Source organism: Pygocentrus nattereri, chromosome 2 (genome assembly GCF_015220715.1).
Source record: "Pygocentrus nattereri isolate fPygNat1 chromosome 2, fPygNat1.pri, whole genome shotgun sequence".
In the NCBI taxonomy this organism is placed as follows: domain Eukaryota; kingdom Metazoa; phylum Chordata; class Actinopteri; order Characiformes; family Serrasalmidae; genus Pygocentrus; species Pygocentrus nattereri.
The window spans coordinates 41563139-41635227 of NC_051212.1; the positions used below are offsets into that span (position 1 = coordinate 41563139).

Here is a 72089-nt window from a genome sequence, read left to right on the forward strand (position 1 = left end):
CAGCTGTGTGATGTTTGAGGGGTTTTTACTACAAGCTAAAAGTCTTCTACAGCATTCGGGCATACACAGAGAAACAGGAAGTAGCATAATGGAAACACATGAGTGATGATGAACAAAGATAAATCCTGGGCTTATATACTAAACTAACAAACACAAGAAAACAACGAAGTGATTAGTAATCTGGAGAGGTTGAACTGTGATAGGTGGAGTTTTGGGTCACATGTTGCAGCGAGTGGTTCTAAGAAACATGGTGCTGAGTAGCAGGGTTGGCTGTAGGCTTACCCAGATCTGAAGGAAGTATGACGGTATTGGAGGAGGCTCATCAGGCGATGAGGACCCTGGACCTCAGGCTTAAGGAGGGAGACATAAAAAAATGATCTGGAATGTACCGTCGTATTTTGCTTGCAAGTTATGACAACCCTTCCAAACCTTAGGCCCTGAGAAGAAAGCCAAACCCAGTCTCCAGGTTGAAAGGAGGGGGTCTCTCCTTGATGCCTGTCTGCTTTTGCCTTTGCACATCAAAAGGCCGCCTTAATACTGCAGTGTGTTTGCTCCCAGACCTCCTCACCAGGGATCATTTAGCATGTCTAGGATTGAGATGCTTCACAGAGCATAGCTATTCTAAATTTCTATGGTCAGTGAGGATCCAAAAAGGGTGAGCAGCCCCTTTAACCAGTTGCGCCACCCCTCTAGAGTTTAACTGCAAGCAGCTCTCGGTGTCCCATAGCATAATTTCTTTCAGCAGGGCTTGGATTAAGTGTTTCATTATCAGGGGAGTATATTAACATGTCATCTATGTAGGCTATGATAATCTTCCCTATCATGTCATGGAGAACATTCCTGATAAAAGATTGAAAGATAGACGGGGCATTACTAAGTAAACTGAACTGCATTACCAAGTACTCATACTGCCCTATATATGGTGATAAATACAATCTTTCATTCATTCTCCTCTTTAATGCATACTTAGTTATACGCACTACGAAGGTCTAATTTTGTGAAGAACAGGGCACCACAAAGCTGTTCCAGTGCAACAGGGATCAGACGGGATAAGCAAACACAATATTCTATGCAGAGTCTGAGACTTCTTCACAAAGAAGAATTCAGATCCAGATGGAGAAGTGGAAGGACAAATAAAACATTGGGCTAACGCCTTATTGATATTCTCCCCATGGCCTTCTCTTCTTATTGTCCATCCATCCATCCATCCATTATCTTCCGCTTGTCCGGGGTTCGGGTCGCGGGGGCAGCATCCTAAGCAATGAAGCCCAGACCTCCCTTTCCCCAGCCACTTCCGCCAGCACTCCAAGGGGGATTCCGAGGCGCTCCCAGGCCAGCTGGGCAATATAGTCGCGCCAGCGTGTCCTGGGTCTTCCCCGGGGTCTCCTCCCAGGTGGACTCGCCTGTGACTCCTAACCAGATGCCCGAACCACCTCAGCTGGCTCCTCTCGACGTGAAGAAGCAGCGGCTCTACTCCGAGCCCCTCCCGGATGACTGAACTTCTCACCCTATCTCTAAGGGAGAGTCCAGACACCCTGCGGAGGAAACTCATTTCGGCCGCTTGTATTCGCGATCTTATTCTTTCGGTCATTACCCAAAGCTCATGACCATAGGTGAGGGTGGGAACGTAGATCGACCGGTAAATCGAGAGCCTTGCCTTATGGCTCAGCTCTTTCTTTACCACAACAGACCAGTAAAGAGCCCGCATCACTGCTGACCCAGCACCAATCCGCCTGTCAATCTCCCGCTCCCTTGTACCATCACTCGTGAACAAGACCCCGAGATACTTGAACTCCTCCACTTGAGGCAAGAGCCTATCCCCGACCCAGAGAGGGCTCTCCACCCTTTTCCGCCTGAGAACCATGGTCTCGGATTTAGAGGTACTGATTCTCATCCCAGCCGCTTCACACTCGGCTGCAAACCGATCCAGCGAAAGCTGAAGTTCGCGGCCTGATGTCCCCAATAGGACCACATCATCTGCAAAAAGCAGCGATGTGACCCTGAGGTCACCAAACCGGACACCCTCCATCCCTTGACTGCGCCTAGAAATTCTATCCATAAAAATTATGAATAGAATCGGTGACAAAGGGCAGCCCTGACGGAGTCCAACTCTCACTGGGAACGAGTCTGACTTACTGCCGGCTATGCGAACCAAACTCCAGCTTTGTTTGTACAGGGCCTGAATGGCTCGTAGCAAAGAGCCATGTACCCCGTACTCCCGAAGCACCTCCCACAGAATACCCCGGGGAACACAGTCGAATGCCTTCTCCAGATCCACAAAGCACATGTGGACTGGTTGGGCAAACTCCCATGAACCCTCCAGAATCCTGGAGAGGGTGAAGAGTTGGTCCAGTGTTCCACGACCAGGGCGGAACCCGCACTGTTCCTCCTGGATCCGAGGTTCGACTATAAGCCGGACTCTCTTCTCCAGTACCCCTGCATAGACCTTGCCAGGGAGGCTGAGGAGTGTGATTCCCCTGTAGTTGGAACACACCCTCCGGTCCCCTTTTTTAAAAAGAGGAACCACCACCCCAGTCTGCCAATCCAGTGGCACCGCCCCCGATGTCCACGCAATGTTGAAAAGGCGTGTCAGCCAAGACAGCCCCACAACATCCAGAGCCTTGAGGAACTCAGGGCGGATCTCATCCACCCCTGGAGCCTTGCCACCAAGGAGCTTCTTAACTACCTTAGCGACTTCGGCCTCAGTAATGGACAAGCCTATTCCCATGTCCCCAGACTCAGCCTCCTCACTGGAGAACGTGTCGGTGGGATTGAGAAGGTCCTCAAAGTATTCCGACAACTGAAGCCGCAGATCGCTTGGCCTGTCGATACCTGCCAGCTGCCTCTGGTGTCCCACAGGCCAACCATGCCCGGTAGGACTCCTTCTTCAGCTTGACGGCATCTCTCACCTGGGGTGTCCACCACCGGGTTCGAGGATTACCGCCCCGACAAGCACCAACTACCTTACGGCCACAGCTACAGTCAGCCGCTTCAGCAATGGAGGAACGGAACATGGCCCATTCTGAGTCAATGTCCCCCACCTCCCCCGATATCTGGTCAAAGTTCTGACGGAGGTGTGAGTTGAAGATCACTCTGACAGGTTCTTCTGCTAGACGTTCCCAGCAAACCCTCACTATGCGTTTGGGCTTGCCTGGTCTGACCGGCATCTTCCCCCACCACCTGATCCAACTCACCACCAGGTGGTGATCAGTTGACAGTTGACAGCTCAGCTCCTCTCTTTACACGAGTGTCCAAAACACATGGCCGCAAGTCCGACGACACGACTACAAAGTCAATCATTGAACTGCGGCCTAGGGTGTCCTGGTGCCATGTGCACTTATGGACATCCTTGTGTTCAAACATGGTGTTCGTGATGGACAAACTGTGGTTTTGGCAGAAGTCCAAAAACTGAACACCACTCGGGTTCAGATCAGAGAGGCCATTCCTCCCAATCACACCCCTCCAGGTCTCACTGTCATTGCCCACGTGAGCGTTGAAGTCCCCCAGTAGGACAATAGAGTCTCCAGGAGGAGCACTTTCAAGCACCCTTCCCATGGACTCTAAGAAGGCTGGGTACTCTGAACTGCTGTTCGGTGCATAAGCACAGACAACAGTCAGGACCCATTCCCCAACCCGAAGGCATAGGGAAGCTACCTTCTCGTCCACCGAAGAAAACCCCAACATACAGGCACCGAGTCGAGGGGCTATGAGAAAGCCCACACCTGCCCGCCGCCTCTCACCATGGGCAACTCCAGAAAAGAATAAAGTCCAGCCCCTCTCAAGGAGATTGGACCCAGAGCCCAAGCTGTGTGTTGAGGTGAGCCCAACTATATCTAGCCGGTATCTCTCAACCTCGCGCACCAACTCAGGCTCCTTCCCCGCCAGTGAGGTAACGTTCCAAGTTCCAAAAGCCAGTTTCAGCAACCGAGGATCAGAACGCCAAGGCCCACGCCTTCGGGCACTGCCCGATCCACAACGCACCGAACCCCTACTACTGCCCCTCCCATTGGTGGTGGGTCGATGGGAGGGGGGACTCATATAACTCCTTCGGGCTGGGCCCGGCCGGGCACCATGAGTAAATGCCCGGCCACCAGACGCTCGCTGGCGAGCCCCTCCCCCAGGCCTGGCTCCAGGGTGGGGCCCCGGTAACCCTGTTCCGGGCAGGGTACACAAGTCCTGTTTTTGTGTCTTCATAGGGGTTATTATGGATCACACTTTGTCTGACCTGTCACCTAGGACCAGTTTGCCATGGGAGACCCTACCAGGAGCTTTTGCTCCAGACAACATAGCTCCTAAGATCATTCAAGCATGCAAACCCCTCCACCACGATAAGGTGGTGATCCAAGGAGAGGTCTTCTTATTGTGTCAATGGATAAACATGAGATTTTGGCAATGTGTCTCCTTCAGTGATGTCTATCCCTACTCCCTATGTAGTGTGTTACCACAGGTCTTAAAATAACGACTCTGGAACCCAAACAGTGCATAATATGTGTGGGTTAGCAAAGAGCTATTTGAGATTGAGTCACATGTGCACTACTCCTTGGAGCATAGAGCACAGTTTTGGTGTAGAAACCCAAATTTCATACGTTACATCGGCCAATATGTAGGGAGTAAGGAACCCATTGGGACTAAGCCATGCCCACACACACACACACACACACACACACAACATTTACAGAACAGTGTCTGCTTTCACACATGTTGCTACAACATTGGCAAAAGATGGTGTTGTTTACGTTGTCTGAACCAGTTTGTACAATCCGATTATGAAGTAACAGTGCCATGTGGTATCATGACTACCTGTTGGCAACTCAGCAAGATTCCATGGAGTTCCATGCGCAACATAATAGAAATATTCTAGAAGGTTGTGACAATGCTGCCACAACGTTGTCACAGCTTTCTAAGGAATTGCATTTTAATATTGTAACAACATTTGGGTACCAAAGCGATAGATGGTCACAACACAGCTGGGTTTGCTAGGATAGCAGTTAAAGTTTTCTATCAACTGTCTTCTATGGCCTCCATGTATGATAGCTTCTATGTCACAAAGTATGTCACATTATAACTGGAGATGAGATTGTGGGTCTAGGAGTGCAGGTCTGGGCTCTGCAGGCTCTACAGCTGGACCCTTCTCCTGTCCTTCTGTCTCTGCTGTTTGAAAAGGTCAAGTGGCAGTTAATCTTTTATGCAACCCTGATGCAAAGTTTATTGTTATTTTTTTCATTGTTATTCTTATTTCTTAATATATTTTACAACCAATAGCACATCTGTAGAACAAAATGCTGGGTCTTGCCTTTAAAGATGAGGCCGTTTTCTGTTTTCATTCCAAATGATTCTCAGGGTGGAACTGTCATTCAAGGCTGGTGCAGACTTGAGTGACTGGGAAATCCATAGGAAAACTACGTGCAATCAGTTTTGCTCTCTCAGGCATGACATGAAGAGTCGTCTAGACTTAAAACAAGTTAGATAGGATCGAACTTGTACTGTGGTGGTTGGATCTGTTGGCCATAAGCTAACTACACTAGAGCAGCCGACTAGCATTAGCCTGCATATCCAAATACTATTTGCGTCCCTCCAAAACCAGACACTCCACTTTGTTACCTCAAATTTAAATCTTTATCAACTAAACTTGTGTCATAGCAATCGTTAGGTTGATAATTTGATGTTTATTGAATGGTGCATTATAAATCTGCAAGATACAGTGGCACAATACCAACATAAACAAAGCTACGTCATTGCGTCATCTTAATCTGTGGTCCTGAGCTCAAGCGTGTTGGTAAAAACCGAGCATGGTTTGTAAGTGTTTAATGTCATGCTATGCATAGGACCACAAACTGCACATATAAGTGTCAGCAACTCTTTGTATGGCCACCAGAGGTCTCACTCCCTGGAGTACTAGCCTTGTTACCACCAAACTTTCTGTAATCAGCCACAGCTTAAATACTCCTCTCTTTCATCCAAACAGTTAGAAGTATTGCCAGTTCCCTTGTGTCTGCATACTAAGCATTTTTGGATTAACTACCTATTGTTTCTGACTCTCTGCCTGGACTGGATTTTTGCCTTTGCCTTTTGCCCCTGTGTTTTGGGTGTTTGGTTTTTGGATGGACTTACTGTTTTTGATTTGTTTTTTATGCCTTTTGACCATGAGTTTTGGATTAACTATTAAACCTGCACATGGATCCTTCTTCAGTTTCCAGGTCTGATGTGTCACAATAAGCCTCTACTAAGCAGTAAAGCACAAGGTTTTAAAGGTTTAGTGAATAAAGAAAATCTGAGAGCTACAGTTGTGCTATTATCCATGGTCATAGTTTGTTATGTACATACTTTGGTATCTGCCATTGTATAAAACAATATCGATAGTACAAGCGTTTGTGACATTATCACAGTTTTACTACTGGTGCATCTCTCTAACTAGCCCCAGTACTAAAACTATAGGCAGTGCATTAATAATAAAATTCAGTTAACTGAATTCAGTTAACAGTTAGTAAGAGTGAATTAACATTATGTTTTTAATGTGTTAGAAAAATGAAGTGACTATACTATAGCCTACTGTTACTGTATGTGCATCATAGTAGGGCTCACTCCATGGGTAGGACAAATGGTTAGAACACCAGCCGCTGTGAGTTGCTCTGATCTTAGTAAATTATTTGTGCCTGAAACTGCTGCAGAAACTTTTTAAATTAGCCTAAGAAATGAAGAGGAAAACCACACAGATCCACTTACAAATGTAGGAAGGGTCTACATGCTTGAACAGTCGCACCAAACATCTCCTCGTTATCTGAACACTGGAACCACCATGATGTTTCTGTGATATTGTATTTTATGAAATGATCAGACATTTTAGAGTATGATGCACATGCCCTTTCAATGTGTTATCCATTTTAATCCAATGCTTTCTCAATATGTCATTGAACCAACCAGAGAAAACTGTACGTAGTGTTTGCAAGCATCTGTTTGAATGTTTGAATTCTTTGCAAAAGCAATGAGATGCAATGCATATAGAGCTGTGAACAAATGAACAACTGATGTGGAGCATTTCACATGATCGTTTTCATTTGAGGACTGTGTTAAAGCAATTGAGAGAAACAGTAAAATGCAGAGATGCAATAATGGAAATCTACCAGAAGAGGGCAGGTTTAATCTAGATGTGCTGGATTGAGTTGAGTTATGCATTTGTATAAGGAATCTCATGTGAAGGGACAAGTAAAACAACCATATAAAAGCTGAGACTCTAGTTTAAGCATGGCATTCTCAAATCACCCGTGGTCTGTTTGTAATATATTCAGCACATACTGACATTTCACTACATCTATTACAAGATCATTAAGTGGAGCAGAACAAATCTGCACCACAAAAACTTGCTGTGTCTAAGAGTGCCTTTGAGAGTAAAGTGAAATATCAAAAACAATCAATTTAAATATGTACGATCATCACATCACACTATCACTGTGCTAATGATCCCACAGTGACCCACAGTGACCGCAGACCCACCTACGCTGTACAAAGAAAGTATATTTTAAACTCCCACATGTATACCACTGTACACAACATTCTAACAAAGCACAGAGAGGAAGTGTGAAGTAAACTAATCACAACTGAGGTGTCAATAAAGAATAAAAAGAAAAAAATGTTATAGGTGTAAAATTAGGAAACTCTTATTCTCCTGGGCTGCATCCATCTTTTCTACTAACAGATCCACTGACAAATGTAGGAGGAGTCTTTACATGCTTGAACAGTAGCACCACATCTCTCCTCATTATCTGAACACTGGAACCACCATGATGTTTCTGTGCTCTCTGACTGTCTTTATCATCATGCTAGGTAAGTGTAATTAACCATATTCATATCTATGTGAACTATATTTTATAAATAAAACAAACAGGAAATCCTTGTGATTTCTTTATTTTTTCACAGGGAGCTGTGTTTCACAGTCAATAACACCACTGAAAAACATAATTCATGCTCATGAAGATGAGACAGTTACTCTCTCCTGCACGTTTGATGGTGATGTCTCCAGTCTCCAGTGGTATCATCAGTATCCTGGATCCAGATACCAGATGCCAGTGTATTTACTGATGACATTTCCAGGATCAGATTCTGTGAACTATGCAACCCCACGTTTTCCAAGACTGGATGCTAAAGAATATAACAAAACAGTGGATCTGATCATCTCCTCTGCTGCAGTGTCAGATTCTGCACTCTACTACTGTGCAGTGACGCCCACAGTGACAGCAAACCCAGCTACGCTGTACAAAAACTCACTGCAGGATGATACTTTACAGTTTGTATTGGGTTTCCTTTCCTATATTGCCCTTTATTGAATAAAATGAGAATTTTTACAGAAAAAATGTGGCTGATACATTTTTATGGTGTTCTAATGAAGAACAATATATCTAATGTTGTACATTCCATGTAATATTTGGTAACAAAGGTCAGGTTAACTTAGACATTCACTTCAAAATTCTGAAAATTACAGAATATGCACAAACTGAGACAACAGTTTGCTGACCTTCATACATCAGGCCAGTGTTATAAACAATAGCTACATGACTGAAAATACCCATAACTGCTTTGCCCTCACAATCAAGGAGGAGGATGATTAGAGAGGTTCACAGCTAGAGTTTTGCAGAAGATGGTAGTTTTCTTGAGTCGTCAAATCTCTGAAACTGTAAAGTACAAGTATGATTCTGTTTTCCCACAAATGTTTGGAGAAACTGTTATTATCTATTATCTAAGAACCTTTATTGTTGTTAATGTATTGTTGTTAATGTATGACCATTTCGTGTTTCATCAGGGTATAAATATGAGGTAACATACAGGTAAAATCCCTGTGTCATCCATGGGTAAACATCATGGGTAAAACCCAAGAGCTCTTGGCTCAAATGGGAGAAAAGCTGTTGAACTGCATACACTGCAGAATGGCTACAAAAACACAGGTCAGCAGTTGAAATGATCAGTAAGCACGGTCAGACCCATAGTAAAGAAGTTTCAAAAGCATGGAACAGTTGAAAATTTGCCAGGTAGTGGATGCATCTGCATATTGCCCCCATGCATAGTGAGTAGGGTACTTAGAGAGACAAAGAGAAGCCCAAAGATCACAGTTTCACAACTGCAAAGTTTACTTACAGCTTGGTGTTTCACCTTTTTAAAATCAACAGTGAGATACCACATCCATGACCAGAAATTTTGTGGAAGAGATCCATGAATGAAGCAATTCCTGAGACCAAGACACAAATCCAAGCATCTGAACTCTGCCAAGCAACATTGGAATCATGTGTTGTGGTCAAAAATTGAGCTTTCTGGCCATGCACACCATCATCATGATTGCCAAAAATGGGGACAGAGTACAAAGAACAGCTACTAAAATATGGTGGCGGCTCTTTGATGCTTTGAGGCTGTACTGCTTCAAGTGGTCCAGGGGCTCTTGTTAAGGTCAGTGGCACAATTCCATTGAATACTGGAACATTTTAACTGAAAATCTGTTGGCCTCTGCGAGAAGGCTGACACTGGGCTACGCTTGGGTCTTCCAAAAAGACAGTGACTTGAAGTTCTTGTCAAAATTGACAAAGAAATGGTTGGAGCAACACAAAATGTTTTGGCCCTCACATTCTCAGACTCCAGACCCAATTGAAGATCTATGGGCTCAACTGAAGAGGAACCAACTTTTTTTAAATCTGCAAAGATATTTTTCCACACCTCTAAAGTTTTACAGTCTCATGTTCACTATATTTTTTTTAAAATATATTTAATAATATGTAGGACTTTGTCTTATCTGTAACCTGTTGAAAAGTTAATGACTTTACTATATTAATAGCCATTTTAACTCAGGCTTATTACATACTAAGGCTTACTATTCAATAACTACAGGGACTTCAATGCAAATGAGTTGACTTTTTCTTAGGTTATAGAAATGTGTGATAAAAATTTGGGCGTGCTGGTGGCCCTGGCCTAAGCTGTTAACTGGAAATTAAACCAATGAAATATGGTCTTTGCATTTTCAACATTGCTGAACAACAACTCTCAGAAAATGGGGACAATTGTGGTCAAGGAGGCGGAGCACAGCGACTGTAGTTTTTTTAGCTTGTTTTTTTTATTTTCTTCCATTGCCATGCTGTTAGTCTGGCACTAAACACAGAGGATCTCCCATCATGCTACTGTTTGCTCATTTTATTTTGATCCTGCTTGTAGGTGAGCGAGTATAAAACATGCATACTGCATTTGCTACATTTAAAAAAAAAAACTTTATACTTAATAACAACACATGCTCAATATTTTGTACCTCAAAAAAAATGTTTTTTGTACCACAAAAACAAACAAACAAACAAACAAAAAGAAGACAAATTCTGTCAAAGTGGTTTTAGATTTAAAGATCTTGCTTGTTTTCTTCCTCTTTTCCATCAGGTGGAGTTTATTCAATCAATCCAGTGGAAACTGAAAAGCAGGTTTCAGTGGGTGACAGTGTTTCCCTCTCCTGCAGCTACAGCAGCAGTGTGTACAGGCTTCACTGGTATCGCCAATTTCCTTCATCTAAACTGAACTTTCTCCTCTTTATATATGAATCAGGGGGTTTGAGTGATTCTATACCACCTTGGCTTCTCTGCTAAGGTTGAAAACAAAACAGTGGATCTATTGATTTCCTCTGCTGCAGTATCAGACTCTGCACTCTACTACTGTGCCATGGAGCCCACAGTGACAGCAAACCTATCTACACTGTACACAAACTCACTGTGTGATAAAGTGGAGTGTTTATTGTACTAGGTTCCCTGCCAGGTGATGCTCTTTTTCTCAGCCAAATACACAAATGTGCTTTATAAATTAGAGTTCAGACCACATTCACACATTATTTTGTGCCTATGGTGAGAAAATATGACAAATATCAATAAAATACAGAGATCTGTTCAGTGTTGGGCTGGAGTCCTGGGCTGCTTCTTTTAGGCATTTCTAGTAATTGCTCGACTTACAAGTTCAGCTTTAGTGTTCTGGCAAATGCCCTCAGTGGGGAATTAAAGGTTGACTCTATGAGCCCTAATACAAAGAAGAACAACTTATTTTGAGTATTGCTATGTATTGCAATTGACTCCTTGAACAGTTGTTTCCACTGGAAAAAGCCTAAAGACAACAGTAAGTTTACCTCCTCTTACAATAATATGTTCCTTTCAGTTCCTTAGACAAGAATTCCCTTTGGTTCATGTCCAATCACTATTAAGGTCATTTGGATCTCTTGTTTAAGAGCAAGCAGTGGAAGGGGATGAAGCTTATTAAGATGCACAGACTCATCCATGTTAATCTGAATTGTGTACTGTTTTAAGCATTTTTCACAGAACAAATGATCTGCCAATGGAAAAAGACATGATACAATGAACATCTAGTTTTTCAATTAGCCTCCTCCAAATTTGAAATCATCATAGTTAAGATTTCATTGCAAAACACGTATCACTGTTACAAAAAGATGTAATGATGGGAGTCTACCAGAAGAGGGCAGGTTTAATCTAGATTTGCTGGATTAAGGTGAGGAGGAAGCTGAAATGAGGGACCATCAACAACCATAGAAAGTCTGGGACTCTAGTTTAATTATTATATACTCAGATGGTGCTAGGAAATAGATAAGTTTCAACCACAGGTTTTTTTTTTAATTTATTTATATATGTCTTTTTTTTTTTTTTAAAGAAACAAGGATATGCTTCTACAAATAAAAAATATAACTTCTTTTGACAATACACAAATATATATATATATATATATATATATATATATATATATATATATATACCTTTCAAAATGACAAAATAAATTTTTTAAGCCAAAGGACATAAGATATAATCTTCCAGTTTAAAATTTCCAGAACACAGTATGTCCTGCTTTCAACATCAAAAGTGGAAAGGTATAACATTAGCTAAGAGTAGGGCTCAGGTGTAGGTGGCTGCCTGCAGAGGAAGATTAAGGGCTCTACCACCTTATAAGTTAGGTGTCACTCCAAACACACACACACACACACACACAATCAAATCACACAAAGTGAAGCAAAAAAAAGGGGGAAAAATCACAGTTACTCAACTAAAAAAAAAACCCAGTGCAATGATGAGCCATCTAAGCTCCAGCCACCCGCTGCACCACCTGGCCTAGCCCAATCTGAAAAAAAAGAAGAGAAAAGAAGTATTAAAAAAATAATTTAATAATCCAACTAGATAAACTTATATGATTCATACACAACCTCAAGATGAAACAAGACTTATATGAACTTGAACCTACCTCTTGTAGGATAAGATTAGAGCCTACCCAATAAAGAAGAAAGGAGTAAAACTTCACTACTCAATGACTGCAACAGACTTCCATTTAACAATTACCCTTATGATGGGACCCTTATTCAAATGGAACAGCAGCTCTGAACCCTCAATCAGTGATATACTGCATAACCATGCAGGCCCTCACCAAAAAGCAGCCAACCAATCTAGGGTCAAGTATAGGCCCACCAGAAAAAACACCTCTCGTAGGATAAGACTAGGGCCTACCCAATAAAGAGGAAAGGAGTAACACCTCACTACTCAATGGCTTAGGGTGTCCACAGCACCAACAAAAATGCAGAGAGATTCAACTGCTGTCTTAGCTGGACACAACAAACAGCTTCAAAGCCCAACAAAGAAATGTCATTCACGGACTCGTACACCTGCGACCTGCAATTACTACAGGGAGAACTATGGGAAATGGGAAGACTACTACAATAAAAGCACTCAATGGAATATTGCACCCATCATAAAAAAAGGCATCCAAATACTTTGTCCTGCCACATTAACATGACAGGGTTACCTGAGTCAAGTGAAAAGTAAATAATTTGTTAATTTCAGAAGAGCTGACTCTGTGCTATGATTCACTTAAAAATGAAAACAACTAAGAAAAGACCGCTTTCTCTAAAAGGTTAGTTTTTTTTTTTATTATTATTCTTTTTGTATAATCCTCACCATTCAGAAAATGGGATACACTGTGGTCTAGGAGGTGGAGCACACTGACACTTTTGTAGATGCTTTCTTCCTGAATTTAACATGTTTCATTAAGGTCTTAGTCTGCCACTAAACTCAGAGGATCTCCCATCATGCTGCCATTTGCACGTTTTATTTTGATAGTGCTTGTAGGTGAGTATGAAATATGCATAGTACATTTGATAGGTCTTTAGAAAACTTTATACCACCACATACTTAACATTTTACACCTCAAAAACTATAAATGAATAGCAAAAGAAAGTTGGTATAATCAGTTACAGTGGTTTTAGATTTCAAGTCCTGGCTTGGTTGTAAAATAATTTTCTCTTTTATATCAGGTGGGGTTTATTCCATTGATCCATTGGAAACTGAAAAGCAGGTTTCAGTGGGTGACAGAGTTTCCCTCTCCTGCAGATACAGCACCAGCAATGTTTACTTTTATTGGTATCGCCAGTATCCCTCATCTAAACTGGACCTTCTCCTGTATATGCATGAAAGAGGGAGTGTGAGTGGTTCTCCACCACCTGGCTTCTCTGCTAAGGTTCAGAACAAAATAGTGAATCTGGAGATCTCCTCTGCTAAATTATCAGACTCTGCACTCTACTACTGTGCTTGGAGGCCCACAATAACAAGAAACCTAGCAACGCTGTACAAAAACTGACTGTGTGATGAGGTGATGTGGTTTTGTATTGGGTTTCCTGACAGGTGTTGCTCTCTTACTCAGCCAAATCCACAAGAAAATGTGGTTGATAAGTTTGAGTTCCGGAGTTCATCATCAACTTTCTTTTGTACTGAGAGCAATCTATAAGCTTTGGTAGAAAGCACTTCTTTTTGAGCTCATTTACACCTGGTCACTTCATGCATGTTGAGTATTCGGATAAGGCTACACATAAAATGCAAGTGTAAACAAACCCAGGAGACATTTAAAACACATTCAAATCTGTGTGATAAAACTTTGGGCCCACAATGTATTAGACAGTGTCCTCACTGAGAATCCTCCAGCACACTCACACACCACCACTATAACGTTTCCTCCTCAACCCAATTATATGTAATAGAGATTTCAGTGAGGAGCTTTTTTCATTTATCTCAATTTAGCCCACATGCAATGATCAAAATCTGCCAGAGGAGGGCAGGGTTAATCTACATTTGCTGGAATGAGGCAAGAATGTGCAAGTTGAAGTGAGCAAAGTTACACAACTTATAGAAAACACGAGACTGTAGTTTAATCGTGGCAATCCCAGCATTCTGGCTTCTGTTTCTCATTTTAAATGATACTGAGTGGCAATAAAGCCTTTATACAGTACTACTGTTGAATACAACACTAAGTCATGAATATGAAAAAATGGGTTATAAGTTTTCTCCCACATATACATCTGATTCAGAAAGCTGTAATAATGTGACTCTGTTAGTAAATATTCATTCACCACATGTTTGAGGATTGTGCGTCCATTGACACACTACAGATGTACGCCAAGGTAGAAACACCTGCAGTCAAATGTCGAGTTTTGTTGATTTTCTCAGCAAATATAAATGACCAGATATATAAATATATTTTTGCAAAATGTATGATTTTCCTCCCAGTATGCTAAATTCAGCTAAAACAGTAATCATGCATTCATATTTGCAGAGGTATTCTCTTTAGCAGTGGTGGACAGTAACTAAGTAAATGTAATTAGTTACTGTACTTAAGTAGTTTTTTCGTGTATCTGCACTTTTTTAAGTATTTCCATTTTGGGCGACTTTTTATTTTCACTCCACTACATTTCAAAGTCAAATATCTGACTTTTTACTGCACTACATTTTGAGAAATCTGTTGTCCCTTTTGGTTTTTGTGTGTATAAAAATGTAACATGTCAAAACAAAAGAAGTACAAAGCCAGAACACCAATCAGGGCACAGCGGTCACTTTGTTCTGAGCTTGTTTTGACCTGTTGGTCATACCAACCCAGTCCAACCACACGGTTCAACATCAGCGCAGCAGCGTAAAAACTTTGGGAGCACATACGTCGACCTAAATGATGGAACTAACCTAACTTTGTGTAAATAGACCACAATATAGAAATATGTACACATATGCAGTTGTGACTGGCACGTTTCTTTTTTTCTGAATTCATACAAACACTTTCATTTTATAGTAAATTAGTTTCGGTTAGTTTATGTTTATGAACAGAGACCTACAGATCAATATAGTAAAGGAAAACTTCTTTGTGATCCTGAGTTTAAAGCAAGTTTTTATTCAACTTGTAACTAATTTACAAAGTAACCTTAAACTGAACTTTGCTTGTTTGTAAAAGTGATTTCAGAGACGCTCGGTTCTCCCTGATGGAAACTGTTTGCCTTCAGTTTTTTGTGCTTATGATCATTTTAATAGACGTCAGTGTCACTAATTAATGATATTCTATTAAACGACTGGTTTACAAAGAGAGACACTGGAGGATTTTCACCTAAAATGAGTTCAGGAAGCTAGTCTTGTTATAAAAATGATAACAGGACATTAAAGTCATGATTAATCTTTTAGTACTTTTACTTTCAATACTTAAGTACATTTGAAGCCAAATACTTTAGTACATTTACTGAAGTTGAGGTCTAGAGTAAGGACTTCTACTTTTACTGGAGTAATATTTTACCCTGGGTATCTCTACTTTAACTCAAGTACATGATTTGTGTACTTCATCCAGCTCTGCTCTTTAGAGTGTGTGGTAACTTATTTTCCTTTAGAAAATCGACAAAACATGCACTTTGACTTTAAACTTTTACATATGACTGTATATCTGCACCGTTGATTAAGTTCACATCTATTTAAAACACATTTGAATCATTACCACAAATTCGTGGCGGGATTTAAACAGCATAGAAAACCACACACACTAGCTGCCCCTAGTTGCTCTAACATTCATAAATACATATTTTCTGTGAGTTCCTTTAACATTTTGTGCAATTCTTCCTCAAATCAATACATAATAAAGGGGTTGTTATGTATTTCTTGGTATGTGCCCCACAAACTGCAGATTCGTAAATAACACAAGGACAGAATGTGTTTTATTTGCTACTGAAACTGACACAAAAAGCTTTATACATCTGGAAGATTAGTGAACTGTGTTGTTCTCCTGATCTGCCTCCCTCTGTTTTTATAACAGATCCACTGACAAATGTAGGAGGAGTCTTTACATGCTTGAACAGCAGCACCACATCTCTCCTCACTGTCTGAACACTGGAACCACCATGATGTTTCTGTGCTCTCTGACTGTCTTTATGATCATACTAGGTAAGTGTGGATATTAATATTTTTTGTTTCTTTGTGGTGATGTGTCTGACTGAATTTGTGATAAATTAGGGTGGAGAGCAATGTATATGTCATACAACACTGATGCAAATTATGATTTCTTTTTCCTCACAGAAAATTGTTCTGCACAGTCAGTAGCACCACTGGACAACAAAACACAGGTTCATGCAGTTGAAGATGAGATAGTTACTCTCTCCTGCAGGTATGAGGGTAGAGCAGACAATCTGCAGTGGTTTCATCAGTATCCTGGATCCAGACCAGAGTTCTTGCTGCTGAAATATCCAGGAGCAGGTGGTGTAGTCCCTGCAGACCCTCCTTTCCCACGACTGGATGCTACACTGCATAAAGATATAGTAAATCTCTCAATTTCCTCTGCTGCAGTATCAGACTCTGCGCTCTACTACTGTGCTCTGAGGCCCACAGAGACAGGAAACCAAGCTACACTGTACAAAAACTCACTGCAGGAAAATGCTTTGGGTCTTTTTTTCATTGGATCTCTTGTCAGGTGTTACTGTAGCTATTTATATTGTGTACACTTTATATAGAGTTTCCACTTCCCTTAGACGTCGATGTTCAGCCAAGACATGTCTGGAGTCCAAATTTAGTTCTTTGGTTTAGAACAGGAGCTGTCAAGCTTTAAGTTACCACTTAAACTATAACTCAAGAATAACTCATTAAAGGACTGATCTAGAATCAGGTTCCTCTGTATTATGATGGTCATTGTCAAAAATCCTGACTGTAGATAAGCACCTACTGTCTAAAATATCAATATATTTTCTTAGTAATATAACTGAATGAAATATATATATATATATATATATATATATATAGCAGCGAGGGCGGCACGGTGGCGTGGTGGGTAGCGCTGTCGCCTCACAGCAAGGAGGGCCTGGGTTCGATTCCCCAGCCGGGCGACCAGGGTCTTCTCTGTGTGGAGTTTGCATGTTCTCCCCGTGTCTGCGTGGGTTTCCTCCAGGTTCTCTGGTTTCCTCCCACAGTCCAAAGACATGCAGTCAGGCCAATTGGACATGCTAAATTGCCCCTGGGTGTGAGTGACTGTCTGTGTCTGCCCTGCGATGGACTGGCGACCTGTCCAGGGTGTATCCTGCCTTCCGCCCGAAGACTGCTGGGATAGGCTCCAGCGCGACCCTGGCGGAGAAGCGGCTTAGAAAATGGATGGATGGATATATAGTAAAGAAGTACAAGTTTTCACCTCCTGTCATATTAAAACCTATGTAGTAATGTTTAATAAGGTATGAGGCTTCAATAAATAATAAACATACATATATTTTAACTGTATCATGATGTCCTGCATTATGGCATCATAGTCATTACTACACAGACGTGTTTTTAACTGTACTTTCTAGCACTGCACTATGACTTCATAGTCATAACTACACAGACGTGTTTTTAACTGTACTTTGAAGCCCTGCACTAGGACATCATAGTCATTACTACACAGACGTGTTTTTAACAGTACTTTGAAGCACTGCATTATGACATCACAGTCATTACTACGCATACATGTTTTTAACTGTACATTGAAGCACTGCACTATAACTTCATAGTTATTACTACACAGCCATATTTTTAACTGTACCGTGATGTCCTGCATCATGACATCATAGTCATTACTACACAGACAAGTTTTTAACTGTACTTTGAAGCCCTACACTAGGACATCATAGTCATTACTACACAGACATGTTTTTAACTGTACATTCTAGCACTGCACTATGACTTCATAGTCATAACTACACAGACATGTTTTTAACTGTACTTTGAAGCCCTGAACTAGGACATCATTGTTATTACTACACAGACGTGTTTTTAACTGTATCGTGATGTCCTGCATTATGACATCATAGTCATTACTACACAGACAGGTTTTAACTGTACATTGAAGCCCTGCACTATTACATCATAGTCATTACTGCACAGGCATGTTTTTAACTGTACTTTCTAGCACTGCACTATGACTTCATAGTCATAACTACACAGACGTGTTTTTAACTGTACTTTGAAGCCCTGCACTAGGACATCATAGTCATTACTACACAGACGTGTTTTTAACTGTACTTTGAAGCACTGCATTATGACATCACAGTCATTACTACGCATACATGTTTTTAACTGTACATTGAAGCACTGCACTATAACTTCATAGTTATTACTACACAGCCATATTTTTAACTGTACCGTGATGTCCTGCATCATGACATCATAGTCATTACTACACAGACAAGTTTTTAACTGTACTTTGAAGCCCTACACTAGGACATCATAGTCATTACTACACAGACATGTTTTAACTGTACTTTGAAGGCCTGAATTATGACATCATAGCCATTAATACACAGACATGTTTTAACTGTACTTTGATGTCCTGCATTATGACACCATAGTCATTAATCACAGTCACCTTGTGGAATATTCACACGTATCCACAGGAGCTTTAGGTGTTGCTCTGTTTGCCAGCCAGTCACTGCATTATCAGAAGAAATGAGATCAGAGCTGAGATGTGTGAGTCTTATTGTGAACTAAAAGTGGCTGGAGCTACAAGTGGTAAGACACAGTACACAATAATAGAGAGACAACACTGCTATTAATTTCTAATTTGATAAGTCATATGCAGGCATGAGCCATTCTTTTGGAGTCATTTTCAGGTTGGACGTATCATTTACAAGTTCAGTTTCAACTTTCTGACAGATTTCCTCAATGTGTAATTTTTTGACTCTACACTTAAGCCCAAAAGTTAAAACTTATATTCTAATTTATGTTTCTCAATAATATTCAACAAACCTAAATGAATTAAATACCATTTAATTTAAGTGCATGTAGACTTTATGCAATTCTTTTACATACCATTCATCCATTCATCCATTTTCTAAGCCGCTTCTCCCTCAGGGTCGCAGGGGGGTGGGATGTTGGAGCCTATCGAGCGGAAGGCAGGATACACCCTGGACAGGTCATGAAGTCCATCGCAGGGCAGACAGAAAATGGATGGATGGATGAATGGTATGTTTCTTCTTTTACATACCATTCATGTATTTCTAATTAATATTACCTTCAGAATTCACAGCACAATTACTTAGACTGTGTAAATGTAATAAATGATAATACATGCTAAATTCACAAACATTTATTGTAGTCCAAACTGCAAACTGCTTAAATAGTATTTGCTGAGTCACATTACAAGACCCATGTTTATATATTTCAGCTGTGATCAAATCCCCTGGATTTGAATTTCTATTCACTGGCAACTGAATTACTAATTAAAGCAAAAGTTTTATGTGCACAATACGCCTATTGAGGTGCAGCTCTCATGCTAACGCTATTGAATATTAATTGAATTATTGAATATTAATGGAATTCATCTTTATATACTGCTTCACAATAAATCACTGCCATTGTTTATTTAATCTACCTTTTGTACCGGTTAACATGACAGCAGGCCTAGTAAGGTTCGCTGGTGTTTATCTAGAGTATCTCTCAAAATAAGCCAAATGAAACATTAATATATGATGAAAAACAGTAAAAACTAAACGGAAGTACCAGCCTTGTGACCAGATCTGAGCTGATAGTACGTCACTGGGGTGCCCTTGAGCAAGACACCTAACCCCCAACTCCTCCCCGAGTGCTGCGGATAGGGCTGCCCACCGCTCTGGGCAAGTGTGTTCACTTCACTGCCCCCTAGTGTGTGTCTTCACTAGTGTGTATGTGGTGTTTCACATCACAGATGGGTTAGATTGCGGAAGTGAAATATCCCTGTTGTGGGACTAATAAGGGTCTCTTGAAAAGAGTCATTTCATGTCCACCATGACAGCTGAAGCAATTTCCTGGTTGATGATGTGTTTCCTGTTACTATTGCACATGTCTCCTAATAAGATTTAGTGGTACAATCTAAGTCTTATTCAATTCCATTAACTCATTTTTTGATTTATCCAAATTGGGTTGCTTCTAATGTATATAAATAAGTAAAGTACATTTTTATGTTTTTTTTTTTTTTATGTAATATATTTGCTTAATGTTTATGATGGCCATAAATAGTTTTTTTTTTTTGAGTGTGCCAGTCCTAATGCAAAGAGCAATAACTTAATTCAAGCACTGCCATGTATTGCAAATGACTACTTGAGGAGCCATCTAATCTCTACTACAAACAGTTTGTCTTAAAATAATATGGTCATTTCAGCTCCATCTATAAACTCTCTCTGGTTTATCTTACATTACTGCCAATGTCTGTTGGGTCTCTCATCCAAGAACAAGGGGCAGAAAAAGAGGATGGAGCTTTATATTTTGTTAAGCTACATATATGAGCCCATGTACATTTACATTGTGCAATGACCTTTTCATCCATTTCAAGCATTATTTCTTGTACAATAAGTACAATTAACATTAACATGACAAGCTGAACTATCGGCCAATAAAATAAAACGCTTCACTGACATGAAGAAATAGTTTGAATTAAAAGATTATATTATTACAACAATCTCATAATGAGTCAAATTAGATACATCGACCCAGTTTAGGATATATTCATTTGTCACCTCCTGTAGCTGTGATTATATTGCAGAACAGTTAGCGCTGATTAACACCTGGGTGTAATGATGGACATCTACCAGAAGAGGGCAGATTGGCTGGATTCAGTTTAGTTATGCTTTTGTAAGACGACGTTAAAGGAAAGGATGGAAATATGTATTCAGACAACACCATCCACCACATAATGTGCTCACAGTAGCTTTGTTTCCACTGTAGAGCCAAATGGTTCACAGGGCTGTATTGTGTCAGACTCATGAGACCCATTGTGGTTCCCTTTTCCAGCTGCTGTGCTGCTAAATCAGAAGAAGAAAATTCTTAGGAGAACCAGGAGTGGCTCATCAATGGCTAACAGGCTAAATGCTACAGAATATGTTAGATTCCAGCTTTTCAGAAATTTTGAAGAGTATGATGTGCATTCCTCTTCAACACACATCCAAAACTCTGCTTGAATATTGATTATTTTGTGAAATAATTGAAAATGTGAAATCAAACAAATCAGCACTGAGACAAACAGTAACACAAACATGTAATGATGGACGTCTACCAAAAGAGGGCAGATCCAGTCTAGATTTGCTGGATTGAGGTGAGTTATGCATTTGCAAGTGGAAGCTGAAATCAAGGACCATGTAAAACAATAATATAAAAATCTGAGACTATTGTTTTAATGTGCATACTTAAATGGTCTTTGGCTTCTATTTCTCCGTTTAATATATTCAGCACATACTGACACATTTATCAACATCTTTAAAAGGTCAGTCCAGTCAGACCAGAACAAAGTTCCACAACAGTCTGACTTTGCAGAGTGTCTATGCAAATAAACTGCATGGATCTACAAAATTCTAATCTGGATCAGAGGCATAACTTGTACAGTCATAGGACATCATATATACATTACTCTTTAAACTTCCATACTAGCAAAGTAAAGAGAGGACAAACTGAAACAAGGGAACCACAACCATACATAACTGGTGACACTTTTTCTGTATCCTATGTGTATGAGCATCTATAAACATGTTAATACCATGTTATAATTCATTCATAATTAATCATTTACATGGTTATAAGATGACATTTGAAGCTTGTAAGACATGCTTTAATTTACATGTGGCAGAGTTTCAGTGAATTACTCAGTAATTACTCTTCAACATAAAGCCTCACTCAAAATATTGGAGCAGACTTTAGTATAAACTATGCCGCAGTTTGCTTAGAACTGGCAAATACAACTTACAAGCTCTTATTTTGTAGTTATCATATCCTATGTCTGTAAAAAACAATATATACCCATAATAACAGGCATGTTCTGTTTATCAATAGGCAGGTTTTTAGTCATATTGCACTCTAGAAGCTGGGAGCTCCTTTGATAAAATATAACTTGGTATAAACAGAATATATTTAGATTTTATTTAGGTTAACAATTAATAACACATAATGAATATGGATATGAAATGATACATTTTTATAAATATATATAGCCATGTTTATTGTCTTATGAATAAATTACAATCGGTTATGATTACAATATGTTATCTGTTCATAGGTTCCCCTAGAGTACTGTGTAATTCTCCTGATCTGCCTCCTCTGTTCTTCTAACAGATCCCCTGATAAATGTAGGAGGAGTCTTTACATGCTTGAACAGTAGCACCAAGTCTCTCCTCATTATCTGAACACTGGAACCACCATGAAGTGTCTGTGCTCTCTGACTGTCTTTGTCATCATGATAGGTAAGTGTTATTAGTTATATTTATTTCTGTGTCGAATACATTTTTCTGTTTTTGATTTTGTGGTGATACGTATGTACTAAACTGTCACTGTGGTAGACCCCTCAAGAGGCATCATCAATAACTTTAGACAGGGAACAGAATTGTATTATATTCCATTGAAATTAAATTTAAAGTCCAGGCACCTTCTTTGTATTGTTTTGTTCTAAAACATTAGGTTATGGAAAGGTACAAATACACATCTTTCACCTGAGATAAGTGTATTTAAAGAGCACAGTTGGACATTAAAATTATTGTTGTACCTTTGAGGATATATTTACACGGTTTGTACCTTGATGAACGATGTACAGGTTGCATTAAGGTGGCTTTAAATGAACGTATTCCAAACATTGCCTCCAAATGAATGAAGTATGTTACATAACCATAATATGAGTTTCATCTGATGTGACATATTTCATTTGTATGGACCTCATGTACACATTTTATGCAGGGTATCATTTTTCTAACAGTGTATAGTGTATCAGTGATAAGTTGTTTGAATGGAAATGATACTTTTAAAATAAATTTGCAGAAGACAGAATGCAAAGTTTTTGTGATTTTTTTTTCTTCACAGTGAACTGCACTTCACAGTCAATAGCACCACTGGATAACAAAACACAGGTTCATGCTCTTGAAGATGAGAGAGTTATTCTCTCCTGCACGTATAATGGTAGAGTGAGTAATCTGCAGTGGTATCGTCAGTATCCTGGATCCAGACCAGAGTTTTTGTTGCTGAAATATCCAGGAGCAAGTGGTGTAGTCCCTGCAGACCCTCCTTTCCCTCGACTGGATGCCAAAGTGAATGGAAGTACAGTGGATCTGTTGATCTCCTCTGCTGCAGTATCAGACTCTGCACTCTACTACTGTGCTCTGGAGCCCACAGTGACAGGAAACCCAGCTACACTGTACAAAAACTCACTGCAGGAAGATGCTTTGCATTTGGTAATAGGTCTGAAGTCAGATGTTGCTCTTGTTAATGCAGTTGTGTGTGAGTGTAGTAAAAGGCAACTATGCATAGCATGAGTACACTCTAAAAAGAGAAAGATCTCATGCTCTTTAAGATTCTTTTGAGTATTTTGAAGGTGAAAATGAACAATTAAAAAATTGGAAGTTTATATTTTTTTTCTTTGAAATTAAACTGAATGAAAATAGAGGTGTTTTGGTGGTTGGTGTAGCGTAGTGGATAACACCTTTTCCTTCGACGCTGGAGACGGGTTCAGTCCCCCACCTGAGCAAGCACACTACACTATACCAATAAGAGTCCCTGGGCAAGACTCCTAACACTACCTTTGCCTACTTATGTAAAAAATGATCAAATTGTAAGTTGCTCTGGATAAGAGTGTCTGCCAAATGCACTAAATGTTTTTCATCATTAGAGTAAACAACGAATAGTATAAAAATAATCCAGAAGTACAGTAAAGTACATGGATTTTCCATCGAGTCATACTGAAACCCATACAGTAGTGTTTACAAGTGATTTCTTATAAAAGTATCATTGGATCTTCTGTTTCTTTGTCTCTGTGTGACTTGACACATTCATGTATTTTAGCTTGATGTCCAGCAGTATGACATCAAAGTCGAGTGACTTTGTAGAAAATTCTTTCATCTCCACAGAAGCTTTAGGTGTTGCTCTGTTTGCCAGCCAATCAATGCATGATCAGATTAAATAAGATCAGAGTTGAGCTGCATGAGCTTCATTGTGAACTAGGAGTGGGTGGAGCTACAAGTGTTAAGATACAGATCATACAACATCAGAGAGTCAACACAGCTATTAATGTCTGATGCTGGAGACCTGAACTGTCACTCAGAACAATCATGCTGCTCTTCATCTCTGTTTTCATCATTGCTTTCAGGTATATACACATAACATTGCAAGGGATTAAACTTAAATAAGAGCATACAATCTATCTATGTCTTTAAATATCTAAATATTATATTTTTTCTGTCATGTAGAAAACATACAGTACTGTATGAAAGTTTTAGGCATGTAAGCAAATTTTTAAACAATTTACCTCAGCAATGAGTTTATCACAATATACATTAGAATAAAGGCATACTCATAATTCAAGTAAGCATAAAAACAATAAAAAGTAACAGGAATTTCTTGGGTCAATATTTTTCCTTGACACCTTCACAGCCACCAGACATGAGTACAATTTAATGAAGCACTGATTGGTCAAACCAGGAGCTGCTTTTAACTATATATAATACTGTAATACTGGGCTCCCTCGGGGAGAGTTTTGAAAATGGTTAAACAAACACTAACATCCAGAAAATCACTATTCATTGTGTGTATATATATATATATATATATATATATATATATATATATATATATATATATATATATATATATATATATATATATATATATTATTAATTAATATTCTATAGATTTTGTTTATTCAAATATTAACAATTTTCTCAGCACAACTCAACACAAACTACACAAACAAATAGATTTTGAAAATGTGTCTTGGGTACTTAAGACATCTCCATATTTGTTGTTTATTTTTTTCTTTTGTTGCATTGTTTCAACATTCCAGTTACACTTTGTCATGTGAACATTTTATTTTGAACATACCAATAGAAATGCTCCAAAATTTCATGGAAAAAAATATTAATGTTAATATTTCATTAATATCTATTATAAGTTAAGAATGTTTTTTCCTTCTCCTGTAAAGTTATTATTTTTGGAGATCAAAGATATTTTGACAGCAAGAATATACTGCTGTGATATCTTTACAGGTAAGACTGTCAACATGAGTGAAGGCAGCAGAACCACACTGTCCATATGATGATTCAGCTTACAGTCTCCACTGGTATCAGCAAAAGTCTGGATCAAGACCAGAGTTTTTGGGGTCAATCCACTGAATGTATCATTAAGACTGAAACACCTCGTGCATGACTGTCCATCATACTTCATAAACTGCTATGGAAGTGAGTCTGGAGATCTCCTCTGCTGCAGTATCATACTCTTCTGTTGTGCCCTGCAGTCCAGTTACAAGAAACTAAGCTTCACTACGTTAAACTTTTTATATGACTCCCAATGAATTTTAACAGCTTTTTCAGAAGTGGGAGCTTTTATATTTAGACTTTCAGCTTCCTCAACCGTCATGCTTGGGAGAGCAAGCATCATCTTGCTGAAGCTCATACTGGTTTACAAATGAACATCTGCAAAGCCTCCTTAAATGCCCCTTACTGCCCCATTCTTTCATTATCAAAGATTAAATACAGACATTTTTGTCTCTGCCTTCTTGAGGAATGTTCAGATGCAATGCATAGACATGCATCTACAACATGAAAATAAACATCAAGGTGAATTTGCAATGATTATTTACAATTAACTTGACATCTAAACTATATCTAGCACACAATACTGTGTTAGATATAATCATAATCACATAATCTGTCATACCTATTGTGCTTAAAGCCTTTTCAGGCCAGGCTCTTCAATGAAACTATGGGTAAGACGTTTTTTTAATGCCATTATTAGTAAAATGTTTTAGGTCAAAATGACACGTCAATATAATACTACAGTCATAAAATCAAGTTACCCCCAAAGTCAGAATGAAACTAATTTATTGACATATTTGCATTTGAATGGACTGTTTCTCATGCAAGTGGATAATTTTCTATCTAATCTTCTCTGACAAATCCCATGAAAAATTAATAACTTATTTGTACCTTGACAATGGCCATATTAAGTGGAAAATAATAAGTGAACGGACTTTTGAATATTACTGTATAACATCATCAATGCTTTGAAAATGGGGGCAAGTTGCGGCTCAGTGACCTAAGTGTAATTTTCCTTCAATGCCATGTTTTCAGTCACTGAACACAGAGGATCTCCCATCATGCTGACATTTGCTAATTTTGTCTTGATACTGCTTGTAGGTATGTATGTAATACACATCTACATATATACTTTATACGATCACATACTTAACAGTTTACACCTCAACAACAAAATAGCAAAATAAACTGGTACCTGGTTACAGTGGTTTTAGATTTAGAGTCTCGGCTTAAATTTAAAATGTTTTTTTCTCTTTTATATCAGAGTTTATTCGATCAGTCCATTGGAAACTGAAAAGCAGGTTTCAGTGGGTGACACTGTAACCCTCTCCTGCCATTACAGCAGAGGCAATGTGTACTGGTTTTATTGGTATCACCAATATCCCTCATCTAAACTGGACTACCTACTGAATATAACTATATCAGGGGATTTGAGTGACCCTCTACCACAGAATATGATGCACATTCCACTTCACCACATAATCCATTTTGATCTCCAAAGCTTTTTTCAATACATCTTTGAACCAGCTGAAGACAGCTGTGCATAGTGCTTGCAGACATCTGCTTAAATACTTGAATTCTGTGTCAAACTGACATGGAGTATTTCACACAATGGTTTACATTTGAGGACTGTGTTTAAGCCACTGAAACAACCAGTAACACACAGACATGTGATGACAGAAATGTACCAGAAGAGGGCAGGTTTAATCTAGATTTGCTGAATTGAGTTCAGTGCATAGGGATTAGAGAATCGTGTTATTCTCCTGATCTACATTCCTCTGTGTTTATAACAGATCCGCTGACAAATGTAGGAGGAGTCTTTACATGCTTGAACAGTAGCACTAAACCTCTCCTCATTATCTGAACACTGGAACCACCATGATGTTTCTGTGCTCTCTGACTCTCTTTATGATCGTGCTAGGTAAGTGTTATTAACTACATTTATGTGTATCTGAGATTTTCATGTTTTCTGCTTTTGAATTTGCAACCATGTGATTTTGAATGATGTATTAGTGGTAAATTCAATGGCAGTTCATGTTCTGTAAAAAAAGAAGGAAAGAACAAACGAAAGAAAATGAAAAATGTTTGTGATTTCTTTATTTCTTCACAGAGAACTGTGTTTCACAGTCAATAGAACCACAGGAGAACAAAATTCATGCTGTTAAAGATGAGACAGTTACTCTCTCCTGCAAGTATAATGGTAGTGTGGATAATCTGCAGTGGTATCGTCAGTATCCTGGATCCAGACCAGAGTATTTACTGATGACATTTCCAGGATCAGATTCTGTGAGCCTTGCAGATCCTCCTTTCCCACGACTGAATGCTACATTGAAGAAAAGTAGAATGAATCTGATAATCTCCTCTGCTGCAGTATCAGACTCTGCACTCTACTACTGTGCTCTGAGGCCCACAGCGACAGGAAACCCAGCTGTACTGTACAAAAACTCACTGCAGGAAAATGCTTCATGTTTTGCTGCTCTCTTCATGAGAATACACAGAAAAATAGGGTTGATACATGAGTTATTGTAAATGGAGTATAAATATGTTTTGACAATGTATAAAATGTTAATAGAAGCAGAAAGCAACTGGAGTGGCATCAAAACACAGTGCTGAAAGTTTGTGAATGCTCTAGCATTTTGTGAATTTCCACATAAATGTGACCTAAAATATCATCAGAACTTCATTTGAGTCATAACAGTGGTAACAGATAACATAATTAAACAGATAACACAAACAATGAAGATGTTTTTTTATTCAGTTTTTGAACAAAGTAACCCAACATGCAATGCTTTTGGCATAAGTATGTGATCCTCTGCTTCCAGTAAGTCGTGTGACTCATTTGAGCAGCAATGTCTTCAACCAAACTGTTCTTTTAATGTTGATTAGCCCTGCACATTGACTTGGAGGAATCTTGACCTATTTTCACTTACATAACTGCTTCAACTTGGTTATGTTGGACTTTTTGCATGAATACCATACCTGAGGTTCTCCCCTAATATTTCTATTGGATTAGGGAGTGGACTTTCACAAAGCCGTTCCAAAATGGACGAAAACTAACACCAGCTGGCCGCCACCTCTGGCCTTCAGATGGCCCTGCATTAAAAACAGACATAATTCTGGAGTTAAAATCACTGCATGGGCTCAAAAACACTTTCAAAAACCATTGTCTGTGAACACAGTCTGCTTTTTAAAATAGACTTTATTAAAGATACTAAAGACATAATATCAAACACAGTTTGCCACTGCAACCACAAAGCAACTTCAGCTTCAACCATGAGTAGAAACCATATGTAAACAGGATACAGAAACACAGCCACCTTCTCTGGGCCTGAGCTCATTTAAGCTGGACTAAAGTGAAGTGAAAAAGTCCTGACTGGTGAATCAAAATTTGAAATTCTTTTTGGAAATCAGAGACGCTGTGTCCTCCAGGCTAAAGAGGAGAGGGTCCATCCAGCTTGTTATGAAAAATTCAGCTCACCATGTCTGGCGAGAGAAAACATGTATGACCCCACAAATATGGAGGTGGTAGCATAATGATATGGGGCTGTTGCTATGCAAACTGTACTGGTGCATTGCACATCACTGAAGAAAACATAAATGGAGCTATGTTCCAGGACATTAGAGGAGAGTTTAATCTGTCAAGAAATTGAATTTGGGAAGCAGATGAAAATTTCAACAAGATGACCTTGAAACATTTTTTCTCTATCAATTGTTTTTTAAAATATTTATTTGTTTATCTATATGAATGCATTCTTTGTGGTTCATATTTATAGCTACAAAACCAAATAATATTATCTATGTAAAATTGGTAACACTTTACTGTAGGGAAATGTTCATAAGGCTACATAACACCTAAATTCCCTTTATAAATATTCCACATAAACTTCAATATATCCATTATAAATGTATATCTAATATAAACTCCAATATGAGGAAAAACTCATGTGATAAAGGTTGTTAGCATTTGCCAGGTGATATTGTTTCTTTCTGATATCAGGTCGATCATGACACTTTATGGGGTAAAGTAATATTGACTTTGTAGGTTACTTTGTGTCACAGAGACATATTGCTGATAACCTGATGTACCTTGCCTTGTCAGCCTGGCTAAATAAATTGGAGAACTGGAGTTTTATTTTATTATTTATGAGTATAATACACCTTTTTTGGTTTGTTTGTTTGTTTTTTATTCTCACTTTATTTGGATGGTCATAGATTATCTACAGATGCTGATTTTTAACAGTGGTGGGGTTAGGATTAGGATTTGGACCAGGGTTAGGGTTATGACCAGGGCAAGGATTGGGTTTAGGTTTTGGGGTGAGGTTAAGGTTAGGATTAGGATTAGGGTTAATTATGATCAATTTAGTAGAAATTTAGTTGAATGTATCTTGAAAGTAAGTTAAGCATCTAAAAAGCATCTAAACACTGTGTCTATAGCAATAAAATAAAAAAGAACAAAAAAATCTGCTATAATCAAAGCCATAATCAAAGTCAATCAAAAACTTGAACATTCATCAGCCACATCAAATATACATTAGAATTAAACATCCATGAATTTAACATAGAAACAAAGTACAGAGAGGACAAGGTGAAATGAGGAAGGCTCAGAAAAAAGTCATTTTCTTAGGAGTCAAATTTAAATAACTTTTAAATAACTCTGACTGTCTTTATGGTCATGATAGGTATGTGTTATTAACTACTTATGTCTTTTTGAAATACATGCTTGTTTTCTGTTTTTGACTTCATGGTTATGATGATTGTGTGTGTGTGTGTGTGTGTGTGTGTGTGTGTGTGTGTGTTATTAACTACAGTGACTACAGTAACTATAAGAGATTTTCTGTGATTGACATTGTGGTAATGTGTGTGTTTATAGTTTGTCAGTCATAAGTTTGGTTGAGGGTGAAGTTTGGATTTACTGGTCGATCTACGTTCCCACCCTCACCTATGGTCATGAGCTTTGGGTAATGACCGAAAGAACGAGATCGCGAATACAAGCGGCTGAAATGAGTTTCCTCCGCAGGGTGGCTGGACTCTCCCTTAGAGATAGGGTGAGAAGTTCGGTCATCCGGGAGGGACTCGGAGTAGAGCCGCTGCTTCTTCACGTCGAGAGGAGCCAGTTGAGGTGGTTCGGGCATCTTGTTAGGATGCCTCCTGGACGCCTCCCTTGGGAGGTGTCACAAGCAAGTCCACCGGGGAGGAGACCCCGGGGAAGACCCAGGACACGCTGGCGTGACTATATCGCCCAGCTGGCCTGGGAGCGCCTCGGAATCCCTCCCAGGGAGCTAGTGGAAGTGGCTGGGGAAAGGGAGGTCTGGGCTTCATTGCTCAGGATGCTGCCCCCGCGACCCGAACCCCGGAGAAGCGGAAGATGATGGATGGATGGATGGATGGAAGTTTGGTTGACTAGCACTTAATCTATTTTTTAAAAAGAAAAAAGGATGCAACATTAATGTAATTTCTTTTTCTTCACAGTGAACTGTGTCTCACAGTCAATAGAACCACTGGAGAACAAAGTTCTGGTTCATGCTCGTGAAGATGAGACAGTCACTCTCTCCTGCAAGTATGTATATAGTGGTACCGCAAACAGTCTGCAGTGGTATCGTCAGTATCCTGGATCCAAACCAGAGTATTTGCTGATGTGAATTATGCGATGCCACGTTTCCCACGACTGCATATTACAGAAAATAATAAAACAGTGAATTTGATAATCTCCTCTGCTGAAGTATCGGACTCTGCACTCTACTACTGTGCCATGAAGCTATATTGAGTCACAGTTTATATTTAACATTAAACCGTTGCAAAGCTCTATATTTTTATCACTGTGGTTAATGCTTTGGACAAACAAAATGCAGGTTCACGCAAACAGTCCTACATATATGATGGTAATGTGTGGAATCTACATATGTAGCATGTTGTATGAAAGATCTACAAGTACTTCAGACAAAATTGCCATATACAGAGTCTACACATGAACATATGCACTATATGGACAAAAATATGTGGACATGCCTAGAGTTAGATGTTAGAGTTCAGGTTTTTGAGACACACTGATTGACGTATAACATTGAGATGTATAACATTAAGCACAGAGTAATGCAATCTCTGTAGAAACACACTGGATGTACTGGAGAATTCATAGATTTTAAACTGCTGTAAAGTGCCTGCACTTGTATTTTAATTTGTTCTCTGATGTCTGCATACAAAGTATGTTCTTGGTGCTACTTACAGGTTGTGGTAGGGTGGCCATGCTAATAAATCTGGAGCTGCTCCTCTCTTCAGTCTCTTAAGTGTCATATGGTGACCGAAGCTGCTCAATATTGGCCAAGGTTTGAGAAACTGTCCAGAGTGAAATATGCAAACTAACAAACTACATTATCGGCAAACTAACGACTCAAAACCCACAGAAACTAGATACAGAGAACACAGAGTGAAAAGAAAACAATGTACTGTTCATTGGCCTTTAAAATAAATACTAAAGAATAATTTTGTTAGCTGTAAAATTTGAGAACCGTGTTATTCTCCTGATCTGCACTCTGTTCCAATAACAGATCCACTGACATATGTAGGAGGAGTCTTTACATGCTTGAACAGTAGCACCACATCTCTCCTCATTATCTGAACACTGGAACCACCATGATGTATCTGTGCTCTCTGACTGTCTTTATGATTATGATAGGTGTGTGTTATTAACTGCATTTATAATTATATGAAATACATGTTTGTGTTTTCTGTGACTGACATTGTGGTGATGTGTGTTTATGCTGTGCATGTGTTAAGATGGGTTGATTGGCAAGTCAACTTTTGTTTAAAGAAGAAAAAGGTGCAAAATGTGTGACTTTCTCTTCACAGAGAGCTGTGTTTCACAGTCAATAGGACCACTGGACAACAAAGTGCTGATTCATGCTCGTGAAGATGAGACAGTTACTCTCTCCTGCAAGTATGAATATAGTACTACTCCTAATAGTCTGCAGTGGTATCGTCAGTATACTGGATCCAGACCAGAGTACTTACTGCTGAAATATCCAGGATCAGCTGATGTGACCCGTGCAGATCCTACTTTCTTACGCCTGGATGCTACAGACAATAACAACAACTGGACACTCTCAATCTCCTCTGCTGAAGTATCAGACTCTGCACTCTACTACTGTGCCATGGAGCCCACAGTGACAGGAAACCCAGCTACACTGTACAAAAACTCATTGCAGGATGCCTTGTGTGTTGGGAAGCTACCAGAAGAAGGCAGCTTTAGTCTAGATTTGCTGGAGTGAAGTGAGTTATTCATTAAAAGATGCTGAAATGAGGGACCAAGTAAAACAGCCATGAGAGGAAATCTCATGTTCAGTTCAGTTGTGGGTCTTCTTAGATCATCTGTAGCTTCTGGATTTGAATTTGTGGCTCTCCTTTAAAATGAGTGGCACTTTATATTTCATATGAAACTTATGCAAAGTGACTCCAGCCTCAGTCTCACGCTCCAGTCAGCGCTCCAGTTCCCCAGAGTACTGATCAATAACACCTGTTCTTCTTTGATTAGTTTAGTTTAAAGCCTGGGCTTGTAGATGGTCTCACTGTGAGGTATTGCTTCTTTTCAGAGCTGCTGAACATTATTTCTGACTGTTTATTCCTGTTCTGAGCCATTTTGCCTTGTTTTTTGACTCACATTTTGCCTGATCCCTTTTGGACTTTTCGCCTGGTTATGTTTGTGTTTTGGTGTATATTGTCTTTTCTAGATTTGACCATTGCATGTGACCTGACTATGATTGTGGATTCTGTTTGCACTAGTAAAGCCTCTCATTCACCTTTTATCTCCGAGCGTCTGCGTCATTCTGTCTCAGTTTAATTGTAATCCTTATTAAAGTACAGCAAGACTGATGACTAGAAGCACATTTGTATTATTTCATTATGCTGTCATTTAACCCTTAAATGCAAACCAACCAACAACATAAAGAAATAATGTAAAAATATGTGTATGTCAGAAGCAGTCATAGAGACACAGGGATATTTTATTATATTATTTACAATGGAACACAAAACACGCCAAGCTTGGAGCGTAAAACTCTCATATATAACTAAATAACTGTAAGAGTCTGGTGTTAATCTTATCATTAACGCTAAGCTCATCGTTCAGATGTCAGGTTTCTTGCTGCCTTTGTTCCTCTCTTCCAGCTCTCTCTACTGAGGAAAGAAGAGCATATTAATAGGGAGAGAGACAGTTATTCATATGTACATAAACTTACCAATCAACCCGCCTCTCAGTCAAACCAGCCATCCTCCTCACAGACAGCTCCTGACCATGCCCCAAAAATACTATTCTTTCTTTATTTTATTTGCTTTGGGGAAGGGACGGGGTGGCTGGACATATTAATGTGTTTGGGGCATAAATTTTGGTGCTACACTCCTGCTTGTGTGCTACAGTGAAGTACATAGGTGGGCGCATCATGATATGTAAATGGTACATATTCATGGCATTGAAGGAAACATGACTGAGTGATGTCCCTGGACATACCATATGAAAGGAGAATACAACCCTAAAAATGCAGCCAAAGTCATTCAAGACTGGTTTCTAAAAGAAAGTTAATTGCACTACCATCCTTACTTGGATGGCACTGAACATTAATGAAGGATTTTGAAGTTAATCAGAGGTATTTCACCTCTGGAGCCTATCCCAGCAGTCTTCGGGCAAAAGGCAGGATACACCCTGGACAGTCTATCGCAGGGCAGACACTCACACACCCAGGGGCAATTTAGCATGTCCAATTGGCCTGACTGCATGTGTTTGGACTGTGGGAAGAAACCAGAGAACCCGGAGGAAACCCACACAGACACGGGGAGAACATGCAAACTCCACACAGAGAGGACCCTGGTCACCCGGCCAGGGAACCGAACCCAGGCCCTCTTCGCTGTGAGGTGACAGCGCTACCCACCACGCCACCGTGCCACCGCCATAACTTCAGGGAACTCTAATTCTCAGAAGCTGTTGGGCTGATTAGGTCCATCTCAACACACCTGCGGACTCTAATTAATGCTGTGACAAACACTATTGTTTGTTACACCTTTGTAGAGGGGTGACTAGTACCGTACTTAGTGTTGTTAAAGAAAAAGAAAAGAGGGCTGAGAAAAGAAATTGCCCCAAAACTAAAGATAGAAGAAAAGAGGGCTATAAAGCTTAAACTGTCCCAAAGCTGCTTAAAGCCAAAAATAAGCTCTTTACCCGTGCTTTACCCATCGTCAGCGTTAACTCCATGGACTGCCCGTCAGTACAGCAGTGGTTCAAGCCTGGCTCCGGGTCACCTCAATCGTCCCCAACACACACTCCGTTGCCCCAGTAAATTTATTTAGTCCTCTTTCTCACTGGTTTTCATTTCTGCACTTGGGTCCGCCTCCCCACCATCCTATAACAGAAAACCAGTAACAAGCAGAGATGTAATGATGGAAGTCTACCACAAGAGGGCAGGTTTATTCTAGATTTGCTGGATTGAGGTGGGCTCAGCATTTGTAAGGAGCAGCTGAAGTGAGAGACAAAGTAAAACAAACATATAGAACCTTAGACTGCAGTTTAACTGTGGTATTCTCAGCTGGTCTGTGACGTCTGTTTCTCATTTTATTACATGCAGTGCAAACTCGATATTCAGCTTTTAACAGGTAAGTTTAATAAGGAGCAGAGCAAAGCTACTGCATAGATGTACAATAATGAAAACTTTGAATGAGAGGCATATTTAAAATCTCTAATGAACATTCATAGGTCATCATCACATCAAATACATATTTGAATTGAAATTTCTAAGAGTATAATCACACAGAGCCCACAAAAACCAGATGCAGAGAACAAAGAGTGAAAAAAAGACAACTTACAGTTTTTTAAAAAAGAAATATAAATAATTTTGTTAGCTGGGAAATGAGAGAACTGTGTTCTTCTCCTGATCTGCGCTCTATTCTAATAACAGATCCACTGACAAATGTAGGAGGAGTCTATATGCTTGAACAATAGCACCACATCTCTTCTCATTATCTGAACACTGGAACCATCAGGATGTTTCTGTGCTGTCTCACTGTCTTTATGGTCTTAACAGGTATGTGTAATTAACTACAGTGATAACTATATGAAATACATTTTTCCGTTTTCATTGAAAATGTGGTGATGTTTGTGTATGGAATATCAGTGATTAATCAGGTCGAGTTTTTTTTTTTAGAAGAAAAAAGGACGCAAACTTTTTTGTGAATTTTTATTTATTTATTTATTCCTTTTATTTTTTTTCTTCATTTCATTTATTTTTTCTTCATTCATTTATGTTTTTCTCTTCACAGAGAGCTGTGTTTCACAGTCAATAGCACCGCTGGACGACAAAGTGCTGGTTCATGCTCTTGAAGATGAGACAGTTACTCTCTCCTGCGAGTACAAATCTAGTGGTATCCCTAATAGTCTGCAGTGGTATCGTCAGTATCCTGGATCCAGACCAGAGTATTTACTGATGATATTGCCAGCAGCAAAAATTGTGAATTATGCGACTCCACCTTTCCCACGACTGAATACTACAGAAAATAACAAAACAGTGAATCTGATCATCTCCTCTGCTGCAGTATCAGACTCTGCAGTCTACTACTGTGCCATAGAGCCCACAGTGACAGGAAACCCAGCTGCACTGTACAAAAACTGCAGGATGATGCTTTGAATTTGATATTGAGTTTTCTTTCAGAGTCATATCATCCTCTCCTCAGACACATGGTTGATGAATGAGTTGCAGTGATGGAACTCTACCAGAAGAGGACAGATTTAGTTCAGATATTCTAGATTAAAGGGAGTTATTCATGTATGAAAGATGAAGGGAGGACATAAATAAAACGGCCATAAAATGTAACACTGCGCCTTTATCCTTGTAGTCTCAGATGATCTGTGGCTTCTGTACCTCCGTTAAACTTTTACAGGGTGGCAGTTCATATTTTATATAATTCTGATGCTAGGTTACAATTATTTAAGAAAGTAGTCTAGACTTTACAATGTATGGAGCCTTCACATGAACAAAACAGTGACTTTCACATATTCAGACTAATAAAAGTACTTCTGAGAGCAGACACTGTGTAAAACATGCATTGATGTGACCTCATAGAACTGTTTCAAGACCCCTTTTGAATTCCTGAAATCAACAGAAAAGAAAAAAGTTACGAGAAGCACAAGAAGTCCAAACAATGTAAAGGTAAATGTTCATCCCCCAGAGAGTGATCGAATGAAGTGCAGGCTTATTGAAGAATTTGAAGAACTGTAAACACAGACAGACAGGATCAAAACTGTAAGAGCGTCACATCAAATAAAGCAGAAAGTCCAAAACCAGAAGACCAGATATTAATAACATGATCAATGAGCAAGGAGTCATAACCAGAGAATTCATACAAGGAATATTTCTTTCCTTAAAAAAGAAAAACAATGAATGCTTTTGTCAGCTAGGATGTTAGAGAACTGCATTCCATTGTTGTATATAATTGGAATTGCACTTCCATTAGAATGATATACTATCAAAGGGAGGACAAAATGAAACAAATTGCTTACTGAGGTCTTAGATATATATACACACAACCCCAGTTCCAATGAAGTTGGGATGTTGTGTAAAACATAAATAAAATCAAAATCCAATGAATTGGAAATCCTTTTCAATCTATATTCAATTGATTACACTACAAAGTCACGATATTTAATGTTCAAACGGATAAACTTTATTGTTTTTTGCAAATATTCACTCATTTTGAATTTGATGCCTGCAACACGTTCCAAAGGAGTTCCAAAGCTCCAAAGGAGGCATGTTTACCACTGTGTTACATCACCTTTCCCTTTAACAACACTCAATAAGCGTTTGGGAACTGAGGACACTAATTGTTGGAGCTTTGTAGGTGGAATTCTTGCTTGATGTACAACTTCAGTTGCTCAACAGTCCGGGGTCTCCTTGTTGTATTTTGCGCTTCATAATGTTCCACACATTTTCAATGGGAGACAGGTCTGGACTGCAGGCAGGCCAGTCTAGTACCTGCACTCTTTTATTATGAAGCCAGGCTGTTGTTACACATGCAGAACGTGGCTTGGCATTGTCTTGCTGAAATAAGCAGGACGTCCCTGAAAAAGACGTTGCTTGGATGGCAGCATATGTTGCTCCAAAACCTGTATGTACCTTTCAGCATTAATGGTGCCTCCACAGATGTGTCAGTTGCCATGGGCACTAACACACCCCCACACCATCAGAGAGGCTGGCTTTTGAACTTTGCGCTGATAAAAATCCGGACAGTCCTTTTCCTCTTTTGCCCGGAGGACACGACATCCATGATTTCCAAAACCAATTTGACTCGACAGCCCACAGGACACTTTTCCACTCTGCGTCAGTTCATCTCAGATGAGCTCGGGCCCAGAGAAGCCGGCGGCGTTTCTGGGTGTTGTTGATATATGGCTTTCGCTTGGCATATGGCAGAGTTTTAACTTGAACTGAAGCATTCCTGAGCCCATGTGATAATATATCTGTTACAGAATGATGTCGGTTTTTAATGCAGTGCCACCTGAGGGATCGAAGGTCATGGGCATTCACTGTTGGTTTTCTGCCTTGCTGCTTACTTGCAGAGATTTCTCCCAATTCCCTGAATCTATTGATGATGTTATGGACTGTAGATGATGAAACGTTGGTATAACCTTGCCCCGTCCTTGCTTGTGAACGACTGAGCCTTTCAGGGATGCTCCCTTTATACCCAATCATGACACTGACCTGTTTCCAATTAACCTGTTCACCTGTGGAATGTTCCAAACAGGTGTTTTTTGAGCATTCCTCAACTTTCCCAGTCTTTTGTTGCCCCTGTCCCAACTTTTTTGGAACGTGTTGCAGGCATCAAATTCAAAATGAGTGAATATTTGCAAAAAACAATAAAGTTTATCCATTTAAACATTAAATATCTTGTCCTTGTAGTGTATTCAATTGAATATAGGTTGAAAAGGATTTGCAAATCATTGTATTCTGTTTTTATTTATGTTTTACACAACGTCCCAACTTCATTGGAATTGGCGTTGTATGTATATATAAAATGTGTGTTTATATATATATATATATATATATATATATATATATATATATATATATATATATATAGTGTATGTATGTATGGCAAGCCAAACAGGAAATATTTAATGAACATTTATATATATGGAATGAACATTGACAAACAAATCAATAAAATAATTCATAAAATGTTTTGTTCAGACACAGCGGGACTTTTGGGGTTGTGTGTGTTCTAGCCTTGGGCTTCCCCTTCCGTTACATTCTTCAGTCAGTGTGTGTGTGTGTGTGTGTGTGTGCGCGTGTGTGTGTTTACTGTGTTTACTGACCTTAATCTCATCAAACACCTTTTGGATGAACTAGAACAGAGATTGTGAGTCAGGCCTTCTGAATGATGAATGTGCAAAAATTCCCAGACATGCTCCACAATCTTGTAGAAGAGTGGAAGCTGTTATAGCTGCAAAACGGGGACCAATTACATATTAATGCCTATGGATTTTGATTGTGATGTCATAAAAGCTCCTGTAATGTGTAATGTGTAAAAGCTCAGTCATGAAAAGGTAGACCATGCAAACCCAAAAAGAGGGGCTGCTGAAAGCTGAAGTACGAAACAAGGGAAAGGGATGTTCTATGGCATCACTCACTAAGGAATTGAAAACAACCTCTGAGAGCAACATAAGCACAAGAACTGCACTTTGGAGCTTCATTAAATTGGCTTCCTAAGAACACTGTGTGCAATGCCAAGTCTGGAGTGGTGAAACCGTGTTCTACAGCAAGCTGATGGAAGAATCTGTGTTTGGCAGATGCCAAGAGAGCTATGTATTCTATCGGAATACATAGTGGCAACAGTGAAGTTTGGTGGAGTGAGTTGTTAATTGAGCTCTATGATAATCCTATATAAGAGCAAAAGTGCCATCTGAGCAGCTGTGAAACGCAGAGAATTGCATTATGCATAAAAAAAAGTGAAATTTTTCTCTTTGTTTTTTTCCCCAGGTTTTGCTAATTAAAGCAGTCCAGGTACTGAATGTTACAGTCTGCGGCTGTTTTTCAGGGTTAGGGGCTTTTAGTTGTGAAGGGTGATGTTAATGTTATATTTACCTGAATACTAATGTGTAACATCTGTTGTTTTGATCACATGACTAGTTAGTATCAGTTTAAAGCCAGGGCTTTTAGACTTAGCTCTTTGTGAAGTGTCGCTTCTTTCACAGAGCTACTAAACATTTATTCTGGTTTGTTTGAATTTTAGTATTAATTCTTCTTTAGTATCAATTCTTGTTTTTGACTTTGCATTATGCCTGATCCCCTTTGGACTTGTTTGCCGAGTGTTATGTTTGTTTTCCTGCCTGTTTTGGATTGGACCTATGCCTGTTTTTGACAATGACTCTGGATCATGATTTGACTAATAAAGCTTCTTTCTTCTTTTTTATCCGCAGGCGTCTGGCTCATTCTGACTCATTACAGGCCCTTGCACCAGCATGACTGTGCTTCTGTGCACAAAGCATAGTCAATAAAGACGTGGGGTTTGGTGAGGTAGAGCTCCAGCAGTCTGCACAAAGCCCTGACCTCAACCCCACTGAACACTTGACTTGGAATTCTATAGCCGCAAAAAAGGGGAGCAAATCCATATTAATACACATGATATTGAAATATGTCCAACAAGCTTAAATAGGTGTGATGGTCAGGTGTCTATATCGTTTTCACCAAATGTATATGGAGCATAAACTGCACATTAAGGCTCTGGTGGCAGTTTCATATATCAAACAAACAGAATGTGTGCATTTTGTACCAGACACTGCCACAGATCAAAATCATTCAAAGATCACATCATATAAACATTAGAATTGAATCTGGGTATAATCCCATAAAGCTCACACTAACAAACTAATGACTGAAAACAAAACCATTTACAATTGTTGGTCATTAAAAAAATGGAAAAAGAGTAATCTTGTTAGCTGAGAGATTAGAGCAATGTGATATTCTCCTGATCTGCATTCCTCTGTCCTTATAACACATCTACTGACAAATGTAGGAGGAGTCTTTACATGCTTGAACAGTAGCACCAAATCTCTCCTCACTATCTGAACACTGGAACCACCAGGATGTTTCTGTGCTGTCTTTATCATCATGCTAGGTACGTGCTGTTAACTGCATGTCTATCTATGTGAAATACATTTTTCAGTTTTCTGTTACTGACTTTGGTGATGCGTGCATGTGTATCATATGTATGTAAGTTAGGCTGATTGGCAGTTCATAATTTTGAGTAGAAAAAAGAATCAGAGATGGGGAAAGCAACATTACTGTGATTTCTTTTTCTTCACAGGTAACTGTGTCACAGTCAACAGCATCACTGGATGACAAATTGCACGTTCATGCTCTTGAAGATGAAACAGTCACTCTCTCCTGCAAGTATGAATATAGTGGTACTATGAGTGGCCTGCAGTGGTATCATCAGTATCCTGGATCCACACCAGAGTATTACTGATGATATTTCCAGTATCAAAACTTGTGAGCTATGCAACCCCTGGCTCTCCAATAGTGATCCTGTTCATCTCTTTTACTGCAGTATCAGACTCTGCACTCTACTACTGTGCCACGCAGCCCACAGTGACAGGAAACCCAGCTACAATGTACAGAAACTCACTGCAGAATTTTGTTTTGCATTTGTGTTGAGTTGGCTTTCTATACATACTATATGGGCAAAAGTATTATGACATCCTTCATTATTTAGGTTTTCAGCCACATTCACTGCTAACAGGTGGATAAAATTAAGCACATAGCCCTGCAATCTCAGCAGACAAACACTGAAATTTCTGTCCTGCTAGATCTGCCCCTGTCAACTGTAAGTGACATTATTTTGAAATAGAAGTGTCAACGAGCAACAATAGCTTAGGCACGAAGCAGTGGAGCCAGCGACTGCTAAACCGTCAACTTCAGCTTGTTAATGAAGCACCATAACTTGTGCATAAGCTGCATCTTCTTCTGTGTTGGTAAACATTATGGTATATATAAAACCCAATTGAAACTCTATGAAGGACTGTGAAGTTGCAAGTTCATCAGAGGGATTTGGAGAACCTTGGGGAACTGAAGAGGGTTTACGTAGAGTAACGGATCAAAACTGATCCACATGGCCGAAAATAGTAAGTTACTTCTTACAACTTAGTTGTAATTATTGACAAAGTAAAAACAACTATTAATATTATTTATGGTGTCTGAAACCTTTTCTTCCTATGACTTTGTAGCTCATATGTTAACTAAGTTATATACACTCACCGGCCACTTTATTAGGTAAAATAAATAATAATTAGTTTATTAACTAATAAATAATAATTACTTACAACTTAATTACAACTTGCTAGTAAAAGGTTGGAACCCCTTTTGTCTTAATTCTTCGTGGCAGACTTTCAACAAGGTGTTGGAAACGTTCCTCAGAGGTTTTGGTTGGTAATTTGAGTTTTGAGCGTTCTCTGTAAACCCTAGAGATGGTTGTGTATGAAAATCCCTGTAGATCAGCAGTTTGTGAAATGCTCAGACCAGCCTGTCTGGCTCCAACAACCATGTCACAATCAAAGTCACTTAAATCACCTTTCTTCCCCATTCTGATGCTCGGTCTGCTCTTCAGCAAGTTGTCTTGACCACCTCTACATGCCTAAATGCATTAATTTGGGTAGTTTTTAGCTGTTTTTTCCTGTTTTTAAGAATTATAAGGACTGCTAACAAGTCACAGTGAGAAACAATGTGGTTTCAAGAGTGGCTTTCATTTGAGGGTTGTGTTTTAGCCACAGAGAAAAACAGCACCACATGTGTAGATGCAATGATGGGAATCTACCAGAAGAGGGTAGGTTTAATCTAGATTTGTTGGGATGAGGTGAGTTGTGCATTTGTAAGAAGGAAGCAAAAGTGAGTGACGAACTAATCAGCCATAAGAAACCTGAAACTCTAGTTTAATCATGGTCTTCTCAGATGGGCTGTGTCTTCTTTTAATATGTGCAGCACATACTGGCATATTTGGCACATCTTTTAGAAGATCAGTAAGCCGGGCAGAACAAAACTACACGACAACAATAAGCTGATTTTACACTCGGTGTCTAAGAAAGTGAAATGAAGGAAAACGGCACCAATCCAAAGAAATCAGTGCCGTAATCAAAGTCCATTAAAAAGTTGAACATTCATCAGCCGCATCAAATATACATTAGAATTTAAACATCCATCAGTTTAACAGCAACAAAGTAAAGAGAGGACAAGAAGAAACAGAATTGAGACTCAGAAATAAAGTCATTTTCTTAGAAGTCAAATTTAAATAACTTCTGATCTGCATTCTTTTGTTCTTCTAACAGATCCACTGACAAATGTAGGAGGAGTCTTTACATGTTTGAACAGTAGCACCACATCTCTCCTCATTATCTGAACACTGGAACCACCATGATGTTTCTGTGCTCTCTGGCTGTCTTTATGATCATGATAGGTGTGTGTTCATAACTACTCATATCTATTTGAAATACATGCTTCTTTTCTGTTTTTGATTTTGTGGTGATGATGAAGATGATTGAATATATATATATATGTGTGTGTGTGTGTGTGTGTGTGTGTGTGTGTGTGTGTGTGTGTTTGGTATGACACTGATAAGTCGAGTATCAATTCATTCGAGAGAATACAAAAGGATACAAAATTCTTTTTGTATTTACATTTTTTTTTTCTTCACAGAGGACGGTTCATCGCAGAAAATAGCACCACTGGACAACAAAACACAGGTTCATGCTCATGAAGATGAGACAGTTACTCTCTCCTGCAAGTATGAATATAGTGGTTCTGTGGAGAGTCTTCAGTGGTATCGTCAGTATCCTGGATCCAGACCAGAGTATTTACTGATGATATTTCCAGCATCAAAAATTGTGAGCCATGCAACTCCACCTTTCCCACGATTGAATGCTACAGAAAATAACAAAACAGTGGATCTGATCATCTCCTCTGCTGCAGTATCAGACTCTGCACTCTACTACTGTGCCATGAAGCCCACAGTGACAGGAAACCCAGCTACACTGTACAAAAACTCACTGCAGGATGATGCTTTGCATAGTTACCTTTCAGAATCTTTTCCTTCCTCTAACCAACTGACAGTGAATTTTGGGTGATAAATCGGTTTTGTGTGTATATGTATGTATGTGTGTGTGTGTGTGTGTATATATATATATATATATATATATATATATATATATATATATATTTTTTTTTTTTTTTTTTTTTTTTTACCTATGCAGGTTTGATCTAGATTTAGATGAGTTATTTGTTGTTGCATCAGCAGAAGGTTTTATACAATTTTATGGAGGATTTTGAAACTGCAAGTCCATCAGAGTGACTTGAGTCACTTTGGGAAAGTAAAGAGCATTTGCTAAGATGAATGGATCAATACTGATCTACTGTGCTGCAAAAAAAGAATTAATTTCTACGTAGATCTACTATTGAAAGCTCTAATCGTCAGCAAAAACAAGTATTGTGTACTTAGTAATGTTATCTGTGATATCTGAAATGATTTCTCCATAATCACTTCACTTCTTTTAAATATATATTTGTTTATGCTCACTAGTGTACTTTTTTTTACTATAAAGCCAAAAAATATTATCTGAATTTAATAAAACTCTACCGTATGGCAATGTTCATAAGGCTACATGACACCTGCATAAGCACTTCATAACAACTATTTAGGCCTACATAAACATTTAGAAACAGTATGTTCCAATATGAAAAGTTTATCATAAAGGTTTCATTTCCCAGCTTTCATGTCAAATTGACAAAACATCTGTGAGGGGATACTGATGTTTTCTGACGTCTCGTTGATTATGACACTGTGGGGTGGAATGACATTGAGGCTGAAGTTGAGTGTATATTACACTGTTAAAAATATTCAGTTTTTACTACTTTTACAAAGTATTCTGGCTAAAACTACATGTTATATTCTCAATACACTTCTGAGCAACTTAAAGACAACTTGGCATTTATAAATATATCTTTAAATGTTTGGATTCTGCATGAAGCATTAAAAATGTATTTAGGGCTGTGAGCAAATGAGCAACTCATGCAGAATATTTCACACAGTGGTTTTCACTGAAGGACTGTTCTTAGGCAACTGAGACAAACAGTGACACTCAGAGATGTAATGATGGGCATTTACCAGAAGAGGGCACTAATCTAGATTTACTGGAGTTAACTATGTCATGCAAGAGGAAGAGGAAGCAGAAGGGAAGAACCAATTTAAACAGCTATGTAATGATCTGAGACTCTAGGTTTAATGTGATATTCTCAGATGAGCTGAGGCATTTTTTTTCTTTTTAATGTATTCAGCACATACTGACTTATTCAGTACATCTTTTAAGAGCTCAGTAAGTGGACCAGGACAAAGCTACAGCAAAAAAGCAGATTTTCCTAACATTTAAGAATGTCCATGACAATGCAATAAAGAAAAAGTTGCATGGATCTACAGACGTCAGACAAATTCATATCATAAGGCCATTACACATACATCAGAATTTAAAACATCATATACAGGGTGCCATGACCCTGACGGAGAAGCGTCTTGGAAAATGGATGGATGGATGGATATACAGGGTGTCCCAAAAAACATTGACATCATTTCGCAGTCTGATAACATGGCCAGTTCTCCCTCAAATTGTATCAAATTTAAACAAAATGTGTAAAAACTAACCAAGTTTAATTTTTATGTTTTTTCAGGCTGAAGAATGGTGTACACTAGAAATGAAAAGGCATTTTGTGTGTTAGAATATGCTCAAACACAGTCAAACAAGAGTGTGCAGCATGCATTTTTGACACAATTCAATAAAATGCACCAACTGGAAAGCAGATTTGGACATGGCACAGTAAATTCAAAGAGGAAGGCTGTGTGTGCAGGGCAAAGGGATCTGAATGACCACCAGTATCAGAAGATATCATCAATCAGATTTGAGAAACATTTGCGCGAAGCCCCAGAAGGTCTGTAAGAACAGCATCTCTGGAAACCCGTGTTTGGCAGGAGCTGAACTACCGACTTGACGTATGTGACATTTGTGAAGATGTGAAATCAGTTATAAAATCTACATCCCTCTGAATTTCTTGTTTGTATTTTGTTAAATAAATCTTGTGTCGTTCAACATGACGCCTATTTAATTTTGTTTGTGTAGGACACACTCAGACTTACTCAGATGTTCACATCTCGATTTTTGGGACACCCTGTACAATAATAAATGCAGTAAAGGGAGCACAAAGTGAAACAAAGAAACCAATCACTGAGATCTTAAAGGAAATTTTCTTAAGAGTTAAATGTCAATAACTGCTATTCCTCTGATCTACATTCCTTATAACAGATCCAGTGACAAATGTAGGAGGAGTCTTTACATGCTTGAACAGTAGCACCACATCTCTCCTCATTATCTGAACACTGGAACCACCATGATGTTTCTGTGCTCTCTGACTGTCTTTATCATTATGATAGGTATGTGTTACAAACTCCATTCGTGACTATGTGAAATACAATTTTCTGCATTTAACCCGATGATGATGATGATGATTATAATGTGTGTGTGTGCGTGTGTGTGTGTGTGTGTGTGTGTGTGTGTGTGTGTGTGTGTGTGTGTGTGTGTGTGTGTGTGTGTGTGTTTTATTGGCAACACTTCATGTTTTGAAAAAAGAAAAATGATGGAACATTAATGTGATATTTGATTTTTTCACAGAGAACTCTGTTTCACAGTCAATAGCACCACTGGAGAACAAAATACAGGTTCATGCTCTTGAAGATGAAACAGTCACTCTCTCCTGCAAGTATGAATATAGTGGTACTATGAGTGGCCAGCAGTGGTATCGTCAGTATCCTGGATCCAGACCAGAGTATTTACTGATGATATTTCCAACAACAAAAGCTGTGAGCCATGCAACTCCACCCTTCCCATGACTGAATGCTACAGAACATGATAAAATAGTGGATCTGATCATCTCCTCTGCTGCAGTATCAGACTCTGCACTCTACTACTGCACCCTGCAGCCCACAGTGACAGGAAACCCAGTTACACTGTACAAAAAGTCCTTGGTGCTTTGCATTTTGTACTGACTTTCCTTTTAGATTCCTTTCTTGCTTTTGCTCAATTCACAGAAGAATGTAGTTGATAAATCAGTTGAAATATTCTGTCATTTTCATGTTGTAGTCATATTGGGATAACTACACATGGATGAATGGATCAACAGCAAAACCTTAACACTGAAGTGTATAGCAAAAATAATTATTGTAGGACAATATTACAGTGGATATTGCCCTCACTGAGATTCCTCTCCCACTTACACACCACCATTACACTGTTTCCTTCTGATCCTCATTACATGTAGTTGAGATTTTATGGCAGAACTGTTATCCCTATTTAATACCCATGTAACGATGAGCGTCTACCTCAGACCCAGTCTGAGGACTAAGTGGAGTTATTCATTTGAGGAAGCTGAAGGAAGGTTACAAGTAAAACAACCAATTGTCAAGTGACTTCAATTACTCATAGGGTCAGATCTTATGAGAGTGGAAGAAATGAGGGAGAAACACTCTAAGACCAACAATATGTGGACACCCCTCCTGATTATTGAGTTCAGGTGTTTCAGACACACCCATTCCAAACAGATGTGTATAATCAAGCACATAGCCATGCGACAAGCACTGGCTGAGTTGTACTGAAGAGCTCAGTGACTGTAAATGTTGTGCTGTCTTAGGATGCCACCTTTATTACAACACGGATCATGATATTTCAGCTCTGGTAGTTCTTGCCTGGGCAACTGTAGGTGCTATTACTGTGAAATTAAAGCATTTGGAGCAAAACCCATTTCAGCCACAAACTGGTAGACCATGCAAACTCATGGAGAGGGGCTGCTGATAGCTGATGGGCTTAGTAAATTAAAATCAAGTAGTGTCTCTAGGTCAGTACAGGGTTGTGCTTCAGAAGCTTCAGAAAATGAGTTTCTGTGGCCACGCAACTGCACTTAAGCCTAAGTTCAACTATGCTGAAATGCATAGTTGCAACAGTAAAGTTAGGTGGAAGAGGGATGATGTTCTGGGGCTGTTCTTCGGGGTTTGGGCTTAGCCTCTTAGGCCCAAAATATACTTCACACAAGGACATGAACACAAATGAGAACGCTCAGTCAATGCACGGCAAACATTTGGTCCTTTTGTACAAACTCACCATGTACTCTTACGCTGCAGCCAGCTGCCTCAACAGCTAAACCTGGAAATACTTAAGTACAGATACACAAAAAACTACTTAAGTACAGTAACAAATTACATTTACTTAGTTACTGTCCAGCACTGAACAGTTTTTAGTTGTGTATTCCCAATACTTCTCTGAATCACCTGAAGACAGCTATACTTATATATTGCTGCTGCTGGAATAAAATCTCCAAAGTGAAAACTTTACAGGGCATGAAGAAAACCTACTTTACTTTTAATGTAAGTCAATGGAACCAGAATTTTTATAGAATTTTTAAGTAATTTTGGACCATTTCTTTTAGTCCATTTATCATGAAATTTACACACAATATAAACGACAACAGACATTTTGAAATTATGCCAAGAACAACAAAAATGGAGATACAAATGAACATTTGATGAGGAGCATTTTATACAATAGTTTTAAGGATTTATGCCATTATGATGAACAGCAACACACAGATGCAGTGATGGAAGTCTTCCAGAAGAGGGCAAGTTTAATCTACATTTGTTGGATTAAGGTGAGTTCTGCTCTTGTAAGAGGAATCTGAAGTGAAGGGACCATGTAAAACAAACACACACACACACACACACACACACACACACACACACACACACACACCTCTGTCACAGGGGGTGCTGGAACCTATCTCAGCTCTCATGGGGCACAAGGCAGGAAACACACTGGACAGGTCACCAGTCCATCACAGGGCAGACATATACATTCACACATACGCACACCCCTACACCCCTAAAAGATATAAACTGTCACTGGGGCAGTACCCCCTTGTCACTGGGGTGGTACCTTCAAGAGTACATCTCAGTACGTTTAATCAGGGAACATAACTGAACCATAATCCACTGAAATGATATTTTCTAAGTTGTAATGACTCCACACACCCCGTCTCGTCTCCTGTGTATCTTGATAAACCAAACATGTACCTCCACAGAACCTTTATTTCTAACAGTGTAGGGGCAATTTAGTGTCTCCATTTAGCCTGACTGCGTGTCTTTCGACTGAGGAGGACACATGGAAAACATGCAAACTTCATACAGAATGGGCCCTGGTCACCCAGCCAAGGAACCCAACCCAGGTCCTTCTTGCTGTGAGGTGACAGCAGTAGCCAGCATGCCACTGAAGCCAGAGAAAACCTGAATCACAGGTCATATCATATGATGTACATCAGAATTTAAGCTTTCTTGAGATAAACAAGAGAATAAAGTCAAACACAACATACTAACAAAGTAAATGGAGCACAGAGTGAAACAAGGAAACTAATCATAACTGAGGCCTCAAAAAAGAAAAAGGAATTGAATTTAAGTTGTTCTCCTGATCTACATTTCTCTGTTCTTCTAACAGATCCACTGACAAATGTAGGAGGAGTCTTTACATGCTTGAACAGCAGCACCACATCTCTCCTCATTATCTGAACACTGGAACCACCATGATGTTTCTGTGCTCTCTGACTGTCTTTATGATCATGTTAGGTATGTGTTATTAACTACATTTAGGTCTATGTGAAATACATTTCTATTGTTTTCAGTTGTTGACTTGTGATGACGTGTGTGTTTATGGTATGTCAGTGGTAAATTAGGTTGACTGGCAGTTCAGCTTTAAACAGATTTAAAAAAAGAAAAAATTTGTAAAATTCTTGATTTTTTTATTATTATTTCTTCACAGATGACTGTTCTGCACAGTCAATAGCACCACTGGAGAACAAAACACAGGCTCATGCTCATGAAGATGATACAGTTACTCTCTCCTGCAAGTATGAGTATAGTTTTACTGTGAACAGTCTGCAGTGGTATCGTCAGTATCCTGGATCCAGACCAGAGTATTTATTGATGATCGTTCCAGGATCAACTACAGTGAGCCATGCAACTCCACCTTTCCCACGACTGAATGCTAAAGAAAACAACAAAACAGTGAATCTGATTATTTCCTCTGCTGCAGTATCAGACTCTGCACTCTACTACTGTGCCATGCAGCCCACAGTGACAGGAAACCCAGCTACACTGTACAAAAACTCACTGCAGGATGATGCTTTGCATTTTCTATTCAGTGTCCTTTCACATTCCTTTCTTTCTATCCTCAACTTACAAACACACACACAAAGTGAAACTATATATATTCTAATAAAGCTCTAATCAAGTGAGATGTTTCTATGAAGTATTTTAAACATTGCTACTCATTCTCTGATTGTACTGTAGAGCTCAAACACACAGATGTGTAATGATAGAAGCCTACCAGAAGAGGGCAGCTTTCTAGATTTGCTGGATTGACAAGAAAGATTCTTTTGTAAGAGGAAGCTGTAATGAGGGACCAAGTAAAACAACCATATAAATCCAAAGACTGCACTTTAATTGTTGTTTTCTCAGACAATGTATGTCTCCTGTTACTCATCATCATATATTCATCACTTACTGACATGTTCAGCACATTTTAAAAGAGCAACTGGAGCAGAACAAAGCTACACTCAAACAAAAAGCTGATCTTCATAAGTATTTACAAAAATAAGAGAGAAAAACAACAACTTTTCAAATGAGAGGCCTAAATCAAAAGTTTATAATGTATACAGCCAGGCTAACAAAGTAAACAGGTCACAAAGTGGTTCAAGGAAAACAACTGCAACGGATGGTCCTTAAAAAGTGAAATGAATAAATAAATGAATAAGATTGTTAACTGGGAAATTTAAAAAATGCTGCTCTTCTTCTGGTCTGTCTTGCTCTGTTCTTATAACAGATCCACTGACAAATGTAGGAGGAGTCTTTACATGCTTGAACAGCAGCACCACATCTCTCCTCATTATCTGAACACTGGAACCACCATGATGTTTCTGTGCTCTCTGACTGTCTTTATGATCATGTTAGGTATGTGTTATTAACTACATTTAGGTCTATGTGAAATACATTTCTATTGTTTTCAGTTGTTGACTTGTGATGACGTGTGTGTTTATGGTATGTCAGTGGTAAATTAGGTTGACTGGCAGTTCAGCTTTAAACAGATTTAAAAAAAGAAAAAATTTGTAAAATTCTTGATTTTTTTATTATTATTTCTTCACAGATGACTGTTCTGCACAGTCAATAGCACCACTGGAGAACAAAACACAGGCTCATGCTCATGAAGATGATACAGTTACTCTCTCCTGCAAGTATGAGTATAGTTTTACTGTGAACAGTCTGCAGTGGTATCGTCAGTATCCTGGATCCAGACCAGAGTATTTATTGATGATCGTTCCAGGATCAACTACAGTGAGCCATGCAACTCCACCTTTCCCACGACTGAATGCTAAAGAAAACAACAAAACAGTGAATCTGATTATTTCCTCTGCTGCAGTATCAGACTCTGCACTCTACTACTGTGCCATGCAGCCCACAGTGACAGGAAACCCAGCTACACTGTACAAAAACTCACTGCAGGATGATGCTTTGCATTTTCTATTCAGTGTCCTTTCACATTCCTTTCTTTCTATCCTCAACTTACAAACACACACACAAAGTGAAACTATATATATTCTAATAAAGCTCTAATCAAGTGAGATGTTTCTATGAAGTATTTTAAACATTGCTACTCATTCTCTGATTGTACTGTAGAGCTCAAACACACAGATGTGTAATGATAGAAGCCTACCAGAAGAGGGCAGCTTTCTAGATTTGCTGGATTGACAAGAAAGATTCTTTTGTAAGAGGAAGCTGTAATGAGGGACCAAGTAAAACAACCATATAAATCCAAAGACTGCACTTTAATTGTTGTTTTCTCAGACAATGTATGTCTCCTGTTACTCATCATCATATATTCATCACTTACTGACATGTTCAGCACATTTTAAAAGAGCAACTGGAGCAGAACAAAGCTACACTCAAACAAAAAGCTGATCTTCATAAGTATTTACAAAAATAAGAGAGAAAAACAACAACTTTTCAAATGAGAGGCCTAAATCAAAAGTTTATAATGTATACAGCCAGGCTAACAAAGTAAACAGGTCACAAAGTGGTTCAAGGAAAACAACTGCAACGGATGGTCCTTAAAAAGTGAAATGAATAAATAAATGAATAAGATTGTTAACTGGGAAATTTAAAAAATGCTGCTCTTCTTCTGGTCTGTCTTGCTCTGTTCTTATAACAGATCCACTGACAAATGTAGGAGGAGTCTTTACATGCTTGAACAGTAGCACCACATCTCTCCTCATTATCTGAACACTGGAACCACCATGATGTTTCTGTGCTCTCTGACTGTCTTTATCATCATGATAGGTGTGTGTTATTGAGTGTGTTTGTCAACTGAATCATTTTTCTGTTATTAACCTTGTGATCATGTGTCTGTGTGGTCTTTTAGTGATAATCTGACAGTGGTGCACAGTAACTAAGTAAATGTAATTCATAGAAGACTAGGAAAGGAAATGATTGTGTTTTTTATTTATTCACAGAGAGCGGCACTGCAGAACAAAACACACGGTCATGCTCTTGAAGATGCGACAGTTACTCTCTCCTGCAAGTATGAATATAGTGCCACTCCTTATAGTCTGCAGTGGTATCGTCAGTATCCTGGATCCAGACCAGATTACTTACTGATGTTCATTCCAGCATCAAAAGCTGTGAGCCATGCAACCCCAGGTTTTCCACGACTGAATGCTACCAAAAATGACAAAACATTGAATCTGATCATCTCCTCTGCTGCAGTATCAGACTCTGCACTCTACTACTGTGCCATGCAGCCCACAGTGACAGGAAACCCAGCTACACTGTACAAACATCTCTTTGCAAGATAATGCCTTACCTTCTGTTTTTTAGGCTTCTTTCAGATTCCTTCCCTACCTGTTGCCAATTCCCCAAAATAACATACTCGCACCACTACTACCACAATTTCTCCTCCTGAATCTTAAATGTATTTGAGATTTAATTGCAGGGCAGTTCTCCCTGTTTAGCACACATGCAATGATGGAAGTCTACCAGAAGAGGGCAGCTTTATTGTAGGGACTGTGTTGAGTTAATTTAAGGAAGCTGAACTAAGCATCCAAACAAACCACCATAAAAAGCTTGAGATCTGAGGCTTCTGTTCCTCCTTTAAACTTATACTGTGGCAATTAAACTTTTATATAATACTGATGCAAAGTTTTGATCATGTAACGTAAATAAATTAGACCAAAGATGCAATGTAAAGAGTCTAGGTGTGAACAAAACAAAGATGTTCAAACACTCAGAGGATCAGATGTCCTTATGAGAGCAGGCGCTGGGTAAAATGTGTATTGATGTGACAGCATTATGTGCTCACAATGCATTCAAAATACACAACAAAGACCGCGCAGGACTGCAAAACACATGCACAAACGAAACTCAACACTTACATGAAGGAGAAAAGAACATTTTGCCTTTTTCCATACATGCTATATGAACAAACTTATGTGGACACCCCTTCTAATGATTAACTTCAGGTATCTTAGCTGCACCCATTGCCAGCAGATGTGTTGTAGCATCAGCATAGACAATGTCATGTGAGAAAAATGAAAGTGAATGCTCTTTTATTTTGAACAGGCACTTCAGCAGACTGCAAGAAATACCCAGCCCTGTGCAAAACCACACATAAAACAGGGAGAGGGTAACATTAGAAGTCACAACACTCAGCATGCCTGCACCCTCCTGAGCTCTTCACGGCAGTGCGGCCCATGGCAGACGCCACAGTACAATATCAAGCACACAGACACGCAGTCTCCATAAATAAACATTGTCAGTTGAATGGATCGTATTCAAGAGCTCAGCGACATTGTCACAGGATGCCACCTTTACCACAAATCAGTTCTTGACATTTCTGCTCTGCTAGATCTGCCCTGGAAGCAGCTAGGAGCAACAACAGCTAGGCCCAAACCTGTAGACCATGCAAACTCACAGAGAGGGGCTGCCAAAAGCTGAAGGGCATAGCACAAAACGTCACCTAGTCTCTTTTGCATCAGTAACTAGAGTTACAAACTGCCTCTGGAAGCAACATCAGCATAAGAACTCTTCTCCTCTTGGCTGTGCAGCTGCACTTAAGTCAAAGATCACTATGCGCAATGCCAAGCGTCAGCTGGAGTGGTGTAGAGCACACAGGTATTGGATTCACAGTGGAATTGTGTTCTGTAGCAATCTGATAGCAGAATGTGAATTTGGCAGATGTTAGGAGGACATGGCCTACTATAAAGTTTGGTGGAGGACTGATAATAATCTGGGGCTGTTTTTCAGGAATTGGGCTTGGCCTCCAAGGTCTAAAGAAGGGTAACATTAATGCTGCTACAGCATACAAAGACATTTTAGACAATTATTTGCCTTGTGACCACAGTCTGGAGAAGGCTCTTCCTGTTCCAGCATGACTGTGCTCCTATGCACAAGGCAAGGTCCCTTAAAACATGGTTTGATGAGTCTGGTGTTGAGGTGTTCCATGGGTCTGCAAAGAGCCCACAGTGAAGACTTTTAGGATGAAAAAGGTGGGTAGATCCATTGTAATGTCCCTGGTTTGTCCAGCAAGCTCATGCAGGTATGAGGATCAGGTTTCTACACACTTTTGGCTAAATAGTGTATATGGATCATAGACTGCATGTTTACACCCTTGCAGCAATTCCGTACAGAACAAGCTGACGCTGCCACAGAAAACTTTATACATGACACACAGAAAGGAAGATAAAAATCACACATTTCCTCTCTGTTAAAACATCATACACATTCAAATCTGAGGTGTAATCAGTCATTTGAAACCAGACATTCACAGGTCACATCATATATACATTAAAATTGAATCTCCTATGATAAACAGCACATAAAGCCCACAATAGCAAAATAAAGAGAGCACAGAATGAAAACAAAACGATGGAAAATCGCTGGGCATTAAAAAGAAAGAAAAAAGAATACTATTTTTATCCGGGAAATGAAAGAGCTGTGTTGTTCTCCTGATCTGCATTCCTCTGTTCTTCTCAAAGATAAAACTGACAAATGTAGGTGGAGTCTTTACATGCTTGAACAGTAGCATCAAATCTCTCCTCATTATCTGAACACTGGAACCACCATGATGTTTCTGTGCTCTCTGACTGTCTTTATCATCGTGATAGGTGAGTGTTATTAACTACCTTTATATCTATATGTGAAACTTATTTTGTGTATTCAGATTTTGGTATTTTCTGTTTGTGGCGATGTGTCTGAGTATGTGAGTTATAGATTAAGTTGTATAGCAATTTATATTTTATACAACATTAATACAAAGTTTTTGTGATTTCTTATTTTTTTCACAGAGAGCTGTGTGTCGCAGTCAATAGCACCACTGGAGAACAAAGTGCTGGTTCATGCTTTTGAAGATGAGACAGTTACTCTGTCCTGCAAATATGAATATGGTGCCAGTGTGAACAATCTACAGTGGTATCGTCAGTATCCTGGATCCAGACCAGAGCATTTACTGATGATTATTCCAACATCAAAAAATGAGAACAATGCAATTGCACCTTTTCCACGAATGGATGCTAAAGAATATAACAAAACAATGAATCTGACGATCTCTCCTGCTGCAGTATCAGACTCTGCACTCTACTACTGTGCCATGGAGCCCACAGTGACAGGAAACCCAGCTACACTGTTCAAAAACTCACTGCAGGATGCCTTGCATTTTGTGTGTGTGTGTGTGTGTGTGTGTCAATGTTTCCTCCTGAACCTGATCATATGTACACACGTGTAATGATGGAAGCCTACCAGCAGAGGGCAGATTTAATCTACATTTGCTGGACTGAGGTGAATTATTCATTTGTGGACACTGACATAAGGAGCCAAGTAAAACAGCCCTAAGAAAATTTGAGACTTTATTGTGATTTTCTCAGATGAACTGTGGCTTTTGTTTCTCCTTTAAACTTACAGCAAGTAGAATTAATCTTCTGTTAAAGATCCATGCAAATATTTAATTACAACAGTGATCTACTTACAGCAAATCCAGGCATACTTTCACATTTCTATGGACAGATTCAATATTGCCATTCAAAACATCAATAACCAGCAGATGACTGATCAATATCATACAAATGTTCATATAAAGATATTTCACTAAAAGGTCCAGAGTCTAACAACATCACAATCCCCAGTTTAGATGATGAATGCGTAAAAAGTGAAAAGCACTGTAAATGTGCCTGTATCAGCAGTGTATGATGTGGATGTTACTGTTTTCTCTATTGCTTAGACACAACTCTCAAATTAAAATGATTGTTTTTAAAACATACTTGAAATGTATAATTCTAAGTATAATTGTCTAATTGTAAAATTCTAAGTATTCTAAATGTGCAGTTAAAACCCCATTTCCAAAAAATAGGAACACGGAATGCAGTGATGTGTAAATCATTTAAACCGTATGAAATGTTCTCACATTTTTGTTTGATATTGGATTTCAGCTGCTGAACAGTTCAGTTCAAAGGTTTCCTTTGTCATGTTTTCCATCTTATAATGTGCCAAATGTTTTCTGTGGGTGACAGGTCTGCACTGCAGGGTCAGTTTAGCACCCGGACACTTTTACTGCAGAGCCAAGCTATTGTAATATGAGCTGAATGTGGTTTGGCATCTTCTTCATCTTGCTGAAATAAGCAAAGCCTTCCCTGAAAAATACATTTTCGGGATGACAACATATGTTGCTCTAAAACCTGTATGTATTGTTCAGAACTAATAGTGCCTTCATAGATGTGCAAGCCACCCATGTCCTGTGCACTAATGCACCTCCATACCATTATGGATGCTGACTTTTGAACTGTGCACTGATAACAAGCCAGAATGTCCCTTTCCTCTTTAGCCTGGAGGATGCTGCATCCAAATGTTGACTTGCTGGACCACAGGACACTCTTCCATTTATCAGTCCATTTTAAATGAGCTTGGGCCCAGAGAAGGTGGCAGCATTTCTAGATCCTGTTTATGTTTGTTTTGTTTTGTTTTTTTGCTGTTTTATTTGCATTTTAGAGTTTTAACTTACATTTGTGGATGCAGAGACATATTGTTTTTCAGAAGTGTTTCAGATCACATGCAGTGATTTCCACTACAGAACCATATCTGTTTTAATCCAGTTCTGCCTGAGGGCCTGAAGATCACAACCAGCAAATGCTGGTTTTTGGCCTTCTTCATTTGTTACAATTTTATTACATAATTTCTAGCACCATATTTTATAACTCAAAAACAAAGTATCAGAAGAAATTCTGTATAATCTTTTACAGTCTCTTGCAGTGACCAGGCTTTTATTTTGGGGACAGTAGTGGGCTGGAGGTTAGGGAACCAGCCCTGTGACGAGAAGGTTGCAGGTTTGATCCCCTTGGCTGAAAGTCCATGACTGAAGTGCCCTTGAGCAAGACACCTAACCCCCAATTGCTCCCTGGGTGCCGTGGATAGGGCTGCCCACTGCTCTGGGCAAGTGTTCTCACTGCCCCCTAGTGATTGTGTTCACTAGCGTGCATGTATGTGGGTGTCTCACTGCACGCATGGGTTAAATGCAGAGGTCTAATTTCACAGTGTGCAAACACAGTGAGAAATGGTTGTACATTTATATCAGGTAGAGTTTCCCCAGTCAGTCCATTGGAAACAGAAAAGCAAGGGTGAAAAAGTTTCGCTCTCCTGCAGATACAGCATCAGCAATGTTTACATTTATTGCTATTGCCAATATTCCTCATCTACTGGTTTTTGGCCTTGCCCCTAGCATACAGAGATTTCTCCAGATTCTCTCAATGTTTGAATGATATTTTGTACTGTAGATGGTGAAAAGCAAAATGTATTTGCTATTTTATGTTGTGAAACGTTATTCTTGAATTGTGTGCAGTTTTTCACAGAGTGGTGAACCCCTCCTCAGCTTTACTTCTGAAAGGCTCAGCCTGTCTGCAATGCTTTTTATACCCAATCATATTACTGACCTGTTGTCAATCAACCACCAGTTGTTCTTTTACACAATTTCATCAGCCTTTTATTGCCCCCATCCCAACTTTTTTGGAATGTGTTGTTGGCATCAAATTCATAATGGGCATACAAATAATGATAATTAACAAAAAACAATAATAATATTTCTCAATTTGAACATCTAATATGTTGTCTTTGTACTACTTTCAATTTAATATTGAGTTTAAATGATTTGCATATTATTGCATATTATTTTCTTTTACATTTTGCACAGCACCCCAATATTTTGGATATGGTGTATATGGATATGTTTACAAATAAATGACAAAAAATGTTGAAAGTCATAATAAGATCTTTTGAATGAATTTAACCAGACACAACATCATCAACACTCAGAAAGCATTGGTCAAAGAGGTGGAGCTCTTTGGCTCTACTGAACATGCTTCCTTCCTCATTTCTTTCTTTGTCACGTAGTGCTGTCACTAAACACAGATTGTATTATGCTGCTATTTGCAAATTTTATGTTGATAATGCTTGTAGGTAAGTGAGTTTCTAACACCATATTTTATAACTTAAAAACTAAATAGCAAAAGAAATTCTGAATAATCTTTTACAGTCTGTTGCAGTGACCAGGTTTGATTCTGATTTTTTTTTCTTATACATCAGGTGGAGTTTCTTCAATCAGTCCATTGGAAACTGAAAAGCAGGTTTCAGTGGGTGACACTGTTACCCTCTCCTGCAGCTACAGCAGCAGCAATGTGTACATTGATTGGTATCGCCAATATCCCTCATCTAAACTGGACTTTCTCCTGTATACAGATGAATCAGGGGGTTGGGGTGGTTCTCCACCACCTGGCTTCTCTGCTAAGGTGGAGAACAAAAGAGTGGATCTATTGATCTCCTCTGCTAAATTATCAGACTCTGCACTCTACTACTGTGCAGAGACTCCCACAGTGACAAGAAACCCAGCAACACTGTACAAAAACTGACTGTGTGATGAGGTGATGTGGTTTTGTATTGGGTTTCCTGGCAGGTGTTGCTCAGCCAAATATTCAGAAAATGTGGTCAATAAATTTGAGTTCATGAGTTCAAACCACATCATAAAATAATATTTGTACTTAAAAAGGAAAGAGAGAACAGAGATCTATTTAATTTTGGACTGGGGTTCTGGGCTGCTTCTGCTTTATGCTAAATCTACCACTTTGGTAGAATTCACTTACTTAAGGTGGCGGCATGGTGGCGTGGTAGGTAGCACTGTTGCCTCACAGCGAGGAGGACCTGGGTTCAATTCCCCTGTCGAGCGACCAGGGTCCTCTCTGTGTGGAGTTTGCATGTTCTCCCCGTGTCTGCGTGGGTTTCCACCGGTTTCCTCCCACAATCCAAAGACATGCAGTCAGGCCAATTGGACATTTTACATTGCCCATAGGTGTGAATGTGTGAGTGACTGTCTGTGTCTGTCTGTCTGCCCTGTGATGGACTGGCGACCTGTCCAGGGTGTATCCTGCCTTCTGCCTGATGACCGCTGGGATAGGCTCCAGCATCCCCCCGCGACCCTGGCGGAGAAGCGGCTTAGAAAATGGATGGATAGATGGACTTCCTTAAGGCATTTCTTGTAATTGTCCAATGTTTCCTACACTGACTTGGAGAAATTGTCTGTATCCCATTACAGAGCCCCTTCAGCTTTGTGATACTTGAGGCTTTTCTTGCAATGATCTACTTCAGGTGCTACTATACATTACTCATAAATTACATACATTACTCCCTGAAATATCATCATCAAGAGCATGGTGGTGAGTGCAATGGCACAACAAACCATGCAACAACAACTCTGACTTTAGACAACACAGTGTCTTCAGCTCCACCCACAAAAACTCCCTCTGGTGTTTGTCACACCACTGCCAATATCAGTCTGGAGGTGAAAGAAGTTGTAATATGGTAATTCTAGTAAGCGGGGCACCAGTACAAAACAACAATATAGTCTCTGAACAAGGAATACTTGATAGATAACCCTATATAAAATGTGAATAACAATAACATTAATAATCATTTTGTGAATATCTGACACAATAAGTAATATTGTGTAATGGCTTTTTCAATCATTCCCAGCATTATTTCTTTTCAGCATCGTTTCACAAAACAAGCTCAAATATCTGACAAAGGAATTTGTCTTGTCTTGTTGAAAGGAATTTGTCTTGTTGAGTGGACACATATGTGACAAGTAACATACTGAATATAACTGAACAGAACCAGCCAGATGCTCACAATGAAAAAAATAAGTGAATAGACAGGCAGTAGTGAAATCTAAACACAACAAATTACAGAAAAAGACAAACATAACTAAAACTATCAGGCAACCAGATCAGAAAGGGAAAGATGAAAAGGCCAAAAACAGGTTCAGGAAACAAAGGAGGTAAAATAACAGACAGAACTGCTCAGTAACTCTACAGAGAGAATCAATACCTCACAAATATTCTAGGCTAAACGCCGAACTTATATACGAACTTATATTAACTACAGCAAGTCACATGATAAACATCATATGTGTACCAGGTTTTAACAGAGAGTTCTTCTAACAGATCCACTGACAAATGTAGGAGGAGTCTTTACATGCTTGAACAGTAGCACCACATCTCTCCTCATTATCTGAACACTGGAACCACCATGATGTTTCTGTGCTCTCTGACTGTCTTCATCATCATGCTAGGTGTGTTATTAACTACAGTTATAACTGTGTGAAAAATATTTTTCTGTTTTTAACTTTGTATTGATGTGTGTTTATGGTACATCAGTGATTAGTTTGTTTAAACAGAAATAACTAATTTCCTAAAAAAGAAAATTATTCACCATTAATGAAACTTTATTTCTTCACAGAGAGCTGTGTGTCACAGTCAATAGGACCACTGGACAACAAAGTGCTGGTTCATGCTCGTGAAGATGATACAGTTACTCTCTCCTGCACATATAAATCTAGTGGTAATGTGGAATATCTGCACTGGTATCGTCAGTATCTTGGATCCAGACCAGAGTATTTACTGATGATACTGCCAGGATCAAATATTGTTAATTATGCAACTCCACCTTTCACACGACTGAATACTACAGAAAATCACAAAACAGTGAATCTGATCATCTCCTCTGCTGAAGTATCAGACTCTGCACTCTACTACTGTGCCATGAAGTCCACAGTGACAGGAAACCCAGCTGCACTGCACAAAAACTCACTGCAGGATGATGCTTTGAATTTTTCAGATGAAACATGTTTCAGACTTTTAAATTATTTGGACTTAAACAGTAATATCATTTTGCTTTGGTACCTGGTACTGGTTCTTGCACAAGGTAGAATTATCAGACGTGGGCAGGTCATTTTACACTCATATTTGTTTGAATTAGTTTTATTTAACAATATCAAGCATATAGTTTCAAAAATCTGATGAGCTCCTCTATACACACCTGTATTATTGCTGTACATCTTTTATCATAGTGACTGTGGAAAATCCACACATCTCCACTGATGTTGTTCAGTTTACCAGCCAATCACTGCATGATCAGATGAAATGAGATCAGAGTTGACATGCATGAGCTTCATTGTGAACTAGGAGTGGGTGGAGCTACAAGTGGGAAGATACAGAACACATAAGAACAGAGAGACAACACAGCCATGAATGTCTAATGCTGGAGATCTGAACAATCATGCTGCTCTTCTTCTCTGTTTTCATGGCTGTTTCCAGTTTTGGTAAGTAAGATACACACATCATATTTTAAGGAATTACAGTTAAATAAGAGAATTTACATCTTTTCAATGTGTCAAAGTCTTAAAATGTCTATGTTTTGAACATTCCTGTGCTTTTCTTTACAGGTGAAACTGCTGACATCATCAAACAGAACCAAACCAGCATGTTAGTGAGTGAAGGCAGCAACGCCACACTGTCCTGCACATATGGTGGAAATGTTGACAGTCTCCACTGGTATCAGCAAAAGCCTGGATCAAGACCAGAGTTCCTGCTGCTGATCATGGAATCCACTCAACACATAACTAAGGCTGAAACACTTGATGAGCGATTGTCCATCTCACTTAATAAAAAGGATATGAAGGTTGATCTGTTGATCTCCTCTGCTGAAGTGTCAGACTCTGCACTCTACTACTGCGCCATGGAGCCCACAGTGACAGGAAACCCAGCTACACTGTACAAAAACATTTCACATGCAGAATCACATTTGTTTCACAAGGAGGAGCTGTTTGTCTTCATCTCACTGAAGATCAAATTTCTCTTTGTTGACTTTTACAAATGTTTACCTGCCCTGGGTTTAATCAGTGGGTGCATACAAGAACATTTCTAGAACCACAGCCTGACATTAGTTTGTTAGGTAACACTTTATTTGAAGGAAAGACTACATAACACATGCATAAGCACTGAATAATATTTATGAAGCAATAATTGAGTACTTATGACCAGCTCATGCTTGTAACCACAAGATGACATAAGATGCTCCATTACTTCACAACACTGTACAAACTGTCAGCCCTCTTTTACCCTGTTCTTACATGTTCAGGACACCTAAAGGACCACCACAGAGCAGGTACTATTTGGGTGGTGGATCATTCTCAGCATTGCAGTGGCACTGTCATGGTGGTGGTGTGTTAGTGTGTGTTGTGCTGGTCTGAGTGGATCAGACACAGCAGTGCTGCTGGAGTTTATAAACATTTTCACTGCTGGACTAAGAATGATGATCTGGGACTTGCTGCTAATACCGTGTTTGGACTTTTTTTACTCAAGGACTGTGTATATCCTACCTCAGGAACTCACAGATCACATGTTAAATAATCTTTGCACCTTATTTCACAACCTTACCTCATGCTCAGAATGAGTGTTGTGTCGGAGCTGCACTGTCCTGTCTGTTTACTGTGTCTAATGTCTGTTTTATTTCTCGTGTTTATTATTTTGTTTCTAGTCTCTTGTTGTCTCTTGTTTCTAGTAGTTTTTTTCCACACTTACATCTGCCACTTGCACTCTGTACTGCTTATTTGTTTCCATGTTGCACCAAGTTGTCCCTTGGAGGAACGTAATTTCACTCCACTGTGTACTTGTACATAGATGGAATGATAGCCTTGAGAATAGTCCACCAACCAAAAATACCCAGCATCCTGTGGACAGCATCCTGTGACCACTGATGAAGGACTAGAGGACAACCATCTCAAACTGTGCAGCAATACCTGAGCTACTGTCTGACTTTAAATCTACAAGGTGGACCAACAAGGCAGGAGTGTCTGATAGTAGAGTAGACAGTGAGTGGATACATTGTATAACCCTCCTGTTATCTTTGGGGTCAATTTGACCCCATTTAGTGTTTCTAAATAAATGCTAGAATTGTTTTTTTTTGTTTGTTTGTTTGTTTTTGCTTCATATGTATGACTTTTCCTAATGGGTGCCCTATACACATTTTTTATGCATCTGTGTTCTTTGGGGTCTGTTTGACCCCAGGCTGTTTTAACTGTATGACGCATATCGATGCCCTTGGAAAAAAAACTTGCATCTCCATTTTTGTCGTTTTTCTGTTTTTGAGATAATTCGAACATGCCTGTTGCCCTTTACATTGTTTGTAAATTTCATGATGAACGGACCAATAGAAATGCTCCAAAATGACTTGGAAATACGTCTGGTTCCTTTGACTTACATTAAAAGTAAAGTAGGATTTTCCTTCTCCTGAGAAGTTATCATTTTGGAGATACAAGGTTTTGTTCTGACAACAGCGATGAGAGATCAACATTTCATACATTTGGTTTTAGCTGTTTTGGGTGATAATCAAGGTCATTATAACATTCAATTATGTGATCTTTAAAAATAATCCCTCTACTTTAGAGCCATGATGTAATATTATACCTGTACTACTGCAAGAACCTCTGATAGTTCACAAGACATGGGGGAGGGTAAAACAAGAACTTGATATTTCCTGGAGGTTCAAATTGCTGGGGTCAAATTGGTCCGAAGGATGCAAGAAAAAGTTCTTACATTTGAAGGTGTCACGTCTGCTACCAGTTCGCAAACTCCACTTCCCAGAATCCTCAGCAAAGTCATATGACTCCAGATCTCTCCTCATCCTCCTATCCAAGATCCCAATCACTGGAATATTAACTCTACACAGCTGTGTTATTCATCACATGACTAAACTAAAGCCCGGGCTTTATCACAGAACAGCAGAACAGTTGAATTCTGTTAAACATGTAGATAAACTGTGCTGATCTTCAGTGATCTGCAGTTTGGGTAATACACAGGTCTGAAACCTGCCTTTGAATAAAACGGCTGTCTAAGAAACTTCTTTATAAAACTGTGTGCTGTTTGCCGTCAGAGGATTCCCCTAAAACTGACATATTATGTTCTGCATTCTTTATGAATTATCATGACTACAGGCAGGATGTCACCTTTTCATGAGTGTCTAATGCAAATGAGGGATATTTTAGGAAATTACATATAATTACAAATAAGTGTAACCACATACACACCATGCTAAAAAATATAAAGCAGCACCAAATGTCTCCTCATTATCTGAACACTGGAACCACCATGATATTTCTGTGCTCTCGGATTGTCTTTATCATCATGAAAGGTATGAGGAATAGGTTTATATCTATGGGAACTTCTTGTTATGGCATTTTAAACCTTGCTTTTCAGTTTATTTGTGGTGCTGTGCTTCATCTGAGTATGTTTTACACAATACTGATGACATGCCGTTATGATTTTTTTGTATTTCTTCACAGGGAACTGTGTTTCACAGTCAACAGCACCACAGGAATACAAAATGCAGATTTATGCTCTTGAAGATGAGACAGTTACTCTGTCCTGCAATCATTGGTATAATAATACCATGAGAAGTCTGCAGTGGTGTCATCAGTATCCTGGATCCAGACCAGCATTTATTTTGATCACTCCAGCATTAAAAGCTGTGACACATACTACCTCATCTTTTCCACAACTTAATGAACAAACTGAAACTGATGATCTCCTCTGCCGCAGTATCAGACTCTGTACTCTACTACTGTGCTCTGATGCTCACATACATACCGATACAGTCACTACAGAAACATTTGGTAAGGTTTCAGATGTGTGACCATCGTGTGAATAGTGACAAAATGGAAATTTCAATGCTTTTTTAAAATGAAATTAACGTAATTAAAATATTGGGTTATTCAAAACAAAAGCATTATATTCTACAGTCAAAGTGTGGTTTCACCACCAAAATATGGTTTCAGATTTAAAACAGTTTGGCTGATTCTGGTCTGTGATACACAGTGCAGTTCATAAATATTGGCAACCTTGGTGAGCAGAAAACAGGCAAAACAGGCTGTAAAAAACTTTCTTTATTGTTCGTCTTTCTGATCTTTTATTCAGGAATGGACAAAAGAATCCAGTAATGATATGCAACAAAATGTTACTGAGCTGCGCAAATCAGGGAATATATATTAAATATGAATTGTAAGAACAGACATCTTACTCATGGCTTTCTAAGATGGTCTTTAGCTTTTTATTTCTTGCTTTACAGTCAGTAGCACCGCTGGAGAGCACAATTCACGTTCATGCCTTTGTCAGATTTGCTTTTTTTCACTGTTGGGACATAGCAATGGGTAGAACTTCATAGACCAGGGTCTACACAGATAGCGTACAGGCTTACTCTGTCAAACTGGGATGGGATATTTATTAATCCACAAGTAGAAATGAAGCCTGTACAACTGTATGGATTCTCTCAGCACTGAACACTCACTGACCCTCCTCTCTATGAGCAGTCCACTGGCATGAGCATAAAAGTCAATGCTTGCTTGCCTCAATTTAAATATTTGCAAGCAGATGAAAACAATTGTTGACAGGAGTTGTAATAAAATCTTTTGAATAAATTATTTAACCACACCTAACATCATCAACACTCAGAAAGCATTAGTCAGAGAGGTGGAGCTCTTGGCTCTACTGATCATGCTTCCTTCCTCAGTTTCTTTCTTTGTCATGTAGAGCTGTCACTAAACACAGATGATATCATGCAGCCATTTACTAATTTTATTTTAATAATGCTTGTAGGTAAGTGAGTATAAAATGCATAAACTATAAATGCTACAATTTTAGGTAGAGTTTATAACACCGCATTTTATTACTCAAAAACAACATAGAAAAAGAACTGAAACATCTTTTAGTCGTTTTAAACGCAGTGACTGGGTTTGATTTTTAAATGTTTTTCTCTTTTATATCAGGTGGAGTTTATTCAATCAATCCAGTGGAAACTGAAAAGCAGGTTTCAGTGGGTGACAGTGTTTCCCTCTCCTGCAGATACAGTAGCAGCAATGTGTACAGTATTCACTGGTATCGCCAGTATCCCTCATCTAAACTGGACTTTCTCCTCCATATAACTGAATCAGGGAGTGTGAGTGGTTCTCCACCACCTGGCTTCTCTGCTAGGGTTGAGAACAAAATAGTGGATCTGGAGATCTCCTCTGCTAAATTATCAGACTCTGCACTCTACTACTGTGCTCTGGAGCCCACAGTGACAAGAAACCCAGGTACACTGTACAAAAACTGACTGTGTGATGAGGTGATGTGGTTTTGCATTGGGTTTCCTGTCAGGTGTTGCTCTCTTACTCAGCCAAATCCACAGAAAATGTGGTTGATAAATTTGAGGTCATGAGTTCAGATCACATCAGGTGCTACTATACATTGCAAATAACCCTCTGAGCTCTCATCTCCACTAATAACAGTCTGAAGAGAATGAGGGTGAGTGCAAGGGCACAGCAGTTCATGCAACAGCTACTCTGCCTTTAGACAACATTGTCTATTCAGCTCCATGAGAATTCCCTCTGGTTTACATCACATCACTGCCAATATCAGTCTAAGAGACCAGTGGTTGAAGCAGTAGTAGTAATACTGCTAACAGTTGTAACAACACAACATATTGAGACAATTTACCAATTACAGGTAAACAATGAATTTTACAGTAGGACATCAACCATAGTGCATTTAAAACACAGAAGTGAGCCTCCTTATGCAATCCCACTGAGCAGAATACAGTGTAGACTCCTGGGAGGGGGGGACTGTGCTAAAACAAACAGATTGTTTGGTCTCATATTAAACTGAAGCATCTGAAGCATCGATGCTGAGTGTATAAATACTGACTGTTCTTTCTATAAAAGGTTGTCCCCAAGTTTACACACAAGACTTCAACATTTAAAGAAATAAAAGGGGAAAGTTTCCTTTATAAAGTTACTTTAACTATTTGTTTATTGGTTTGTTGTTAAGACCAGTTAAAGCTTACCATTGGAGCATATTGGTCCATTTTTGTTGCCGAGAGGTTTAGACACATACTTAAGTACTTTTGTTCAGTAATGTGTTGTCCTGTGGTGCTTTGTTACAGTAAACTGAATCTGTAAGACAGCAGCTGAAAGGCAGAGGATGCCTTGGATCACACATAATTTTCACTGCTTTGCTAAGAGATCTAGTGTTGTAAATATCTTCTAAACTATTGATGCAGCTTCTGGTCATCCAGGATTGAGGTCACCCTGCAAATCCTCTTTTAACCATGTTTTCAATAAAGTTGTGATGCTGTCAAACATGTGAATACAAACAGAATGTAATGATGGGAAAATCATTTAAACCCTATATTTCAGTGAAAATAGTAAAAAGACAACATGATGCATCAAATCTTGGAACTGAGAAAATTGTATTGTTTTTTGAAAACTATAGGTCCATTTGAAATTAAAGGCAGCGAAAATTTGGGACAGGGGCAACAAAAGCCTGGTGAAGTTGTGTAAGTCGAAACAAAAACTACCTGGTGGAACATCTCACACCTAATTAGGTTCATTTACAGCAGGTCAGTTACATGACTGGGTGTAAAAAGAGCATCTCAGAGATGCTGAGTCAGATAGGGATCAGCTCACCACTCTGTGAAAGACTGCAAAGGAAAATAGTCCAACAATTCAAGAATAACGTAAAATAGCAAAGATTTGTCCATTTTTTTTTCTTCTTAGTGTTGAAGTTCTTATGTTGACAATAACTATGCAGACATTTATGCAAAGAACAGTTATTGTAATTACATAATAGAATTTTTGGTGAATCTCAAGAAATGATTCTCTGGGGAAGACGATGTAATGCCTTCTATTATAAACCACTGTAAAGAGCATCTGTGGGAACTCCCAAGGAGGTAAAATGATCAGAATAACACACAATGTCATATAATATCAGAGGTACACAGATGCTCCTGTACTTTACATGATTTACACCACATGAGGATACACACTCCTGGTCCGTTCAGAACTCGACTGGCTTCACTACACTAGACAGACAAAGACTAGATGAAGATTTGGTGTCAGATTGTATAACTTTCCCCTCAGGGACTGGGCACTGGTCAGCAGAGTACTGTCAATTTTGTTGTTCTCTTCAGTCTGTCTATGCTCTCTTTTTTTACCTGTGTTTACTTGTCTTTTTTCTGTTTGAGTTTTGTAGATATTATTGGTAAATTATTCATATTTATTAATGTATGAGATATTATTATTACTAATACTAATACTAAATAATAATAATAATAATAGTAATAATAATAATTACGGGTAAGTGAGGCACCAGTCCAACAGGACAAAATAATCTCTGAACAAGATATACTCAACAGTGCCAGTAAATCCAGAAAATAATAATAAAAATGAGATACATAATAATTTTGCGAATATCTGAAGGAATTTAATTATATTATATTATATTATATTATATTATTGCAGCACTTCCATAAATAAAATTGTTAAATATATTAATTACATCTACGATCTTTTGATTTGCCACCACCAACAACACAATGTTTGCCAATGACCTTCATCATATGTAATTGAAAAGTTATCCCCAAGTCAAATAGAGATGTAATGATAGAGATCTACCAGAAGAGGGCAGGTTTAATCTAGATTTGCGTGATTGAGGTTATGCATTTGCAACAGGAAACTGAAGTGACAAACCAAGTAAAATAAACATAAGAAACCAATATAAATATTTATTCAAGATCAGAATCAGAATAATAAATTGCATATATATATATATATATACACACACACACACACACACAAACACACGCTCTTCTGCCTTCACATGCATATGAAATTGAGTGAGATGCCATTCTTAATTCATAGGGTTTATTGTGATGCCGGCCCACCCTTTGCAGCTATAACACCTTCAACTCTTCTGGGAAGGCTTTCCAAAAGGGTTAGGAATGTGTTTATGGGAATTTTTGACCATTCTTCCAGAAGCACATTTGTGAGGTCAGACACTGATGTTGAATGAGAAAGCCTGGTGTGCAGTCTCCGCTCTAATTCATCCCAAAGGTGTTCTATCGGGTTACAAGAAAACCTTGTATCTCCAAAATGGTAACTTTAAAGGAGAAGGGAAAAGCATACTTTACTTTTAATGTAAGTCAATGGAACCAGATTTTTTTTTCCAAATCATTTTGGATGCTTTCTTTTGGTCCATTCTTTATGATATTTCCACACAATGTAAAGGGTAACAGGTATTTTCAAATTATGTCAAAAACTGAAAAACGTCAAAAATGGAGATACGAGGTTTTCTTCCGACAACACCAAAATATATATATATATATATATATATATATATATATATATATATATATATATATATATATATATATATGACAAAGTGAATACAGTGGTTATGTGCTGCCATTCTGTCCCCCAGTAACACACCTTTGAGACGTTACACCTGGTTTACAAAGGTGGAGAAAATGTTGGACAAGGAGGTGCAACACATATTTTATGGGACAACACACCTTTGCATGTGTGGCTGAAGACACCTTTAATCACACCAGTAAGGGAGATCAAGCACAGTAACAAGGGCTGATGGACATTACCCTTACTTACAACCACTTGTCACCAGCCCCTGCCCCAAAATCCCTCAAACAGCACCAGCAGAAAGATTTGACTTTATTTCACCAAGTATGTTAAACATGAAAGGAATTTGTCTTGTTGAGTGGACACATATGTGACAAGTAACATACTGAATATAACTGAACAGAACCAGCCAGATGCTCACAATGAAAAAAAATAAGTGAATAGACAGGCAGTAGTGAAATCTAAACACAACAAATTACAAAAAAAGAGAAACATAACAAAAACTATCAGGCAACCAGATCAGAAAGGGAAAGATGAAAAGGCCAAAAACAGGTTCAGGAAACACAGGAGGAAAAATAACAGACAGAACTGCTCAGTAACTCTACAGAGAGAATCAATACCTCACAAATATTCTAGACTAAACGCCGAACTTATATACCAAACTATATTGAGTCACATAACAAACATCACATGTGTACCAGGTTTTAACAGAGAGTTCTTCTAACAGATCCACTGACAAATGCAGGAGGAGTCTTTACATGCTTGAACAGTAGCACCACATCTCTCCTCATTATCTGAACACTGGAGCCACCATGATGTTTCTGTGCTCTCTGACTGTCTTCATCATCATGCTAGGTGTGTTATTAACTACAGTTATAACTGTGTGAAATATATTTGTCTATTTTCTGTTTTTAACTTTATAGTGTGTTTATAGAATGTCAGTGATAGTTAGTTTAAAACACTGGGATGTTTTATTTCTTCACAGAGAGCTGTGTTTCACAGTCAATAGGACCACTGGACAACAAAGTGCTGGTTCATGCTCTTGAAGATGAGACAGTTACTCTCTCCTGCAAGTATGAATTTAGTGGTACTGGATATCTACACTGGTATCGTCAGTATCCTGGATCCAGACCAGAGTACTTACTGATGAAACTGTCAGGATCAAATGTTATTAATTATGCAACTCCACGTTTTCCACGACTGGATATTACAGAAAATAACAAAACAGTGACTCTGATCATCTCCTCTGCTGAAGTATCAGACTCTGCGCTCTACTACTGTGCCATGAAGCCCACAGTGACAGGAAACCCAGCTACACTGTCCAAAAACATTTTACATGCAGAATCACATTTGTTTCACAAGGGGGAGCTGTTTGTCTTCATCTCACTGAAGATCATATTTCTCTTTGTTGAGGTTTACAAATGTTAACTGCCTTGAGTTTAGTCAGTGAGAACATTTCTAGAATCACAGCCTGACACTAGTTAACGTCTCAAAACATAATATGACAAATATTATCACAATAACACTAGATGTTATCGTATTGCCCACCCTTATCAACAAGCACAGGAATGTAGAGGATCTCTGAGTGAAGCTCAGAGTGGAATAGTAGTTCTCATATGCTTAATACTGACCACTGAAGAAAACCTTTAGAGCAGCCTGAGAATTAAGTCAGTGGAGACATCAGCAAGGATTTGGAAAAAGAAGAACAGTCAGAGAACTCAGGAACCTGTGAAAGAGCACCTGAAACTGATCCTCATTAATAGAGGAGGGCACAGAGAAAGGAGGATAGGAGAGAAATACGTTATTTGAAAGCAGGACATCTGCAACCTCTCCTGAGGAAAAGAGTGCTCCACAAAACGACTGCAGAAAGAACAGAGAAGAACACAGCTAGAGAAGTCCAAAATCTGTGAAAGAGCACCTGAAACTGTTCCTCATCAGCAGAGAAGAACATCCCTCCTGAGGAAAAGAGTGCAGCAGAGAGTCTCTAAACGGGTGCTTTATTTTATTCAGCTTGCTGAACACTCTCACGAGCACCGTGAAAACAATAAGATACAGAAAATACAAAAAATACATGCTTATAATTTCCACAAGTTCATATATAACAAGCTTAACGTTTTTACCTAGCAATACAAGCTACGTGCCTTAAAGCAGGTGGGTTTAGCGCTATTGCGATAAGTTAGACAGAACAAAAAACATACACCTCAACTCTACAAAATACATAAATACTGCTAGGTGCTTACCTCACTCCGCATACCAAGGGGTGCAATATCTGAAGAGGCCTTGAACCTTATTCCCCGCTGTTATTAAAGCTGAAGCTCGAGCTGGCAGCCATTACATGGTAGTGAGCAGAGAACAAAAAACAAAGGACTCGCTAGCTGACCTCTCTGAAACAAAGAATTCACTTAAGTAATACAGAATTATATTTCTGAGAGCTTTAACATCTAAATAAGAACTAACTTACAGTAGTAGAAAATCTGCTAACATAGAGGACAGAGTGAGGAGCACGAGGCTACCATTTCCTAACGTGCTGTGCCACCACAATTCCACTCGCGACTCTTAAAGGCACAGTACGTGTACACAGTGAATGAGTGAATGGTCATTTACAAAATAGTTTCAGAGTTCAACTGTTTTTTTCATGATATCTAGTGTTAATTTACACTACTCACCCAGAGGATGGTCATTAGGTGTGTCCACCTCATCTGAATATGTCTGCATGGTGAGTGTTGGGGCTTCTGGCTCAGTGTCAGTAACATTCATCACTTCACATCCTAATTTAAAGAAAATGTCAGATAGTTTTTTATGAATTCTTGGCAAAACATCACCAATAGTTAGTATTTCTTCACAGCAGTAAAGCTAAAGTGAAGAAACCAGCCATTAGGGGTGTACTTTGTATACTTCTGGTGCCGGTCCCAAGCTAAATGGTATAATAAATAATAAAAGTTGAGGGTTGCGTCTGGAAGGGCATCCGGTGTAAAACTTGTGCCAAAACTATCA

At 39.0% G+C, this 72089-nt stretch overlaps 1 pseudogene and 2 gene segments (V, D, J or C); all 3 read left to right on the forward strand.

The window, feature by feature from the left end:
- Window positions 1-30098: 30098 nt before the first annotated feature.
- LOC119264946 lies at window positions 30099-31115 on the forward strand (annotated as a pseudogene).
- An 898-nt stretch (window positions 31116-32013) lies between these two features.
- Window positions 32014-32767, forward strand: LOC119261842. The segment is given in 2 exon segments: window positions 32014-32024; window positions 32198-32767. Coding segments are annotated over 2 exon segments (426 nt in total).
- Window positions 32768-61096: 28329 nt separating this feature from the next.
- On the forward strand, window positions 61097-62020 carry LOC119264947. The segment is given in 3 exon segments: window positions 61097-61193; window positions 61317-61606; window positions 62012-62020. Coding segments are annotated over 3 exon segments (342 nt in total).
- The last annotated feature ends 10069 nt before the right edge of the window (window positions 62021-72089 follow it).